This window comes from Perognathus longimembris, chromosome 4 (genome assembly GCF_023159225.1).
Source record: "Perognathus longimembris pacificus isolate PPM17 chromosome 4, ASM2315922v1, whole genome shotgun sequence".
NCBI classification, from domain to species: domain Eukaryota; kingdom Metazoa; phylum Chordata; class Mammalia; order Rodentia; family Heteromyidae; genus Perognathus; species Perognathus longimembris.
In genome coordinates this window covers 81,062,829-81,134,917 of record NC_063164.1, presented here as the reverse complement: position 1 = coordinate 81,134,917, position 72,089 = coordinate 81,062,829, and the positions used below count along the sequence as shown (strand labels likewise).

Genomic DNA, 72,089 nt, shown 5'->3' with positions numbered 1-72,089 from the left:
TTTTTTTTCAACTGAGAGAAAAACAATGTTAAGTCAAAAATTAGAAAATAGATCTATATGAGTATTTTATATTTTGACCTTTGTATGTTAAGATATCTCTTAAATTATGGCCATATTAATTGCACGCATAAACTGCTGTTATATATGTGCATATACATTTACACATATATGTGAAAATGTGTGTGTGTGTGTGTGTGTGTGTGAGTGCCAGTACTGGGCATGTACTCAGATTCCAGGGCCTTGTGCTCTCACTGAGCTTGCTTGCTCAGGGATGGCATTCTGCTGTCAGAATAACACTTTTAGTCCAGCTTTTTGCTGATTAATTGGACATGGAGTCTTGTAACTTTTCTGCCTACACTGGCTTCAAGCCATGGTCCTCTGATCACAGCCTCATAATTAACTGGAATTATAGGCATGAGCCAGCTCCATCCTCATTGTATATAACAAAAACTAGCTTTTCATGATTTTGAGAAGCTTGATTTCTGAAATCAGAATCTGCATGCCAAGCTAGATAGAAAAAGGATTGTATTTCTGCTGCATCTGGTGAATATTTGAATATTTTAGAAAGCATAGTAAAGATGGTATTAGTGAGACCCCCAAGAGTTAATTTCAGAGGATGAAGCCTCTCATTATCATAAAAACCCAAATATCAATCAATCTAAGGTGTTACCCAAGGAAAGAGCTCTTTTGCCTTTTTAGTTAATTCCTTTACCTGAAGAAATAACTAGATTATATCCATTAAAAATAGAGCAATTGGTCAAGATAATACTGAGGTTCCACTTTTATGTGCATTGGGAAGACATTTGTAGGAAATAAAGAAGTTTGAACAGGAAGATTCATAGATTTGTAATTTCCTCCATCCCATGCTGACATTCCTGCACTGGAGCTCAATGTACATATCAGCAGCCTGGAGGCCATGAGCTAAATTGTAGTGTGGTAAAGGAGAAGGCATCAGTCCATACCCTTGACTACATGATGCCTGGGCTTTGAGAGAGGATATATCAGCCCCCGTAATGACAAAGACATGACTCCTCCCCTCCCCTAGGGGTAGTGATGCATCAGACAAATGACGAAAATGGCCTGCCTCTAACGCAATACTAAAGAGGAGGAGAATTGTTTAGTAAAGAAGAGTTAGGCAAACTTCAGAGTTATAGCATTATGTGGAACAATTCCAGGGAGATCCAGTCAGAGAAGCCCCTCTAAGCCTCAGCCACACACCATTAAGAATCCAGTTGACTGTTTTCCAAACTCTGGATTATATCTGAGTTACACAGTAGATTGAGAAGAGTGGCTGGTGACACAGAACATCCAGAACAGGTCATTTCTCCCTTCTTTCTCCTCATCCAATTGTGCTTCAGTTATTCTGAGATAACCAGTTTGGGTGAGGAGACAGGGGCAGGCTGTGGAGCAGGAGAGGTAACAGAAACTTCCACTATGGCTAAGAATTAGAGTTAGAAGGAAAGTTCCAAAGATGAATGTTTTCTATACTTTAAAAGAATTCAACTCACAGCTCAGGCACGACAATCTCCTGTCACTAGATGATGCATGAAGGATTCCCTCTGCTTCCCAGTTCCATTGGAAAATCAAGAAACATGAGATCCACACATGAAAAGAATTCAAGGTATCTCACACCCAACAGGGTCTTATGAGATGGAAGTTTTGGTAAGGATTGATTTTGGTTTAATAGGATAAATTAAGGGGAAATGAAGTAGGGGGGGGGATGTGTATTTCCTGCTGCTTCTCAGGCAAGAAAATGATGTAAAGTTTCTTCCATACCCATTAACTCTGTAACCTTTAAAATTTTCCCCTTTAATACTGGTTTTGAACAGTTATTTGATGAGCTCTCTCTTTCTGTGTGTGTGTGTGTGTGTGTGTGTGTGTATGTGTGTACGCGCACACGTCATTACTAAGACACTTGAGGATACCTCCACTTCCTTCTTCAGGTTTCTTGTAAAAGTGATGTACAGGGGCTGGGGATATAGCCTAGTGGCAAGAGTGCCTGCCTCGGATACACGAGGCCCTAGGTTCGATTCCCCAGCACCACATATACAGAAAACGGCCAGAAGCGGCGCTGTGGCTCAAGTGGCAGAGTGCTACCCTTGAGCGGGAAGAAGCCAGGGACAGTGCTCAGGCCCCGAGTCCAAGGCCCAGGACTGGCCAAAATAAATAAATAAATAAATAAAAGTGATGTACAGAGGGGTTACAGTTGCATAAGTAAGGTAATGAGTACATTTCTTTTTGAAGTGTTACCACCTCCCTCGTTTTCTCCCATGTTTTTTCTCTCCTGAACTCTCTCCATCCCTCAAGTTGTAAAGCTCATTCCCAGTATAGTTTCTAGTTATGCTTGTGTTTGATCAATCTTCTATGATCTTGGTGGACAAGTTTCATTAAGTTTGGAAAGTCTTTGGATATTATTTGTCAACCTATTATTTAGCTGCCTGAGCCCCTCCTCATTCAGAGACACTGATGTCCTACAAACTCAATGATGCTCTTTTTAGATGTTTTTATCTCTTGCCTTTGGGATAGATTTTACTTCTATGCCTTCAAATTTAACAATGAATTATGTCTATATCTACTACAGATATTGATATTATATATAGATATAGACTCCATCTAACAGGTACAATATCTTTATTTATCTATATCTTTTATCTAATGTAATAGTGAATATTCATCTGATACTTTGTACTTTTATTTTCTTTTTAACTTGTCAAGTTGTGCAAAGGAGTTTCAATTCAATATACCAGTTTGAGTACAATACATCTTCAGCAATGTCACACATTCCATCATTCTCTCCCATCTGTCCCAACCCCATCCATTCACTCACATTACCTAGTTGCATTTTCACATATGTACATCCTTTCTCTCTCCACTTATCTGCTCCCCCCATGTTGTAGTTTCCATCTCTAGAAAGTGGATTTGAATATTTTAAAAATACTTATGTCCACTTGGCTTTATGAACATAGGAATATGGTCATAATGATTGTTTTAATTGCATTCTCTGTTAATTGTATTAGCTGTATCAACTTTGGATCTAGTGCCAATTGATGTGTTGGATGCCCCTTACTGGATTATGGTTTCTAATCTCTCCATATTTTGTAATCTTTCATTGTTTCATGATCTGTAAATTTTTCAATGCCGGGGCCTGGATACTTTTGCATTCTTACAAATCTTCTGCTTTGTTCAGGGATGATGTTCAATTACTTAGAACATTTGATTTCTTTTAGATCTTGGCATGTTGGAGGCAGTTCTCAGGCTAGGGCTAATTTTTCTCCTGGTTGAGGTAAGATCCTTGTTAGTCCTCTGCTCAGTGCCAATGGATTATGAATTTTCCAGCTTAATTGGTGGTGAGAACAGGCACAAATCCTCTTTGCTCTGGATACAGTACTCTCCTATGCTGTATATAGTTACTCATAGGCCGACAGTGCCCAGAACTTGACCCAGTTCCATGTTGAGACTTACAGAGTTCTCTTTGGGCAGTTCTCTCTCCTCCTCTTTGTCTTCCTAGGATATAAAGTTCTCACTCCTTTGATCTTGCTCTCTCAGCTCCCTTTTCTTCAAATCAGGATCCTAACTAGCTACCTCAGTTCATCTACTCCATGGGGTAGATTGAAAATTCTCACATTAGTAAGCTCAGGCAAGAGCTCATTTCCTCTTTCCTATCTCTCAAAAATCGGCGGCTACCCCACTTGCCGCTCTGAGAAGCCATCCTTGCATTGTTCCTGGGTCTAGCTTGCTGCAGCCTCCTCCCCACAACTACTGAGGACTCAGTAGCCTTTTCTCCAGAGTCCCCAGAACTCTTGCTTTCTTCCACAGCATCTGATCTCCAGCTTGGCCTACTACTGCAAATGAGGCTGTGGACTCCAGCCCCGAGCTAACCACCAAGAACTGAAGTAGAAGAAGGAAGCACAAAGGAGGTAGAGAATGAAAGACACGCCCCTGCCAATGGGAATGCTAATGATTTAGATATTGAAGAAGAAGGTAGGGAGGAGGAGGAAGCTGAGGTAGCTACAAGCAAACAAGCAACTGAATAAGATGAGGACATTGATAATCAAGAAACAGAAGACTGATGAGGATGACTGGACAGCAAAAAAAGGAAACATTACCTAAAAACAGGTCTCCTGACCTATTCACCTTCCACTTCCTGTCTCAGAAGCTAAACATGTTCACCTTCCAGTACAAAGGCCCACACCCCACCCTGTGGACATCACCAAGCTCCCCACCACCCCACCAAAACAACAACCAGGATTTGCAACAGGGGAGGAAAATACCTAAACTTCCAAGGCCCTGTTTTGTTTCCTTAAAATGGAAAAATTGTTTGTATTTTTAAAAATATTTTGTATTTTTGTACACAGGGGTCATCCATTTTTAATGATCTGGGATGACAAAAACCAGTCTCCAGAGGATTCTGTCCTACTTCTGGTTACTTGTGATGTGACCATATTCATTGTAATCTCAAAGGACCAAAAAAAAAAAAAAAAAACTTGTTAAAAAATAAAGCAAAAATAACAACAAATCTTATTCCAAGCAATGCTGTAACATTGTGTGTGTGTGTGTGTGTGTGTGTGTGTGTGTGTACTTCTATAAAGTAGTTGGTTTGTAAGAAGGCCAAATATAAAAATGTTTTTTCTCTTTTTGTGGTCTATGAAGTTGCTGTTTTTATTTTATTTTATTTTATTTCTGGCCTGTTTGATGTATGTGTGAAACAATGTCGACCAACAATAAACTGGAATTTTATTTTGCTGAGTCGTTATTAAAGAAAATATCAGTCTGTTGCTCAATATCCAGTACCTTGAGAATTATTTCATATATTCTCTTTCTAATTTGCTTTTTTATTGGTTGGTTTTGTTTGGTTGATGCAGATGAGAGGGTAAATCTTTTCCTTATTACTCCATTTTGGCTAAATCTTTTCATCAGTGGTAGGCAGGAAGGACTATGGAAATTACTAATAATAACTTACCTCCTATGTTTAGGATCTGAAGGATTTAGTTTAGACCATTTCTATCTAAATTTGCACCATTTAAAAAAATCATTGAACCTTACAAAACAAATTGGGAAAGTAATACCATTTCCAAGAAATTCCTCTTCCAGAAACAAGAATTATGTTGAAGAATATTTAAGTTAGGGCTGGGGATATGGCCTAGTGGCAAGAGTGCTTGTCTCATATACATGAGGGCCTGGGTTCAATTCCCCAGCACCAGATATACAGAAAATGGCCAGAAGTGGCGCTGTGGCTCAAGTGGCAGAGTGCTAGCCTTGAGCAAAAAGAAGCCAGGGACAGTGCTCAGGCCCTGAGTCCAAGCCCCAGGACTGGCCAAAAAAAAAAAAAAAGAATATTTAAGTTAGGGTACTAGGCCAAGCTCAATTTAGGCAGAGTCAATAGATCCAAATACCTACACAAGGGACTGGACCACAAAAAGTATATGCCAAGTGTAAGATGAAGAAAATGTATGGAACTGGAGAGGAAGCAACTGTCCAAAGTCATCCAAAAGCAATACTATAACAACTAACTTTCTTGCCCAACTTAAGCCCACTGTTTAAGGCCTAAATTCACACCAGCAGTGTCAGTATGCTGGTTTTTCTTTTTAAAAAAAATCATTTTTATTGTAACCATCTTTACAAATAAGAACATATACTATTAATAACTATAAGCTACTATTGTTGTTAATAAGTCCTTCCAATGGGGCCATAGGCCCTGAGAAGCAGTTTAACCAGAACAATACAAAACCATAAATGAAGAAATGAGTGAGTGTTTCCTAAAGCAATGAGTATTCATTTACCCTCTTAGAAAGAGCTGTCCAGTAAGATTAGCAATCCACTCATGTCAGGACAGTGCATCTCTTCTGTCTTCCCAGCCCAAACAGCCCATTTATGACAACCAGTTTCACCTGTTTCACAACTCACTTTGGTCAATATTTTCTTAAGCTAGGAAGAAAGCTGACAGGATTGGAGGTATGAACCTCGTTTTAGAAACCTGTTGATAGAAGCTGGCAGGGACATGTTTGGAGAAGTGGGATTAATGTTTTAAATATAACAATTTACAGCTTTAAATAGATATGGTCGTGTTGCCAGTTCCCAGTGGCAGCTAAAAGCATCACATTAAGAACAAAAATAATGTTCTATATAAGAGTTCTATATAATATAAGGGTTCTATATAATATAAGCTCTCAGTGATGCTCATAAAATTCTAATTCTTCCAGATAGTCTATACAAGTACAGACTCAGAATATCTGAGTCATTTTATGAGCAAAATACATGTTCCTACTAATAGTCAGAATTTCCATACCTCTTAAAGGGCATCAGATTTTCAACATATACTAGTCAGATAAAAATGTGTCATTTTTAATATCTAATAAAACAATACAAGAAAAAAGCTTATACAAAGAAGAACGCTTATTTGGGGTAGGTAATCCAATTATATTTAAGTAGAAGATAATTTTCTTCAAAATAAATACTTTGTAACACAGACCACTGCTGTAACAATACTCACTGACTTTTACTGTGAAGTTTAGGGATCTCTGAAACAGCTTCTATTTTATGATGGAACTCAATATAAAAGTTCTTTTTGAGAAATTTTGGAAATGTCAAACGTGTGTGTGTGTGTGTGTGTGTGTGTGTGTGTAGGCTGTCAGTGAGCATTTCTAGCACTCTACCATTTAAGCCACAGTTCTCTTTCTGTTTATTTTTGGTGGCCAATTGGAAATAAGACTCTCAAGGACTTTCCTGTTTGTGTTGCCTTCAGACTGTATCTTCAGATCTCACTCTCCTGCGTAGCTAGGATAACAGGCATGAGCCACAGTTTCTCAGTGGCAAACCCTTTTGAATTATTTGCTTTAACATCTTGAAGTAAAAGAGGTAATCCTTTTTTCCAAGTAGATTTTGTTACATAAATGTTTTCACCTTCAGAGGCTGTCTCTACCTTCTTTCAAGGGATATTTGGCATTGTTAAAGATGTTTTTAATATTACCACTACTGCTACTGGCAGGAATAATGACACATTTATAATGCTCATGGCAGCCCTTAATGCAAAGAATTTTCTATCTCCAAAGGTCAGCAAGTGAGAAACAGAAAATTTGTGGCACTAGACCACAACTATGTGATTTTATTAAACTTCTGTAGGAATTACAGTGTAGAAATACCTTCATTGCTTATTTCTTTAAAAAAATTACACTTGTTTAAGGAAAATAATTTAGGCTTATTTACTCTTTTAAAATAGAAAGCACTTATAGCACTTAGCACTTCATCACTTACAAGATCCTTTCATGTTTTATTTCATTGCTGTGTTCATAGATCTGTGATGGTTATCTTTCACTTTGTCTTATGCTATTCAGGAAGAGGCTGACACATTCCAACCCAGTTACATCAACTCAAATTGTGAATGAAAAAAATAACAAACTTCAGTATTCATTTGGCTATCCTACAGTTGTAACATTCTTGTTACAAATACTACATAGTGTTGACCTTAGTGGTATACATCTATAATTCCACCACTCAGCCTAGGCTACATAGCAAGCCTACCTTTAAAAGTAAACTAAATATAAATAAATAAACAAGAGCAGCAATAAAAAAAACAACAACCAAAACACAACCACAAACAAACAGGTTTTATACTAGATAAAATTTTTTTTAAAAATAAACAAAAGCCAAGTGCCAGTGGCTCATGCCAGTAATCTTAGCTACTCAGGAGGCTGAGAGCTGAGGATCTCAGTTCAAAGCCAGCCTGGGAAAAAATACCCATTATCTCCAATTAAGCACTCAAAAACAGGAAGTGGCTCTGTGATTCAGGTGGTAGTGCACTAGCCTTTAGAGGCTCAGAGACAGCACCCATTCACTGAGTTCATGCCCCACAAATGACAAAATAATAAAAAAAGATTATATATGGGGGGTATATACCTATAATGCTAGTACTTGGAGTCTGAGGCAGGAAAACTATGAGGTTGAGGCCAGCCTTGGATACTTGATAAGACCCTATCAGAAAATAAATAAGCAAACAAACAAAATAAAGATAGATACAAAACCAAATCATTGTACACCGTTGTGGCTATGACCTCAAAAGACAGGTGTGTTGCACTCTAGAACTGGAGAAAATGAGAGAAGATAGGTTTTGTTTTTTTTTAATTTTTGTGGAAAGTAAGTATCCAGTACAGACTTCAGTAAAGAATGGGAAAACGGCAACTCTAGTGAGCCCAATAGGAGACAAACAGACAAGTTCTTAAATGTAATAATGTAACTGCTTTCATGTTAAAACTCATCCCTCCTATGGGTAGAGTAAGTCCCTTATGAAAACATAAAATTGACAAATGTGCCTAGTCTATCCACATCAACAGAACCCACACTTATTACTCCAAAGGAAGAATTCAATACAAGGAGTCCATTGTGTGGGTGATGAATAAAAGCGGAAGAATCCAGGGATTAACAACCACAGGAAGCCCTTACACTTTTTAAACAGGTGGGAAGGAGGAGATGGTATTTCCAGAGCCCAAGGCTGATTCCATATTAGGCCTGTGTAGCAGGAGATGGAGACCTGGATGAGGCACAATTGCTGTGGGGGAACCATGCCAAAGGCAGGAAGAGACAGAACATCCACTGATTTCTCTTATCCTCCAATCGCCTGACTGCCCCTGTAGGCCAGCCATGCAGGAAGCCAGCTGACAGAGGGCTCTGGATAACAGCCCACAGGGGTCAGTTGAGATAAGCAGAGAAGGCAAGAAGGAATCCCAAGGCAAATAGGCCAGACAGAGTCATCCTTCTTCCTACAGAGGGGAGGCCAATGGAAGAACACATATTCTGTTAAGGCATCCAGTAAATATTCAGGATCTTAATCATGTTTGACTCCAATGTAACAAGATGTCTTTAGTTTACCTGGATCAAGCAAATAAGCAAAACAGAAAGCAAATTCAAAATAAAGAGGGAAATGGATTTTTTTTTTAAATCACAGTAACATTAGAGTTGAGTAGTTACAACTTATATACATTTTATATATGCAAGAAAATAGTGGAATAGTTGGGCATGGTGGCTCAAGCCTGTAATCCTACTGAGATCTGAGGATAACAGTTCAAAGCATCCAGGGCTGGAAAGTTGGTGAGACTCTTATCTCCAATTAACCCCTAGAAAACAGGAAATGGAGCCCTGGCTCAGAGCAGCAGAGTGCTAGCCTTGAGCAGAAAATCCGTGATAGCACCCAGGCCCTGACTTCAAGCCCCATGACTGACAGAAAAAAAAAAAAAAAAGAAGAAAGAAAATTGTGAAATATATATTGAGAAGAGAAGCTAGAACTTATCTATACTTGCTTTGTACCCAGTAGGCACTAGAGTCAAAATAGAGGAAAATTCTTGATGTTCTCTTTACAACATGGAAATAGAAGCACTCATTGTCTTTCCTCTCCACGATGCAAACTGTAGCAGAACATACTTTTTAAAAGGCTAGCTTAATTTTCTTTCTGGGGAAAAATTAACAAGGAGACTAAAGAGGCTGTAATGCATGGTTGCTGGCATTCTTCACTTTACTGGTTCACTGTGGACACAGAACATGCAAAATATAATTTTACTTTCCAGGATGTCTATGTCTTTGAAACTAGTGATTATACAATTTTCATAAATTCCTTATACTTTGAAAATGGTAGTCACTAGTTTAAAAACCATAGATATTCTGGAAAGTGAGTGCTAATGGAATAACACAGTAACAGTTAATAGTTAGAAGAGATAAAGCCTGGAGTAGCTACTGGAAACATTTTGACTTTCTTTTTTTGTTGTTGTTTTTTGTTTTTTCACCAGTCCTGGGGCTTGGACTCAGGCCTGAGCACTGTCCTTTGCTTCTTTTTGCTCAAGGCTAACACTTGAGCCACAGTGCCACTTCTGGCTTTTTCTGTTTATGTGGTACTCTGGAATCAAACCCAGGGCTTCATGCATGCAAGGCAAGCACTCTACCACTAAGCCATATCCCAGCCCAACATCTTGACTTTCTTGTATAAATTCTTAGTCTGTGTACTCACAGATGAAGAAAACTGCTAGAAGCAGTGATGCTCTTTGAAGGCCAGGCATGAAATCCTTCCCCTCCTTCACTGAAAAGCACAGAGAAATGTGGGAAGGCACTTATGGAGGGAAATTTAAGGTATATGTTCTAGTAGCTTTGGACACGAGTGGGCTGAGCTGGCAAATTCCTGCAGACAAGACTGAAGCATCCAATACGAAGAACTGGACCTGGTCGAGGAAGCTGAGAAGAGGGGCAGGGAGCCTAAACCAGCTACAAACTTAAGAGAGAGAACATCTTCATTTCTCATTTTGTCAAGCAAATTCAGTATCCCAAATCAGCAGTCTCCTGGGGTAAAGACCCTTGTATATTGGAAGGAGAGGTGTCCAAAAGACCCTAGAGGCTGGCAATGTCCTGCTGTCCTTGCAAGTCAGTTGGCCTGGAAAATACAGTGAATGCTATGTGGAAAAGTGTGTAGCCCAAGTAAGGAGATCAGGCCAAGGAGGCTCTCAGATGCACTACTAGGCAAGGCATTTAGATGGTAATGGGCACAGGGCCATGGGAAGTACCACTTACCTTTCTTCTTTCCCACAGCTTTGTTTTTTTTCCCCCTTTAATCTTCTAAGGCTCAATTTCTTAGTGCTCTCACATTTTAACAAGTTGTTTGAGAGCTGAAGAAAAAGAAAATGTGTTGGCTCTAAAATACAAAGAAAATTATAATGTGAAGTTAATATTTCAAGAGGGAAATCTTAACTTTTTCATAATAAAACATTGTACTTTTCATGTAGGATATGGCTCCATGCTCCAGTGTTTGACAGCCTGTGGGATGAGGTCTTGAGAAATAGCCAAGCTTTATGCAGCCCTTGCATAGAACCTTATTCTACCTGATGTAGCTCATGTAGGGAAGATCAGTATTTTGCTAGTAAAGCCGGGCCAGAAAAGAGTGGATGAGTAGAAGGGAAAAGCTCAAATTGTCATGACCAGAAACGTGAGGGAAGGAAAAGGACTGAGAAATGAGTCTTGTGTAGCTGAGAAACCTGGCTTGTTTGAGTGCTGGTAAGTGTAGGCACAGTGCCTCTAGAGATGGTACATACTAATTTCTAATTTTGGAAATGACCATGCCAGAGATTCCAACCCTGCAGAATGGTTGGCAGAAAACCATTCTGAATAGCAGAGAGAACCATCTGGAGGCAGTTGGCTATTCACCACTGTGTAGTGGTATGAATGCATAACTGACAAAAGCATGACAGCAGGGCTTGATTTCTAAAACAAGGAAGTGTCAGAAAGGAAGTGAGGAGTGAGTAAAACTTAGGAGACAGTAGTACAAAATCATCCAATCAAGGATGACAGAGGCTATGAGAGTCCAAGGCTCTCAGGTTCATTTAGTGTGTGGCTGCAAGACAAACTCAGGAAATCCTCAGAAACTTTGACAACTAGGTTCCTGGTCTGGAACATAGCCCATTTCTTCTATATGCCTCTGTAGGCAGTATGGAGCCTGAGTAACAATCACAGATAAATTACTTAGAAGGCAGGGTCCCTTTGTATACCTAGAACTAGGTATTGTTGTGATAGGGAGAAGGGTGCATCTGTGTAGACCTCCACACCTAGATCCGGAGACATTGAGATAACAGCAGAATTAGGTATTCTGATTCTGCATTCGCATTGTATTAGTATAATATCCATATTCTGACCATGATATTGTGCAGTAGTTTTGGGAGATGTTAATATTGCTGGGGTCTATGTAAACGGCAGTTATCTACATTTTTGCTTTACACTGAATTTGAGTTGACAACTATTCCACAATTTTAAAAAAAGATTGACTTCAGTAAAGAAAAGACATAGATTATAAAGAAAAAAATGAAAATAAATAAAGAGGAGACTTGGCAGCTGCACTGAGTCAGACAGGGCTGTTGCAAGCCTAGTGACCTGTGCCTGGACTCTCTGGGCTTCCTTGGGGCAATTTCTAGGGTCCAGTCAACTGCAATTTCTCAAGTGACATGTGAGTACAGAAGGAGCATGATCAAGGCACCAGGAAAAGAGAGAAAGATTAATAGAGAAGTCATTTTGTGGTACATCATAGCAACTGTGACCGTAGAAGTCATTTTGTGGTACATTATAGCAACTGTGACCATATAGGTCCCGGTATAATCAAAGATTTCTAACTACAATAAGTAACTTGGGTGACAGTCCTTAGGGAATGCCTAGGATATGTTGTAGAATCTTTGAAAAATGTTGCAGAAACTATATATATATTTCTTTAAAAATTATTTACTTATTTAGTGTCAAAGTGATGTACAGAGGGGTTATAGTTTCATACATAAAGCCGTGAGTACATTTCTTGTTCAACTTGTTACCTCCTCCTTCATTTTCCCCTGCCTCCCCCTTCCCTTTCCCCTTTCTCGCCCCCCCCCCCCCCATGAGCTGCACAGTTGGCTTACACCAATTGCTTTTGTAAGTAATGCTTTTGGAATCGTTTGTCTTTTTATCCTTTGTCTCCCGATTTTGATATTCCCTTTTCCTTCCCTAGTTCTAATGCACGTATATACAGTATATAGGGTACTCAGATGAGATACAGTGATAGTGGGGATACAACCACAGGAAGGGAATACAAGAGAAACAAACAAACAAAAAAGCTATGGTTCCACATGGCATGTTGAAAATAATTACAACAATGATATAACAGTTGTTTCCATAACATGGAGTTCATTTTACTTAGCATCATCTTATGTGTTCATAAGGGCATAGTTATTGGGATAAATTATACTAAGTACAGTAAGCCAGACCCAAAGAAACATGGACACTATGGTTTCCCTCATAGGGAATAATTAGTACGGCTTTAGGCTAGTCATACAGATCACAATAGCCCAATAGCTATGCCCTTCTGAACACATAAAATGATGTTGTTGTTGTTGTTTTCTACTGCATTGTTAATGGGGAATTCACCAGCAGCATAACCAAGGCTTTTCCAACATAATACATTCCCCTAGCTGAGGAATGGTCATTTCTAACCCTTTAGGTATCGAATGATACAGAATCCAGAATTACTAGAATTTTAAAGACCTTAAAATATTTTAAACCTGATTAAAATTAATATTTGATTGACTGGCTATAAAAATGTAGCATTCTGCCATTTTAATGGCAGATCCATCCTTACTCTCTTCATTATGGTGGCAGAAGAAAAACAAAAAATCATCTTTTAGAGTAGACTGGACAGAATGCCCACAGGACTAGAAATTCACAAGAAAAGTGAAAAGACAGAAATGTAGAAGGAAATGGAGACACAGGGCAAGTAAATGAAATGCTGCACATGACAAATTACAATAAAATGTTATGAAACATGGATTTTAGTGTTTCTTTCCATGTAAAAGGCCTAAAATTTAACTTAAACAAAATTTACGAGTTGTCCTTCCCCTTTCTTCCACATTAATTACACAAGCCAAATGTCATTTTAAATCTCTGATCACAAGTGTGAACTTAAAGAAACAGGGCTGAGTTTTGTTCCTTAGGAGAAAATTTAAGAAGAGAAAAAGTACCATAAGCCTGATACTACTCTGAAAGAACACTATGCTTTTCACTAGTGATAGAACTGTTATTTAGTTCTTCATTAAAAAATATTTTCCTTATGGCAGAAAAAAGGGAAAGCATACTGTAATTGGTTAGGTATCCAATAGGTATTCAGTAAGTAGAAAATTCAAAGAAAGGTAGTTCTTCATGGACTGGTAATCCAGCACTCATCTTTTATTTCACAAGTCAAACACATACTTATTAGTATTACTTGCCATCCCTGTAGTCTTTAGTAGCACTTTATTATTTTAACACTTCATTACAGGATAAGGTCATTGAATACTCAAAGGAAAAAAGCATGGTATATTGTAACAAGGGCAAGATCAAACTTAGGGAAAAGTCCGTATTGGAATATGCTGAAGAACAATTGGAAATCTTAATGCAGAAATTTATAAATCAACAGTAATATCTTAAATCCTAATTGTTGATGCATTCAGACTTTCAATTGGTGCTTAATATTTGATTAGCAGAAAAGAAGGGCTGTTATAACATTGATGGGTTTACACAGCTAAAAAGTTTGTTCCAAAATGACATGTAAACTGAGGTCACATATTATGAAGTTATTACATAGCCACAAGGAGTATGGCAGCTTTTAATTTGTCTTTAGTTGGGGTCTGGTGATGGTGAAATGTTTGCACCAATATTTCTTTTTTCCTTTTCCTCAGTGTTCATCTCCATATCTGGGTTTTGTTTATGTTGTTGTTTGAGAGCTCCTTGATCTATATAAACATTCTAACAATGCAACTCCAGGTTATCTGCATGTGTGCCACCATGTGAGCTATGACCCCAGTCATTGTGCTTTTAGTTTGTTTTTCAGATAGGGTCCTTTGCTAACTTCATTCTGTTGGCTTGGGACTCTGATCCTCCCAAAGACACCTGTTTAGGATTAAAGAAATGTGCCACACACCCAGCTCCCAATGCAACTGGGAAATCTAATCCTAAGGCTTTCAGAAAATGTCTGGTATGGGCTGGGGATATGGCCTAGTGGCAAGAGTGCCTGCCTCATATACATGAGGCCCTGGGTTCGATTCCCCAGCACCACATATACAGAAAATGGCCAGAAGTGGCGCTGTGGCTCAAGTGGCAGAGTGCTAGCCTTGAGCAAAAAAAAAGAAGCCAGGGACAGTGCTCAGGGCCTGAGTCCAAGCCCCAGCACTGGCCAAAAAAAAAAAAAAAGAAAGAAAATGTCTGGTAATGATTATATTCTAAGAATATAACTATTTTTTTTTCTTAACTACCTGTATAAGACTGCCATATATTAATTTGAAGTGAGCTTATCTTTCTGTTCTCATGAACAAGTCTAGTATCTTCTGGATATTTTTCTGGTTATGGGTGTTTAACGTGTAAAATGGGAATAATTTCTCTCATGAACTTGAGAGTATTAAAAAGAGATGTCACAAACCAGGTGCTGGTAGCTAACACATGCGATCCTAGTTACTCAGGAGGCTGAGCTCTGAGGATCACAGTTCAAAGCCAGCCGGGACAGTAAAGTCCATGAGACTCTTTTCTCCAATAACTATAGCACTTAGAAAAAGCAAGAAGTGATGCTGTGGTTCAAGTGATAGAATGCAAGCCTTCAGAACAGAGGTTTGGGGACAGTGCTGAGGCTCTGAGTTCAAGCACCAAGACCAGCAAACAAACAAAAAGATGTCACAGAATGGGGGAAGTAGGTGAATGGCAGACTGATTGCCTAACAGGCTAAAGAGCCTAGGTTCCATCCCCATCATCTCCATCACCCCCCCAAAATATGATGACATTGTACAGTGCTCCACACATAGGTAAATACTTAATATTTTTATCCTTTTTCCATTTTCTAAGAAAGGAGTTGAATAATGAGCTGGGTGTTGAAGCAAACATCTGTAAATTGCAGCTACTTGGGTAGTTGAGGTAAGAGGATCTGAGCTAAGGCTGGCCTGGCCAAAAGCTTTGACACCCTAACTAAAAATAAAACTAAACTAAATGCTGACTAAAACAACAAGGACTTGGAGGTATGGCTCAAGGGTTAGACTGCTTCCTTAGCAATTATGGAAATTAAACTCCAGTATTTACCAAGGAGGGAAAAAAGCTGGTTAATGCAGTTGAAATAAAATGAGCTGGAAGCTCTGACAAAATTGGAACTGTTGGACCTTCAAACTTCTGCAGTTCCCTCCTGGGTGTCAGATCATACATATGTCATCTTCTGTTAGTGGAATGAAAGTACTGTTGTTGTCCCTTCCTTTAAATTGTAAGTGGCTGAAGAGACGGGACAGTCCCTCTGGAATTCCCACAAGTAGGCTTGGGCTGCCTCCCGGTCTTCTGCCTGTCACAAGCTCCTCTCCCCGCGAGGAAAACTTCCCGGTCCTTGGCTGTCCATCCCAGCCCGGCCTCCATACAGCTGTTCCTGTCAGCTGTTGGGAGTTCTGGGTTCACGCCAGGAGTTCAGCCAAAGTTGCACCTTTGGCTTTGAAGGCAGACACAGTCCTGCGCGCGGGGCGCACAGACGGCCGCTGCCACTCACGTCTTTGTTGTTGCATCAGAGGCACTTGGAGGGTCCAGGTGGGCTTTTTAGGCAGGGAAGGCTTTTCTGATGGGCAAAGCCAGGGCCACGCTTTTTCTATCCGGGGTAAGTCCCACGCCCAGCCCGCCCAGAGACGGTGTAGCAGACAGTTCCTAAAATCCGGCGGCGGAACCGCCCTCCCGGAAGTGGCCGGCGCGGGAGGTGGGGGGGGGAGCAGGAAGAGCCGGCGCGCCGCTGCGCGCACGCGCACACGCCCCGGCGGGCAGGGCTGAGGCTGGAGTCCTAACTCGGAAGCTGGAGCCCGGACGGGCCCGGGGCGGGGTGGGGGGGGCGGGGTGCGCGGGGGCGGGAGCGGCGGAGGCGGCCGCCCCTGGCGGCGGGTTTGTTTATCCCGGGGAAGAAGTTTAGGAGCTGGAGATTGGGAAGGAAGGCAGACTGGGGCGGAGGGATGCGGCTCGGCAGAGGCGGCCGCCACAGGGACTCGCCGCCATCGCCCTCTCCCGCCGCTGCCTCCGCCACAGCCACGGCTCCCAGGGCCACTGCGGCCACCGCCTCGGCTGGAGGGGAGCCGCCGCCTGGGGCCGCGCGCCGCCGCTCCGCACGTCGGGTAGGTGACCCCCCTGCCCCGGGTCCTCAGGGTCCTCGCGCGGCCCGCCCGCCCGCCGGCGGCCTCCGCGGTGCGGGGAATCGGCCCGCTCCCGCCGCTGCCCCCTCCGCATCCTCCCTCCTCCCATCCTTTTCCTCTTCGTTCTCCCCGGTCCTCCTTTCTGGCCTCTCCTCGCCAACCTCTTCCTCCCCGACCTCCTCCCTATCTGCCCCTCCTCCCCGCACCCCACCCCCACCCGGCGCCCGTCCTCTCCTGGGGATGGCGGCTTCCCTCCTGGATCTCCCCGGCCTTCGCCTAACCAGGAGCTCCCTTCTCCCCCTTAGTTTTCTCCACCGGCCTCGCTCCTTTTTCTCCAGTCCAAATGTCTTGTCTTCCTCCCGGAGGTGCTCTGTGCCGGCCAGCCTCTTTTTTCCACCCTCCTGGCTCTCCCACCCTCCCTGCACTGCTCACAGCCACAAGACGCCCCGCCCCCTCCCTCCCCCCCCCCCCCCCCGCCGCTTTCACATCCAAATACCCTGTGGTCTGTGTCTGTTTTCCCGTGAGCCCTCTGCTCTCCGGACCACGCAGTGCCTCCACCCCAGTGCTCATGCCCTCAATCTCCAAGCAGAAACACTTGCTTTCTCGTAAATTCTCAACATTCAGCAAAAGTGCCTCCAGCTAATCTCTGGGACCGAGTATTGGAGATCCGTATCTTGACTTTCTTGTTGTTGCTGTTGCCCTTTCCCCTCTTTATTCATCGGTCTTGAATGTAACATGTTTTGGTGCTGGCTGACATAAAAGAAAGGGTTAGAGGAATTTTCTCCCTCACAGTAGTTACAGTCCAGTAGTGAGATTCACCTTCTGCTCCTAACCTTGCTTACTTAATCTTTCAGGACTGTAAATATTCTGCAGCCATCTGCCATTCTTTCTGATGATTTTATCTGTATTTGAACAGTCCGGAGCCGAGTTTTCCAGATTATGGTAGTCTTTTCACATTTTCCTTACAATTAATTACACTGTTTCTAGGACTAGAAAATAAAGTGGTGAAAGGTTTATACCTTAGAAACTGATACATATCTCACTCACCAGACTTGGACTTGGGCTTTATTTCAAATTCTCCCATCATTTTTTAAGATTGATGTGGCTTCGTGGTTAAGAGGTCAGACTTTGTAGTGTGATTGCCAGAGTCTAAACTCCTGCTCTGGCATCTGCCAGCTCTAGCTTTTGGTAAGTTACTTCTCTGTTCTCTGGTCTGTAGTATTCTTATAAAGTGAATTTATTCATAAACCTCAGGATGGTAGTGATTATGCCAGTCAATGAAGGTAAAGTGCTTAGTGCCTGGCACATGGTAACTCTTGATAAATGTTACCTTTATTACTTCTTTGACTTGTTTTGGCTATTGATAGTTTAGTTCTTAGTCAAAGATGGTACTGGAAAGCTGCTTTCTTTTTGTTTAACACCTCTTTGGTACATAGGATGTCTGCATCCTTATTGCATAGTTATTTTCTCAATCGAAAAACACAGGTTAGCTGCTCAGATATATTCATTCCTATTTAAGGTATCTATTTGGAACTTCTAAAACGTGATTATAGCTTTGAAAAAGAATGAAGTTGTACTATGTGGCAATTTGGATAGTGGAGGTTTTACACATAATGGGTAGTGAAGGTTTTACACACAATGATTTTAGTGCTAACAAAACACTTAAAACTTGTGGGAAGGATATTCCTCAAGCCCATTTGGCTTAAAATTTTAATCACTAAATAGAACTTAATTTTCTCTTTTTAACTTGTTACATTGATTCGTAATTACATACCTTTGCTTGATTTTTAACCAAATTTTTACCATATTTGTTTACATCTTAATGTTACTTCATATATCTTTAAATTGAAGTAAAAATCTGAAATCTCTGTTATTATCTGTTATTCTATGTAAAAAATGCCCTACTTGTGGAATATGTACATATTTAGGTATTGAAATGGAACTGTTTGCCTATTTGTAGCCCCCAGATCATTTTGCACCAGTAAAGCAATGTGCTTCATACTGAGTGATACTGTTTTTGAGAAGGGAAGGCTCTTCCTTGCCCTTGAACAAACTAAATATCTTTTGCTGTCCCATGTCTGTAAAAAAAAAATTGCTTCCTGGTTTTCTAGTGTCTCCATTGTGAATATTGGATTTGGAATAATATAGGCAGCACAATTGGAAGAAAAATGTCTCCCCTAAGAATCTGGCTTAAAGATTACAGAAAACTTTGAAGGAATAAAGAAAAATTAACCCAGGTTTTAACATGATACTTCTGGTTTTGTAAAGATTAATTTTTTCCAACACTATTTAAAAAGTACCTGCTGTGGGCCTAGCGTTAGGGACACCTGAGGGCCTTACGTGATCCCATTTAAAATCAGTCTGTATATAATACTCAAGTTCAAGGTGTGTAATGAATGACTTCATCTCTTGAGCACCTTTAGTGGTACTAGGTATGCACTATTATTGAGTGAACTGAATAGTCCCATAAATCAGTCTTTGTAGGCCTTTATTCCCACAGAGACCTGGTTGGAAAAAGCTCTATCAAATAATAATTGTAATAATGTGACCTTTGCTTTTTTTTTTTCAATTTATATTGTAGTATGGTACTTCTGACAGTAAAGTAGATAAAATTTAAGTGAGGATTGGTTATTAAAGATAACAGCAATAGCTCATAATTAAAACACTGCCAAGTACTGTTTCACAATATTTATATATTAAACTCAATGATCCTGTTTATTTCTTTGATAGTAGTGAGGATTTGAACTCAGGGCATTGTGCTTGCTACAGGCACTCTACTGTTGACCATGCCTCCCACCCCTAGTCTCAGTCATCTTCAACATAGACTTTATTATCTCTATTTTTCAAAGGAGGAACTTGAAATACAGATTACTCAACTTCCACAAAATGGTACAGGTCAGTAAGCAAAGCAGTGGGCAGAATGACTCCAGAGTCTGTTTCTGACTCTGTTGCCTTTGTTACTTCCTTGTTGATTACTTTAGGTAAGATTCTGTATGTTAGGAGAACCTGCTTTTTGCTTTTTAAAATTTAATCTCAACCATTGACCACTGAATTTCCTTATCTTTTTAAGATTGTTTAGAGAAAGAAAAGATAAACTTTTGTAAAACATCTGGTATACCCAGTTCTATCACAAGCTTTATACATACAGTTATTGTAGGCACTTATATTGGGTGGTTCTATTCATTAATTGTTTTTTTCCTGGTTTGGATTTGCTTACCTAGCAAGAGTTTATTAAATGGCTCATCTGTGCCAGAAACTGTGCTAGACAATGGTGTCATGTTAGTGGTAAGACAGTACCCGTATTGCTGTAGGCAGAACTCAGCTGGGGCATAAAGAAACAAAAAACATTACAAAAATAATATTTAGATATGATAACTGCTTCAGTGGAAATTATTGTAAACAGTGAAGCCCACTAATCGATTATGGAATGGTTCTCTGTAGAACTGACTTTTAGTCTGAAATATAGAGTGAACTGTAGTAACCCAATGATGCTGGTTATTCCACCTTTCTGAAACTGTGGACCTTAGCATGTTAGAGTAGTTTTATAGGAAGTGAGACTAAAGAAGATCACAATGGCCAATATCCATGTTAAGCATTTTGAATTTAATCCTAAAAGCAAACTGAATCAGTAGAGAATGTTAAGCCACTCAGTAAATCAGATTTTTTTGCTTTAAAAATATCATTGGTTGCTAGGTAGAGAGCACATTGGCAAAAGGTGCATGCAAAGAGAACAATTAGGTCTATGCCTCTCAAAGTTACCTGTGGTGAAGGACCACTTTTATTTTAGTTTCTGGTTTGTATTGATACTTTAGCAACATTCACTAAAATATATGCTTTGGTGTGTCAGATGGATAAAAGTTTCTAAGCTTATGGTCCAGTTATTAGCTCACAGAACAGATACTGACATGGTGTTCAGATATGAGTTAGAGGGCTGGGGATGTAGCTCCGTGGTATACCATTTAAATAGCGTATACAAGAATTCAGGGCCCTGCCTTCTATCCTAAGCACCACTTGGATCTCATAGCACAGTGGAGGAGGGAAGGCCTGGAGGGAGTTGATGAAGAATGATGGAACCTTTCTCCACAGTAATAGTATTGGTGATAAAGAAGCCCAGTTTAACAATATTTGGGAGGTAAAAGTGGTTTGGTAATGGATTATATTTGGGAGCCTAAGGAAAAGACAAAGCTGATTTTCGGGGTTCTTATCTCTAAGACAGAGATACTGGAGGAGGAGTAGCAGGATTTTAATTAAGTAGTATCAGGAATGGAGAAGTACTAATCATGGTGTTAAATGCTGATTGTGTTTATCAAAGATTCTCAGTGATTTATATTGCCTAAAAACTACTGTATTCTTTCCCAGACCCATTTTCCCTATATGATATGTACATGTGCATTTTTTGGTGTTTTGTTCACTTATTTTTGACAGGCTTAGATGCTGTCATAGTTTATTTACTTATTAGGTCCAAATAAATCACTTAAAGCAGAACATAAAAAAAATTACACTTGAGAGAGGGAGAGAGATCTAGATGTCTTGAAGTAGTTTTGATGTCAAGAAAGAGATTTGAACTGCAGATGAATTTAGGAATAGTTACATATAGTTTATAATTAATGCCTTGGGGTGGAGGGTGAGAATACCTGGGGGGGAAAAAGCTAGAGGATAAGACGGTTTGAGCCTTGGCCTAATGATTCTATGACACTTACATAGTGGGAAAAAGGCAAAAAGGGTCCTGAGAACATTGGAGGAAATTTTTGAGGACATCACTGAAACCAAGGAATAGCCTACATGAAAAAGATGGGAGTGGGCTGGGGATATAGCCTAGTGGCAAGAGTGCCTGCCTCATATACACGAGGCCCTAGGTTCGATTCCCCAGCACCACATATACAGAAAACGGCCAGAAGCGGCGCTGTGGCTCAAGTGGCAGAGTGCTAGCCTTGAGCGGGAAGAAGCCAGGGACAGTGCTCAGGTCCTGAGTCCAAGGCCCAGGACTGGCCAAAAAAAAAAAAGATGGGAGTGCCAGTCAGCTATTTTGAATGCAGCTGAGAAATCAGCGAACAATTTGAGTTTCTCAGTAGTTATTCCATCCATAAATTTGATGATGAATTACGTTTTAAACTGCCAAAGCTACAACCCTAAATTTAGAATAAAATTACATCTATAGTATGAGCTATATCTTCTTTTCTGAGCTCAGGCCAGTGTTCCTGTTTATCACCATCTGGATATTCTACACATAATATAAACCATTTAAAAATAACTGAATAAGTTGTTATTGGGTAAGATATCTTCCCCCCCCCCCCCATTGATGAGACACTGAATTCTATACTTGTAGGTATGTGATTAGAACTGAGGGGACTAGGTAAAATGGGTACACAGTATGAGTAATGCTGTCCTAGCAGTATACTCAGGGTTTGCCTTGAAGCACAGAGAAGGGGCATCAGGAAAGTCTTTTGAAAGCAAATGGCACTGGGGCAGTCTTCCTGAAAAGCAACTAGAACGTAGGTGGAGAGGGCAATGGAATGGTAGTGTATAGAGAAATGGTATTTCAGGAGGTCTGAAAACACACAGGAATTGTGAACACACACAGTTGTGAAACTTTAATTAATAAAGTCAATATCTAATAGGAAATAGTGAATTAGAAGAGAAAATGAAGATAAATGGGTTTTGTCTGTTTATTTTTCTTATGCTGGTCATGTGGCTTGAACCCAAAGCCTGGGCACCATCCCTGAACTTTGGGGCTTTCTGGTGCCCCCCTCCCTCCCAAAGTTAGCACTCTACTATGTGAGCACACTTCTTCCAGTATGTTCGTGATTAATTAGAGATAAGAGATTCTCTTACCTGGGTTAGCTTTGAACTGCCATCCCCATATCTCAGTCTATTGAGTACCTAGGATTATAGGCATTAGACACTGGTGCATGACTACTTTTTTTTTTTTTTTTTTGCCAGTCCTGGCGCTTGAACTCAGGGCCTGAGCACTGTCTCTGGCTTCTTTTTGCTCAAGGCTAGCACTGTGCCACTTGAGCCACAGCGCCACTTCCAGCTTTTTCTATATATGTGGTGCTGAGGAATTGAACCCAGGGCTTCATGTATATGAGACAAGCACTTTACTACTAGGCCATATTCCCAGCCCCTGCCTGACTACTTTTATCGACAGGGTTTCCGGTGTAGCCCAGGCTGTGCATGAATTTCTAGTTCTCCAAGTACTAGAATTACAGGATATTACCACCACAACCAGCAAAATAGATTAAAAAAAACACAAATCAATAAATGGAGTAGAAGGCATCTGACTTAAAAAAGAATAAACTCTTAACATTTGCTATTAAAATTCCTGTTATTATTCTGATTAAGGCAGTCTTTACCTTTATGTTAAGAAAATGATAACTTTCAAATTTTTAATTTACAGTTTTTATACTGACCTTAATAACTTTTGTTTTTGTCTTCCCCTTGATTTTTAGCTTTGTAGGTCTTACTAAATACTTATAAAAGAACTTCATGGTTTTCACATATTATTATGGCTATTCATCCTTAATTAATAGCATGTTCTGAATTGTGTAATTATGTGAGGCTGAATTTGACATAGAATCTAGCAGGTTTCAACATTTTTTACACACCTGGGTGTGGAGGTGTACATATTTTTTTTCTTTCCCCTCTTTTCTTTCCTTCCTCCCATTCGTCCTCTTTCTTTCTTTCTTTCTTTCTTTCTTTCTTTCTTTCTTTCTTTCTTTCTTTCTTTCTTTCTTTCTTTCTTTCTTTCTTTCTTTCTTTCTTTCTTTCTTTTTATTTTTGGTGTAGGTCATGGAGAACTTGGGCGCTGTCCCTCAGCTTTTTTGCTCACTGCTGATGCTTTATTGCTCGAGTCATAGCTGTACTTTGTATTTTTTGCTGGTTAATTGGAAATGAGTCTTAATGGACTTTCCAGTCAGGGCTGACTTTGAATTGCAATATTTAGATCTCAGCCTCCGGAGTAAGTAGGATTATGGATTACTGGCATTAGCCACGATTTCCAGCTTTTTTTTCTGTGATTTAGTTGGAGATAAGAGCCTGGGCTGGCTTTGAACCATGATCCTCAGATCTCAGCCTCTTGTGATTGTAATCCTCTGGGATTATAGGCATGAGCCACCAGTGCCCTGCTGCTGCTGCTCCTCCTCCACCTTTCTTCTGCTTTTTAGTTTTTGATTTTTTTCCCCCCAGAACTAGGATTTGAATTGGGGTGTTGTGCTTACTCAGTTTGCTTGCTTGGCTGCCTCTCTACCACCTGAGTCACACCTCTAGTGTATCTTTTTGCTGGACATGAAATTTAGCAAACTTTTTTGTCATTGAATTGTATATTCTATGGATTTGGACAAATTCAGGATGTATGCCCATCATTACAGTGTCATACAAAGTAGGGCTATTACCTTTAAAAATCTTTTTTGTGAGCTGGGTACCAGTGGCTCATGGCTGTAATACTTAATCACTCAAGTAACTGAGACTTGGAGAGTTGATGTTTGAAGCCAACCTGGGAAGAAAAATCTATTAGAATCGATCTTCAGTTAACCAGAAAAATGCTGTACTTGAATTGTACTCATGTAGAGTGGCAGCTGTGAGCAAGCAAATGGAGCTTTAAGCCCTGAGTTTGAGACCATGCTAGCAAGCCCATGCACACGTTCCTTTTCATCTCTCCCTCCCCAATCTCTGGTGACCACTGCATTATGATTATTGTTGTTCTTATTATTAGTGACTATGTCTTTTGACCTTTCCAAGATGTTACATAGACGGAATCATACAGTGTTGCCCTTTTCCTATTAGTTTCTTTCATTTAGTATCCATTTATATTTCCACTGTATTTCCCTATGGCTTGGTAGGTAATTCTTTTTTATTCTGAGAAACACTATGGACTGGATATACCACACTTTATTTGTCCTAGTAAAGACATCTTGGTAAAGGTTTTGACAGTTATAAAAAGAAAACTGCTATGAACCAGCCTTGTGTAAGATTTTTGGGTAGTCATGAAATTTTAAGTCCTTTGGATAATAATTGCTAGGTGGTAAGAGTGTTTTTAGTTTTTTTAGAAACTACCAAAGTATCCTCCAAACTACTTGTGTCATTTGTATTCCCATGAGCAAGTCAGTAAGAAAGTCCCTGTAGTTCCACATCCTTTTCTCTTATTTGGTGTTGTCAGTGTTTTGTTTCATTCATTCTAATGTATGCATAGGGGTATCTCATTGTTTCCATTTTCATTTCCCTGGTGACCTAGGATGTGGAGAGTCTTATGTTTGATTATACCTTCCTTCCTAAAATGTCTATTAAGGTAGTATTCATTTTTCAGTTGATTTCTTATTGTTGAACTTTAACAGTTCTTATATGTTTTGTATTGTAAATCCTTATTAGTTGTATTCTTTACAAGTATTTCCAGAACTCTGTGCTTTGTCTTTTCATTATTTTGACAGTTTCCTCCACTGTTATCTTCTAGGAGTTTTATAGTTCAACATTTACAATTAGGTATATGATCCATAGTTTTTGTGAAGGGTATTAGATCTGTGTCTAGGTTTTTTATTTTGCTTGTTTTTTTTTTCCTTTGTGTATGTTTAGTTATCGCAGCACCATTTAGGAAAAAAACATTGTGTAGTGTGAAACACATTTCTTTGCCTCAGATTCTTTCACAGGTAGCTCCTAAACCTCTTGAATTTTCCAGAGTAGTAAGACCATATTTTATTCATAATGACCCACTTTGATAACTGGAGTTCATGCTCATGATGTAAATAAGAGTCCAGTCCCCTAGATAATCGCAAAATGAGGTCAGCCACCATGAGGACTCATTGGAGGATTAGAGCTTTTGGCCCCACCTTATGGACCTGTGGGTGGTCCATCAAGCATCATAAAAATTCTTGAACTAGACTCCATTCCTTAGTCTATGGGCTTGGGCTTCCACTTTCCTTATCACATCTCTTTACAAAAGTGTCCTTTGTTGGGTGTGTAGACAATAGTTTGTGATCACACTTATAACAGTATTAGCTTCCTTGTGTCACCTTTTTCCTTTATCAGAGATCACTTAATCATACTTGTGTGGTCTGTTTCACTTCAATTGAGTTATCCTTTCATCAGTATGTAACTGTCCTAATTATTGTAGATGTTTACTGAATCTTAAAAGTGAAGTTGTGTCAATCCTCTACTGAATTCAGTGTTGGCTGTTCAGGGGCTTTTTCCTGATATACAAACTTTAGAATCAGTTTGTTGATAACTCCAAGAAGAATTTTCTGGCATTTGGACCGGGATTTATTAAATCTAGATCAAGTTGAGAATTGACAACAATGTAGTCTTTCTGTTTTCAGATGAGGGCTGAGGGATGTCCTTAGCTTTCAAGTTTCCATGCAAAAGCCAAAAGCATAGAAACTTTCTGAAGTTCACATATGAAAAGAATTTTTTTTTTTTTTTTTTGGCCAGTCCTGGGCCTTGGACTCAGGGCCTGAGCACTGTCCCTGGCTTCCTTTTGCTCAAGGCTAGCACTCTGCCACTTGAGCCACAGCGCCACTTCTGGCCGTTTTCTGTATATGTGGTGCTGGGAAATCGAACCCAGGGCCTCATGTATACGCGGCAAGCTCTCTTGCCACTAGGCCATATCCCCAGCCTCTGAAAAGAATTTTCATAACAAGGAGAATCTCACAAGGGTAGAAGTTTTGACAAGGATTTATTTTAGTATACCAAGTTAAAATGGCGAGAAATGGGGACAAAGTGAGAAGCATTTCTTATTTCCTACACAGGAAATAGGAGTAAAGACTCTTGATGCTCGCTCTTTTTTTTTTTTAATTGTTATTGTAAAGGTGATGTTAGAGGGGTTACAGTTACATAAATCAGATAAAGGGTCCATTTTTTTTTAAACAATGTCACCCTTCCCTGGCTCTCTCCCAGCTTTTCCCTCCTGTCCCTGTCCACAAGTTGTGTAGTTAATTTTCAACAGTATCTAGTGAGTATTACTGCTGCATTTGTTCATCCTCTGTCCCACCATTTCTGTGCTCCTCCTTACCCTCCTAAAGACAGATAAAAGAACAAAGAGAACAAAAGGAAGAGAGAACAAAAAACAACCAAGAAAAAAAAAACCCTCTTATTTCATTTTCTAGAGTTCATTTTGATAAATATTATTTTATATGATCAGATGCACATAGTTATTGTGCCTTTGGATCTTTTTCTGAGAATCCTCCTTTGGGCTCTCTGTGTAAATTCCTAGAGACCTGTCTGTATATTTTATCACGTCCCAGTATTTTGTTTATTTATTTATTTAGTTTAACATGCTAGTTCTTATCTATTGTCTTTATACTTTCTGAGCTGAGGAATACAAGTGTCAAGACTTAGAGCATTCTTGACTCCTTAGAGATTGGTTTAGGATTGCTGAGTGCTGTTTATCTAAACCATGCAGATGTTATTTAGGCCTACCCAGGGACAATAACTTTTTCTATTTTCTCTTTTCCCCTTCCCTTCTTCCCTCCCTTCTTTCCTCCTTCCCTCCTTCCCTCCCTCCCTTCCTTTCTTCCTTCCACCAGACCTGCATTGCAGTTCCGTTTCTCTGATTGTGAGTGAAGAGTTTGTAGTTTCTTAATATCTCAAAGGGGAAGGAAGATGTAGGTAAACTCCTTTATATCATCTTACTCTTGTTACTTAACACTGGAAAGTGGGTGATGGGAGGGCAGAGTTTTTCAGTTTTTACTTTATTTTAATATCTTAGTCTGATCCTTTTTTTAATATTTATTGCCTTTTATTTCCCTGTCCTCTCATTTCTCTTACCTCATTTCTCTCATTAATATGAAATATCTCACCATTTATTTAGTTCTTTAATTTTCTTAATCAGATTAGTAGTTTCCTCATATGGATATTGTGTATTTTATTAGATTTTTATTTATAAAATATTTGTTTTCAGGGCTAATGTAGATGATATAGTACTTTAAATTCCAGATTTTACTTGCTCATCACTGAAAAAATAGGAATAGGGAAAGTAATTGACTTCCATATGTTAATCGTATTCATCCTTTACACAATTGTTCATTGAATTAATAATGTTCTGATTCATATATGTACATGCATAGTTACCTTTCTTTCTTTTCAATCCTTACTCTCCCTCATCCCTTTGTTCTGGTATATTGTGGTAAGGTAGTTGTGAGATGAGACATCCTTTCCTTATTTCTGATTTTCATGGAAAAGCTTCAAGTTTGTCATCACTAAGTATGATATTAGTGAAGATAATTTTTTAGGTTTTCTTTTTGAATTAACTTGGCTGTTTCTACTTTTCCTAGGATTTATTATGGAGGGAGTTGTTGGATTTTATCAAATGCTTCTATGCATATACTGATAGGATCATAAATATTTCTTTGTTGATTTGTTGGTATAGAATCTGTTCTCGTGCTTTCTGTTTTAAAAGGTTATTGATCCAGCTCATTAGTAGATCATAGACCTTTTCTGATGATTGGTATTTTTTTATTGTGTGAAATTTGCAGGTAGTATCTTTCATTGCTTCATTTCATGTAGATCATCACATTGAATTAGTTATATTATTATCTACTTAATCTTCATTGGTTGAAGTGTTTCCTCCTTTATTTCTCATGTTAGCAATTTGTATCTTATTTATTCATTCATTTATTTTCTTAGCTTGGCTAGAAGCCTGTTGATTTCATTGATCTTAAAGAAATCAGCATTTGATTTTGCTGATGTTTTTCTTGATAATTTTGTTTTCTTGATAATTTTGTTTGGTTTCTCTTTATTTTTATTTCCTCCAATATTGAATTCACTCTAGGTTGTAGTTTTTTGTTGTTGTTCCTCCTTTCTTTGTACTCCTCTTCCACTTTTTTTTTTTTTGGTTGTAGTGCTTGAACTCAGGGCCTGAGTGCCTTCCTTGAGCCTCTTTGTACTCAAGACTAGTGCTCCACCACTTGAGCCACAGCTCTACTTCTGGTTTTGAGTGGTTAATTGGAGGTAAGTGACTGATGGGGACTTTCTGCCCATGTTGGTTTCAGGCTGTGATCCTCAGATCTCAGCTTTCCGAGTAGCTAAGATTACAGGCATGAGACAGATTCCTCCTCCTTTTCTCATCATTTCCTAAGGTGAAAGCTTAGATGTTTGATTCTCGGTCTTTTTTCTTTTGTCAGTCCTGGGACTTGAAATCAAGGCCTGGGCACTGTCCCTGAGTTTTTCTTGCTCAAGGCTAGCACTATCACTGGAGCTACAGCTCTACTTCCAGCTTCTTGGTGGTTAGTTGGAGGTAAGTAAGAGTCTTACACTTTTCTGGTCAGCCTGTCTTCAGACTGTGATCCTCAGATCTCAGCCTTCTGAGTAGATAGGATTACAGGCATGAGCCACTGGCACCTGGACTGATGTACATTTGTCTCCAGGTTTTGCTACTATTGGTACTGATGTTATGAACTAGTCTTTGTATACATATGTATGTGTGCATAAATGTGAATTAGTGAATCAGAGAGTAAGCCTGTGTTCAGCCTTAGTGAATGCCAGCTATTTTCTAAAGTGGTATGACATCTTAAACTCCTAATAGGAATGTTATATCCCTGACTACTCTGTTAACATTTTTTTCAGTCTTTTTTTTTTTTAATTTTAGCATTCTGGTACGATGGAAGCTCTATTTCATTGCAGCTTTAACATTCTTTTGTTTCTCTGATGATTAATGATATTGTATACATTTTCATAAGCTTACTGGCCATCTAGATATCCCTGTTTGTGAAGTCTTGGGTCAAGTCTTGCATATGTGTGTGTGTGTGTGTATACACACACATTTACTAGAATATATGTCCTTTAAAAATGATTGTAAGAAATTTTTTGTCTGCATTTGACCTTTTAGTACATATTACAAATACCTCCTCCCATTTTATGACATTGTTTTTGATTTCTTAGACATTTTCTGATCAGTTGAAATTCTTAATTTTAACATAATGCCACATATGCACTTTATCTTACTATTATTATTTTTTGTGTGTGTGCCACTACTAGGGCTTGAATTCAGGACCTGGGCACTATTCTTGAGCTTTTGTGCTCAAGGCTAGGTCTCTACCACTTTGAGCCACTGTTCTACTTTGTTTTCTGGTGGTTAAAGATAAGAGTCTCAGGGACTTTCTTGCCTGGGCTAGCTTTGAATTTCAGTCCTAAGATTTCAATGCCCAAGTATCTAGGGTTATAGGCATGAGCAACCAGTATACTTTAAACCTGTCAACTCTGGTGTCATGGGTTTGGTTGTAGAATTCCCTGTGGATGCCAGAATTTGTTGGCACTCAAGTCCCTTATTTAGTAGGACATAGGATTTTCATGCACTCCTCCATACATGAAGTCGCTGTAAAATCACTGTGTAAAGCCAAATAAATAATTGTTATAGAGGATAATGCTGAGAAAAGTCTTCCCAATTACTTAGAAAATGGAGATTGCGAAAATTGAAGTTCAAGGACAGCTCAGACCTCATTTCAACAAGTAGGCTGTGTATTGTGGTACAAGTCTGTATTCCCCACTAATCAAGAGCATGCGTAAAAAGATTGCAGCCTAAGCCCAGCCCTGGGCAAACACATAAAACTCTTATCTCAAAAATAACTAAAGCAAAAAAGGACTTAGGGTATGGCTCAACTGGTTAGGCCCTGAGTTCTACCCTAGTACCACCTAAAACTCAAATAAGCAAAATAAAACAAAGGGAAGCAGTTTGTAGTATTCTGTATAGAGTCAATATTTTTTTCCAGTACTTGCAGTCTGTGGTTTGACTTAGTGAGCACTCAACCCATGAAAACAGAGTTAGCTGTATACATTTGTTGTTACTAATTGACCCAGAGATTGCTTTTGAAATACTCCAAAAATTTTATTAAGTTGTGTTTCTATTCCCATTTACTTTAAGATATTTTCATATTTCTCCTTTAATTTTTTTGTTTTCTAGGAGTGTGTTTAATCTTTAAGTCTTGGGGATTTTCCAGCTATCTTTGTGTATTGATTTCTAGTTTAATTCTACTAGAGTTTGAATGGACATACCATTTCTTTGTTTAAATTAATTGATTTACTTATTGTCAAAATGAGGTACAGAGATGTTACATTTCGTACATAAGGCAATGTGTACATTTCTTATTAAACTTGTTACCTCCTCCCTCATTTTCCCCAGTCTTCCTCCCTTCCCATCTCCCCCCTCCACATGATTTGTACAGTTGGTTTACAGCATATAGTTTTGTAAGTATTGCTGTTGCATTGGTTTGCCTTTTATCCTTTGTCTTTCCATTTTAATATTCCCTTTCCCTTCCCTATGTATATACAGAGTTACAGTGACATCAGGAGTAAAACCATACAAAAGATAGACAAAAGAATACCATTTCTAAGATATGTTTTTAGACGGGAGTTAGGTCTGTTCTTGATGAATGTTCCATGTAGAATTGAGAAAAATACTCTTTTCTATTGCTTCTTTTTTTTTTTTTTTTGGTGTGAGTGGGGAGATAAAAAGTTGTCTATCAATGTCCATTGAATGTAGTATTTAATTGATGATACAGTTCAGTTCCTCTATGTCCTCATTGTACTGTTTTCCTTCTGGGTCAGCCCACTTCTGTTAGAGGGGTGATGAAGTGTTCATGTCAATATTTCTAAGTCTGTAAGTTTTTCTCTCACATCTAGATATTGTCTGCATACAGCATACATGTTAAGAATTAGTATGTCTTCTTGGAGAATGGACCTCCTCTTTTTAACGCTATGTAATGGCCCTTTATCCCTAGTAATAACTTCTTTTTTTTTGAGGTAATTAGGTGATTTTTAAGGACTGCATAGTTATTTATTAGTTTTCCAATTATCATTGGAATATAATATGTGTGTGTGCACATGCATGCGAAGTGGAATATTATTCAGCTACAAATGTGAATAATGCTATTTATAGGAAAATGGATGATACTAGATATGATTGTGGTAAGTGAAATAAGCAGGACCAAAAAGAACATTTCACATCTTCCCTCATATGCAAAATCTAGTCCTTAAAGAGGAATGGCAGAGGTTGGTACTGGTGGATCATACCTATAACCCTAGGCACTTAGAATGCTTAGACCTGGGAATTTTGGTTAAGAACCAGCTGGGCAAATCCAAGAGACTCTTAACTGCAAATAAGCAGCAAAAAGCTGGAAGTAGAAACATGGCTCAAGTGGGAGAGTGCCAGTCATGAGTGGGAAAGCCAAGGGAGAACATAAGGTCTCTGGTTCCAACTTCAGTTCCAGGAAAAAAAAAATGACACTGTAAATTAGAACTTGCTTGGATATGGGTACCAGTAGGGAAGATGAAAGGAGAGAGGTGAATATGGTTGAAATACTTCATATGAAAATACAACATTAAACAATGAAATTGCTTTAAGAAGAGGGGTGAATGAATGTGTTGTATATTTGTATGAAGGTATCATCATGAAACCTCTTATGCAACTAACTATATGATAATAAAAATATTCAGAAAAGTGGCAGCATGAATTTCTAATCTCATATAATTAGGGGGAACTCTAGTTTTCCTACATATTGTGTGACATTTGCTTCATATGTTATCTCAATTTTTTTAGCCATTCTGGTGAAAGGGAAGCATTATTATATTATGTAAGGTGGAATTTTTCTTTTCTGAATTATTGAATTATTAGTGAGAATTAAGAAGTAGTTCTGCTTGTCCTTTTCAGTGTTAGAATTTAGACTCTTTTCATTCCTTAATAAGAATAAATTGTGTTTGATGAATAGGGAAATGACATTCCTATTCTTTCAAAGGATATTTGGTGGTGTTTTCTTCTGTAGAGACACATGCACACACAAACATACATTCTCTTAACTCTAGGTAGCTTGTACGTTTTTCTCTATAACATTTATTAGCTAACTTTCAAGAGCTAATATATTTCTTCTGTTCAATACTATAGCAAGGTAGAAGACCTGCTTCCTGAATATCTATACTCAGTATATTCATGGCATGTTGAAAATAATTATAATAGTGATGTAACAACACTCGTTTCCATAATGTGGAGTTCATTTCACTTAGCATCATCTTATGTGTTCATAATGGCATAGCTATTGGGCTCTTGTGATCCTCTGCTGTGACTAGCCTAAACCGGTACTAATTATTCCCTATGAGGGAAACCATAGAGTCCATGTTTCTTTGGGTCTGGATTACTTCACTTAGTATAATTTTTTCCAAGTCCTTACGAATGGGGCAATGTCATTCTTTCTGATTGAGGCATAAAGTTTCATTGTGTATATGTACCACATTTTCCTGATCCATTCGTCTACTGAGGGGCATCTGGGTTGGTTCCATATTTTAACTATGACAAATTGTGCTACGATGAACATTGTTGTGCTGGTGGCTTTAGTGTGGTCTTGCTTGTAATCTTTTGGGTAGATGCCCAAAAGTGGGGCTGCTGGGTTGTAGGGGAGCTCTGTGTTTAGCCTTCTGAGGAATCTTCATACTGCTTTCCAGAGGGGCTGAAGTAAGTTTATATTCCCACCAACAATGTAGTAGGGATCCCTTTTGGCCACATCCCCTCCAGCACTTGTTACTGTTAGTTTTCCTGATAATGGGCATTCTTACTGGGGTGAGGTGGAATCTCAATGTTGTTTTGAGTTGCATTTCTTTTATGGCTAGTGATGTAGAGCACTTCTTCTTGTGTCTCTTGGCCATTCTCATTTCCTCTTCAGAGAAGTCTCTTTTTAGGTCTTTAGTCCACTTGTTGAGGGGGCTGTTGGTTCTTTGAGATTTTTGTTTTGGAGGAATTTAATTTTTTTAGTTCTGCATATATTTTAGGTATGAGGCCTTTGTCCATTGTATGGCCAGTAAAGATCTTCTCCCAATCTGTGGGCTTTCAAAATGTTTATCTTGCAGGCTATGCCATTTGCCCTGCAGAAGCTCTGCAGTTTGATGCAGTCCCATTTGTCCAACCTTTCTTTGAGTTGTTGCATTTCTGGGCCTTTGTTAAGGAAATTTCATCCTGTACCAAGGAGCTCAAGTGTTTCTCCTACTCCTCTTTGTAGTGTTTTCAGGTTATCTGTTTTTATTTCAAGGTCTTTGATCCATTTGGAATTGATTTTGTTTCAGGGTTTTATATAAGGATCTAATTTTAATTTGTTGCAGGTGTTGAACCAGTTTTGCTAGCACCATTTGTTAAAGAGGCTATCTTTCTTCCATCCTATTTTTTTTAGCTCCTTTATCAAAGATGACATAGGCATAGCTCTGCGGGTTCATTTCTGGGTCTTCAGTTCTGTTCCATTGGTCCTCAGGCCTGTTCTTGTGCCAATACCAAGCTGTTTTTATTACTATAGCTTTGTAATACAGCTTGAAGTTTGGTATTGTAATTCCTCTAGCACTGTTTCTTCTACTTCTTTCTTTTCTTTTTTGGATTTTTTTCTTTAAATTGAGTAGCTATGAATGTTTTTTCCTAAGAATTAAGCCATTTCAATGCTTATGATTATGCAAGGTAAAATGAAATCATAGCAGTGTTCTACTGCAAAGTACTCTAATGTATACCATTTTGTCATTTTTCTTCTAGCATTTTTGATTCAGAGGCCCAAGTATGGTGTATATAACACTGTTTAGTGACAGTATTGGTATATATCTCCATGATTGGAAATGGGTGAGGACACTGCTGATTAGAGGCAACTAACTTCCTTTCATCCTGAGGGAAGAGAGAAGAATAGGAGATGTAGTTGATGCCTAGGCCTCTAGGTATTCTGGGTCATAGGACATGGTCATTACTGCAGCTTGTAAAATCCCTAAAGCCATCAGGATAGCAGTAAGGGGGTATCTGTGGGAAGTTATAGATTATTTGAATCGAAATACTGGCTAAGCAGTCTTGAGGTAGAACATAATCAAATAGCTATTTAATAAAACTTCATGCCATTATAGAAATGTTCTGTAACTTTGACTTTTTATATGGTATCTACTAACTATATATGTCTATTGAACACTTACAGTGAATGATAAATCTAGTACAGCTGCAGAACTGACTTTCTAATTTTACTTAATTTAAACTTAAATAGGGAAATATGACTAGTGACCAGTATGTTAAAGTATTCTGAAAGCTTTTGTGACTATCTTTAGGGTTAGATTTACAAATAACCATTTCATTATTTAGCAAAACATTTCTTTTGGCACAAACACTTTTCAGTTAAGAAAAATAAGCAATGTTTGTTTTGGTTGGTTGTAGGGCTTGACTTGTGGCCTGGGTGCTGTCCTTGAGATCTTCTGCTCAAGGCTAGCACTCTACCACTTTTTCACATTGCCACTTCTGGTTTTCTGGTGGTTAATTAGAGAGAAATAAGACTTTCCTGCCCATACTGTCTTCCAAGGGTGATCCTTAGATCTCAGCTTCCTGAGTTTCTAGGATTACAGGCATGAATTGCCAGCATCTGTCTCAAGCAGTGTTGAATAAAAACATACTTTTTTGTCTTTTTTTTTTTTTAAAAGACTATTACATTGCTCAGCAGCTCAAATGAGGAGCAAGCAGTGATTAATGGAAGGCTTACAGTATGGTTGTGGTCAAATAAATTAGTAAGTAAAATAAAGCCTGAAATGTTAGGTATGTTTGCTGGGGAGAGAATATGAAGTGGTACATTGTAGGTTTGGATTTGATATGGAAGGAAATGAAGTCAGAATGGGGATTATTGATAAGAAAAACAGGCTCAGGTCAAGGAAGTATTGGTAATAAGTTCTTAAAGGATCAAATTGATGTTGGAAATGGAATAAACTGTATTATGAGAAGATGAGCCAAGGACGTATTTTCAGGGTGAAGCTACTTGGTAAGTTTTTATAAATTCACTTTGGAAAAGACTGATAAAATCCTAAATCAGAGTATTCTGGAATGTCTAGGAACTTTGTTTCTGGTAGGTCAAAAGTCCATAGGTGAGAAATCATCCCAAAATAAGATAGGGATAGTTTAGCAGACTTGAGGGAGACAAGTTCTGTAGGCCTCCACATGTGTGCCTAACCAGAAGAGAAATGAGTCAGTGATAGCTAGAGGAAAGAGGGAAGAAGGATGTAATGTATTTAGGTTATGAAATTTCCAGTTTCAACAAAAAGGTAGAAAACTGGTCTAGAAAACACAGTGGGGATTTAGAAGAAATCTGGTGTGAGAAAAGGTTATTACAGCAGCTCTGCTGTATCTGCCTTTGATAGGCTTTTGCTTGTCTGGTCTTATCTTTATAATCTTTATTTTACAGTGCCTGACCTATTTGGGTACTTAGATGTTTGTTCAGTAAATGCTAGACAAACGTGAAACTGTTTCCCTGTTGTGGGATTCTAGAACAAAGAACCTTGTTTAAATACTTTCTAGTGATTTGAAAACTAATAAAAGGTACTGTTACTTTAGCAAAATTATATTTTTAAAGTATAAAGTTAATCCAACTGTAATTAAACATTTGTGTTGAGTGGGTTGATACAGGAGATACACTACATAAATGTTTATGTGAGCTGTTGGATGATAGTTCCTTGATGGGTTACTAAGGGTATTTGAGATATTTTGGTGGGCCGTTCTTTATTAGTAGCGATTGGTGGGAGAATCGTTCAAGGTAAATGTACTTACTAAAAGTCTGTTCTTTGGTAACTGGTGGGTTTGGTTTTCCTTTTGATTGGGATATTGAACTTTTTTTTTTTTTCAGGCAGGACAGATAGTTTATTACCAAACTGCTGGCCTGTGGCCAAGATGATCCATGGCCAGAGAGAAGGGAGAGACGGAGGAGAGAAAGGAGAAAAGGGAGAGATGGGAGAGAAGGGAGAGAAGGGGGGGATATTGAGCTTTTGAGTTAAATTATATAGCAGATTAGTTTGGGGGCAGGATAAGTAAAGAAAAGCAATTTAAGATAAATTTAGGTCTGCATGTTGTGGTTCTCACCTTTAACCTTAGCTACTCAGGATTCTGAGATTTGAGGATCTCAGTTGAAAGCCAGCTCTAAGATACAGAGTATCATTAATTTGTTATGCTATAAGAAACATAGGTTCTGGAATAACATGTAATTTTTTAAAAGTAATATACATGAGAATATTACTTGGTAAGTACCAATTAAGTCTTAGTCCTTTTTTTTTTTTTTTGCCACTCCTAAGGCTTCAACTCTGGCCCTGGGCACTGTCCATGAGCTTCTTTTTTGCCCAAGGCTAGCTAGCGCTCTACCACTTGAGTCACAATGTCACTTCCAGCTTTTTTTGAGTAGTTTATTAGAGATAAAAGTTTCAAGACCTTTCCTGAGTGGGCTGGCTTTGAGCCTTTATTCTCAGATCTCAGCCTCCTACATAGCTAGGATTACAGGCATGAGCCACCAGCACCCAGCTTTAGTATTATTATGAGAGTCTTTGTGGTAGAACTGTATAGGATTTGATGATTCTTGTATGTTCTCTGTCATATAGCTCAAGCTCAGTGTGCCAGAGAGCATGTTGTCAGATATGTGAAATAGAATGTGTATATCTCAAAACATATGCTATACTTGCTTACACCTATATCCATAAGTATTGTCAAGTGATTTATTTGAAAGTACATTAAAGGAACAGAAATACATTAAAGGAACATAAACAGCAATTTCTATATTTCATCAGGGTATGAGGGGGTTGATATTTAGGTATTTGGTGTTTTTTTTGGGGGGGAGGGGTTCTTTTTCTGTTTGGAGGAAGTTCCCTGGCATTATATACATAGTAGCAGTAAGAGTCTTAATCTTTCCTGTGGAAGTCTCTACAGCATGTATTAATATATCTCAGGAATTATCAAAGAGTTAGCTCTAAAACGTCTTGAAATCTTTTGCTTGTTTTTTATATAATCAAAATTACCTCCTTACTTACAGTGTCAGGAAAAGGCTGTAGATTTCAAAGATTGTCAATTCAAAATAGATTCCATAGTATTAGGATAAAGAGGTTGAGAGTAATTGTAATTGTATTTGGAATGGTACCCAGTTAAAATGGAAGATGTAATCAGAGGTGGAGGACAAATAAAGAGCAACTGAGACAGTGATGATAAGATTTTTGTATTAGTGATTTTGCCATCAAATTTTACTACTATGACCTTGGACATGTTTCTTAGCAGTTTTCGTATCCTTAGTTTGCTCATCATCATTGCTAACATTTTCATAGGTAAATATTGCCTTCCTAATAGTTATTTTGAGACTTAAACTATATAAATACTTAAACCTAACGAAGTCTCTAGAAAATGTCATTTTAACTTCTGTTCAGGAACATGTTGACACAGTAACACTTTCTCAAGAAGAACCTCAGGCAGGTCCTTCGGGTGGACTTGGATTCCTTTTGACATATGTTTATTTTTCATATTTTTATTTTTATCTTTCTACTTCTCAGTAGAACTTAGTTGCCTTCAGCTATTGTATTATATTCAGAAGCATTAAGTACTTAGGATGGATGGACAGACAGAGTCTTGCTTTGAATACCCCTACTCTTATGTCCCTTGCTAAATTATTCACAATAAGATTTCATCAGTGAAGATGTGCTTACTTGGTCTTGTCTGGTACAACTGCTCCTTAAGTTATCATGGGGTATTATTTAGGTAAACCCTAAACTGTAAGTAAATTGTTAAGTACTGTAAGTAAAAGAGTCTTTTAAATATATTTTACTTATGGAACATGATAGCTTGTCTATGTAATATACATTGTTTGACTTCATAATTTTATGGCTGACTGGGAGCTATGGTTCATGGATACTGCCAGCATCATTGCTTACTGCATATCACTAATTTTAAATCAAAATTCAAAAATTTAGGTATGATTTCTACTGAATGTGTATCCCTTTTGTACCATTCTAAGGTAGATGAAACTTAAGTCAAACCATCCTAAGTCAGGAACTGTCTGGACTCACTTTGTATTAAGGGTTTGTGTGTCTAATCACTTAACAGATAACATACAGTTACATTCATAGTTTGCTAATCTACTAGGCAGGTCATTCAATGATCTCCCTGAATCTGTGATTTTTGTCTTCTCCGTTTTCAGTTTTTCATGGTAAACTTCATTCTGAAAATATTAAATAAATTAAAAAGTCTACAAATGAATGACGTATTCATTTGAATAGCATGATAAAAATTTCATGCTGGGCTGGGGATATGGCCTAGTGGCAAGAGTGCTTGCCTCGTATACATGAGGCCCTGGGTTCGATTCCCCAGCACCACATATACAGAAAATGGCCAGAAGTGGCGCTGTGGCTCAAGTGGCAGAGTGTTAGCCTTGAGCAAGAAGAAGCCAGGGACAGTGCTCAGGCCCTGAGTCCAAGCCCCAGGACTGGCAAAAAAAAAAAAAAAAAAAAAAAAAAAAATTCATGCTGCCCCGCTATGTGCTGGTAGGAATAAGAAATCATCTTTGTCTAGCATAATCAAACTGCATATACTGTTTGTCCAATAGACAACTAAAAAGGCTCAAGTACTCAATTACTGATACTGGCAATTCAGAGATGTTAAAGTCAGAAAATGCTTCCCTTAAATTAAGTGAAAGTTTTTGACTTAATTAGGAAACAAACTCAGACTACAAAAGTCTTTATGCATATAGTTAAGATGCAAAAGACATTAAATTAATAGGATGGAACCATCTACAAGTTTACACATTCAATGGGAATCTTCTGATTTGTTCTGTGTTCAATATCTACCTGCACAGATTTTTCACCAGTGTTGAATTTTATTGTTTATTTTGAATACATAGTTGTAATGTTCATAGTTCATAGTTTTGTGTATTTTAGTTTTTTGCAATACCAGAGTTTGAATTTTGAGCCACTCCAACCATTTTTGCTTTATTTTTCAGATAATTTCACTAACTGTATGCCTCTGCTTGCCTCAAACTGCAGTCTTCTTGATCTCTATCCCCCAATAGCTGAGATCATAGGAGTACGCTACCACTATTAACTGAACAAAAATTGTACGATAGAATGCATGTTAGTAGGAAGCACTGTAATAGAGACAAAGTCTTATCAGGGAGCCTTTCTGGGATACCTATAGACCTTTGTTGAATTCTTACATTTTATTTGGTGCAAACTTGTTGGATTTTACAGATGTGTGACTTATAATGACAACTCTACAGCAACTTTTTCACCTGACCTATCAGTATGAAGCTTGTTTAAAGTGTCATTTTTTAAATTATTTCATATCTTCACATTACTTCTAAACTGAATTTTGAATATTTTTTTAATAAATGCTTAAATATATTTTCCTGGTTTGTTCTGTTTAAGATCAGTAATCAGACTTCTTTTCTTTATAGGTAAATTGTTTAACATTCTGTGACAGTGAATAACTAAAGGTCTGCAGCAACGTAGCAATGTCTCGAGAACCCACCCCACCTCTGCCTGGGGATATGTCTGCTGGTCCTATTGCAGAAAGCTGGTGTTATACACAGGTACAAGTGTTTAAAATGCATTACTTTATGTCACTTAAAATTTTTAGAGTATTAGCGGGCATTCGTGGCTCACACCAGTAACTTTGCTTCTCAGGAGGCTGAGATTGGAGGATCACAGTTCAAAGCCAGTCTGGGCAACAAAATCTATGACACTCTTATCTCCAATTAACCACCAAAAAACCAGAAGTTGCACTGTGGCTCAAGTGTCAGAGCTCTAGCCTTAAGCTGAAGAGCTCCTGGACAGTGCCCAGGCCAGCCCATAGTTGAAGCCCCACTACCATCACTACCCCCTCAAAAAAAAATATAGAGAGAGTATTAACAATGTTGTTGTCAACTATTGGCATAGTTATGAAAAGGATTTATGCAATGGATTATAGGATGTGATTACCTAAAAGCCTAGGCATCATTATAAAAAATGACCTTCTGAATCTCTTAGGTAAAAGTAGTAAAATTTTCCTACATGTGGACCATTAATAACTTCAGTTTTTGCCGAGAAGAAATGGGTGAAGTATTAAAAAGTTCAACATTTTCATCTGGTCCAAGTGACAAAATGAAATGGTAAGAGTTTTATTTGTTTGGGGTAGTGATTTTGTTTTTAACTTAATAATCAGCTGTTATAGTTTGTTGTTCTTGTTGCTCATTCATTGTGCTGGTATAAGTATAATTTTATATTAAATTGGTAACATGTTCCTAACAGTATGGAGAATTGTGAAGAACTGGGGGATTCTTACAGAAAAGCTATTTATGATATTAGCAGATGATCTTAGTATTGGTTATTTTTTTAATTCTTCAAATACTGTATTCTCCCAAGTGAGCCTATTGTTTTATTTTAGGTGCCTGAGGGTAAATCCAAAGGGATTAGATGATGAAAGTAAAGACTACTTGTCCTTATATTTGCTTTTAGTCAGCTGCCCCAAAAGTGAAGTTCGAGCAAAATTCAAATTTTCCCTTCTGAACGCTAAGAGGGAAGAAACAAAAGCAATGGGTAAGTGATTTACAAACTGAGTGAAGAAGTGATATTTCCTAGAAAAGTTTGAAAGTTCTTCGCCATGCTAAAATCTGTTTATCTTCAAACACTTAAATTGGTTATTGTTTAATTTTAAATTTCAGTGGAGGCCAATGGTTGTTTTAGTAAATCTTAGGCTGTATAAGTCATATGAGTTGTTAAAATAATACTAAATTTTAATTTCATGTCTTCAAATGACATTTTACTTGTTATTTGGAAAAATAATTGCTGTTAGGACAAGATACCTGACATTAAATAATGTGCTTAAGGGGCTGGGGATATGGCCTAGTGGCAAGAGTGCTTGCCTCGTGTACATGAGGCCCTGGGTTCAATTCCCCAGCACCACATATACAGAAAATGGCCAGAAGTGGCGCTGTGGCTCAAGTGGCAGAGTGCTAGCCTTGAGCAAAAAGAAGCCAGGGACAGTGTGCAGGCCCTGAGTCCAAGCCCCAGGACTGGCCAAAAAAAAGAAAAAAGAAAAAAAAAATAATGTGTTTAAGAAATATTTTCCTTTGACTTATTTGCTGCCTAGTAAAATCTGGAACAGATGCAGAGGAGAAGAATTCCCTGATACCTTGGAACTACAAGCTTTTGAGCAGTTAAACTCAATACTAACTGGAAAAAAAAAATCAGTTTTTCTTAGACTCAGAGCCTGTTAAATTCACCCCAGAATTTATATTTGTAGCCCTAGCTGAAATGCTGTTGCCTGGAACTTCATAATGGAAAACTATCAAAGGATATGTATAGTATACATTAAGTAAGAGAGTACCTCCTGAATGGTCACACTACATTTTTAATATATTTTAGAAATAAACCACATAATCAGACAAGATCGGGCGCGTTCAGGGTGGTATGGCCGTAGACAAATCACATAATCAAATAGCTTTATTATGACAATATTAACACATTTTGAAAGATTTTATTGATGAAATAATTTGCATTTTTACCTCGCCTAATGTCTAAGATAGTGGAGCATTTCAGTTAAGTCACTGGTTTTCTACCTCCATTTTGTAGATGTTAATAGATGAATAATTGCTATAGAGAAGCTTATTTTACAGCGATTACAGTGTATTAGGTATTTGATGCACTTCTGATATATATTAAATGTGATAAATTATGCTAAAAGTATGTTTTAAACTTCTATGAAAGTTCGGAGTTTTTTTGTTTGTTTGTTTGTTTTTAAATTTAAGGCATATCTTTAAAGACTCATGAATGATTAGGCTTTTATTGTGTGCCAGTCCTGGGGCTTGAATTCAGAGTCTAGGCACTGTCCCTGAACATTTGAACTAGCACTTGAGCCATAGCTCCATTTCTGGCATTTTGGTCGTTAATTGGAGATAAGAGTCTCAAGGACTTTTCTGTCTGGGCTGGCTTCAAACTGATTCTCTAATTTCACAGTCCTGAGTAGCAAGGATTACTGGTATGAACCACCAATGACCAGGAGCTTTTTTTTTTTTAGCCTATTTGGTAGTTTTTTGGGTTTTCTGTAGTTCAGTAAAAGTTACATAGGTAGAATGTGTTTGTTAGGGATGCTTAAAAGGTATCTTGGTTATGTGGAGTATATATTTTAAAGGGAAGAAACTGGAAATGAGAGGTGTATTTCAATTTGAGGTCTAGCCAGATATTAAATGAGAACTATGTACTACACCTTTGTCAACATTGTGTTTTAGGTTGAAACTGTTTTTAAAAAAACACTCTTCTCTACCAGATTTAATCTGGCTTTTCTTAATAAGTCTAGAATTCTTAAATTGCGCTCACTTGACAAAGTGATCTCTTGCCAAAATTTCAGTAGCAGCATAAATGATCTGGTTTTTCCTCATTTTTTAGTGCTATATTATTGCAGAACAGGTTTACTTAGAATTTTATGATGTACACAACCAAGTCCTGCTTTTTTAATATTTCATTTAAAATATGTTATCATTAAGAAAAATGTCTCCTGGATACTTGTTCATTTAAGCTTCTCTTTTCTGTCAGAAAGCCAAAGAGCATATCGATTTGTGCAAGGAAAGGACTGGGGATTTAAAAAATTCATTAGAAGGGACTTTTTGCTTGATGAAGCTAATGGTCTTTTACCAGATGACAAGCTTACATTATTTTGTGAGGTAGGTATATACATATATATCTATATATATGCACATATATATCTTTTTTCACTATAGCAAACTCAATCATAGCAATATTCCAATACTGTAAATGAATTACACATGTATACTTTTTTAAAAAAAATAAGGAATTGTTATGGTTAATAATAAGGTTTCATTTGTAAATACTTGACCAGAAAAAGCTGACTAAATTAAAATTGTCTTACAAATCAGTATGGTGCCCCAGGAAAAATGTTGGTCTTATCTCTAGCTGTAAATTATATGTGTCATTACACTCCTACATATTAAATCCTTTTCCTCTTGAAAAGAATATGAATGGTTTCTAAATACCTTTATTCTGAATAACACTGACAAAGATGGCCAATTATTTTAGATTTTTCATATTAAATGCTTTACTCAAGTTTATCTCAGAAAGTGTCAGAAATGACTGGGAATCCTGATTTTTTAAACAGGAGTATTAATCCTGTAGGTGTTAGCAATCTGAGAAGTAGTTCTCATAGTATAAATGTGTAAACATTTTTTACAAATATATAAAGTAATTATATTCATAAAACTTCATAGTTTGAAAGTTGCGATTATTGCTCCTACCAATAACTTATTATTATCTTAATGTTTGAATTAGCTGCTGTTATTATGACCAACTAAGTAGTTTCATCTGAATGAAGTTTTGAAAATCATCTCTGGAATCAGTTCAAGAATTATATAAGTAGAGTTTCACTAAAATCCAAAGACTGAAGTACTGTTGACAGTAGGCAGGTATTCTAAGTAGTATTCTAAGTAAATACGTTTTACTAATTAAAATTTTTATTATCATAAGATGTAGAATCTTACAGATTTTAGCAGCTATCTTAAATTTGAATGTGTTTTTCTTTAAAATGTCATCTTATAGTTTAATGGCCCTTAAAGGTTATTTCAGAAGAAACTGCAACCAGTCTTTTTTTCTTTTTCTTTTTTTAATGAGTGGACCTTTATAGAAAAGAATCCCTACTTTAGTATTGAAATAATGACTTTTAGGTAATTTCCTGTGTATTATGCTGGAACCTAGACAATCAAGAAATTCAGAATTAAGGCTGAAATTAAGTTTAAGAATTTTTTTATTCTGTATGTTTGAAGTATGTTAAGTATCCATATGTTAAATTATACATGTTAGTGACCCTCTAAAAGTAGAGCCAACCACGACAAACAATTTTAAGTTGGCATTGATCACATCTATTTTTAGATCCCAAATTATGCATTTGTATACTGGGCACCATATTTAGCATAGGTGGGCAAAAAGTGCTTTTAACATTATTCGTGCCCTCCATCATGTCTTCCACCCCTCTCATGGATGCCCTTCCTTCGACAGCATCTCTAGCACTGCTTGCGGAAGAGGAGGAAGCATTGCACTGCCCTACCTAAGAACTGCCTCCTCCCCCTCCCCTGCAAGTGGTGCTGTAGACAGGTAAGGCAGGTGGGTGCTACCCTTTCTATACAAGACAGCTTAATCTTGCACAGTCCATACAGTGACTGAAGTGGTGAGAGATAGATGGAACTAGGAATATAAACAGCTCTGCCTCCTCTCTCCAAATAATGCAGAAAACAGGAATAAACAATAAATAGAACTAGAAAACTGATGATGTTAGTTCATCTTTGTGAAACCCAACAAATTTTAAATACTTTGAATGTTAAGCTTCTTGGCATCTGTGAAATACAAAAAAAATAAGTAAAGCTAAACTCTTTATTTTTAAGAACACATCTTTTTCTTTTTTTTTTTTTTTGGCCAGTCCTGGGCCTTGGACTCCGGGCCTGAGCACTGTCCCTAGCTTCTTCCCGCTCAAGGCTAGCACTCCGCCACTTGAGCCACAGCGCCGCTTCTGGCCGTTTTCTGTATATGTGGTGCTGGGGAATCGAACCTAGGGCCTCGTGTATCCGAGGCAGGCACTCTTGCCACTAGGCTATATCCCCAGCCCCAGAACACATCTTTTTCATGATGCTTTTATTTTGTTAATATACAGTAGCTTTTCTATATTAAAATATTTTGTAGTGGTGGGTATAAGTTGGGTTTTATTTTCTAAAAAAATCCCTGTCTTGGCAAAATGAAAATCTGACTACCATATTATGTCACCAGAATTTTAAAAGTGGCATCTATCTGTGAAAGTCAGAAACTCCAAGACCAAATAATCTAGAATACAGTGAAAAAAATGGGATCTTAAAAGTCTGACCTTTAGAGACATAGTAGGGAGATGAAGATAGTTTGAGAGATAGCTTGTAGTACTATATAGCTTCAAGATCTCCTAGGTTTTAGACTAGTTGGAGAGTTCTTGTGTTAAAAATTGGAACTAGTAGTTAGTAGAGGAAACTAGTAGTAGTAGAGGAAATCTAGATTTTTAATATAGTTGATTAGATTGCCTTACTTTTTCATCTTCACTCTATATTGTTATGATTGAGCCATTTATGTTTGAAAAACTGTTGAAAAAGTTGTTAGCAAGGAATCTCAGCCTTTTTCCTGAATTTTTAATTCTAGGTTCCATGACTAAGCCTATTTCCTCTTACCTGTTTTGAATAATAGAGAATACTAAATTTGTATAGTTTGTTCAATTATAGATATGGAGAAAGCAGTTATAAAAAATCATGGCATGTCAATTTTGTGTTAGGTTACTAATTTTTCTATAAATAGTCACTTGAATAGTCTTCAGAGTATGAAATGTTAATTATTAGTTCCAATTTGTGGTTGCTGAGTTGGTGTTAGGTTAATAATAGAAATCCTTGTGAATTATGATTACTTAAATTATAACTGCTTATCAAGATACAAGTAAAAACATCAATGTCTATACCCGATAATGATATTTATATTGTCTTTTTTTTTCCTTTTTCAGTCACAATAGATTTTATTTTTCAGTGCAGGGAATTGAACCCAGGGCTTCAGAAACTTAAATTCAGCACTTTCCCACTGAGCCACACCAGAGTATATTATCTTAACCCTTTTTTTCTGTCACCTGGCTGTTACAAAATTTCTACTTTCAATACATTATTTTAAAAACAATTGAGATGATGAATAGAATTTAAGAAATTCCTTTCTGGCTGGGTGCCATGGCTAACAATTGTGGATTTTGGTTCAAAGCTAGCTCAGCCAAAAAGGTAGTGAGAGACTATCTCAGTAAGTTATGCATGATGAATTATGGTCCTAGCTGTGTGAGAAGCAAGGTAGGGGCATCTGGATGGAGGTAAGACCCTGTCTAGAAAATAGCTGAAAGCAAAAAGACCAGGGGCATCATCCAAGGGGAAGAGTACCTGCCTGTTAAGCATGAAGTTCTGAGTTCAAAATCCAGTGCCACCAAAAGAAAAAAAAATCCTTTTCTTATTTAATAGTTATCACATCTTTACAAACAATACATATGAGTAGTTTACCAGTGCTGGTTGCTTCTGCCTAGAAATTTCAACCAGCAATGCTTGTCTCGAACAATGAACACACCTTGTGTGTTTAAACGAAAACAAAAACCTGGTCCCTAACTAAAACTTGAATATTAATGGCAACATTCTTAGTTTATTTCACATTTGCATATAATATGTAGTGTAACAGGATAATCATGTATGCATTAGCAAAGCTTTTTTCCTTATTTTAGAAGTATTAAGAATTTGATAAGATAGATGACCTTTATTGGTAGATTTACTTATATACACAAAGCCCTTGTATTTAGAAAAACCATCTCAGAAGAGTATTGTAATATATTGTCATTATCATGTTATAAAATAGTATTAACTTTGAATAACAGTTTAAAATTGCTATTTAGAACAAAGAACTTTAATAATATGAATAAATTAAGTGTAGTTCTTTTCTCATACAAGCAGTGAGATTTAAGGTATTTTGTTTACCTTGTTGTCTTAATATCACTTTGAAATCTTTGTACAATAAGATGAATTGATTAGGTCATTCCATGAAACTTAGGATTCCAGAAAAGTTAATAATGTGAGTTGGTGGGAGAATAGCTAATATCTAAAGCTGTTCTCATTTTTCTATGGAAGTGTTCCTTAATTAACAAAATGGATGTCCACCTACGTTAATCCAGATTCTAAAACATTTTATGTTGGTCTTACTGTACCTCATGTATTAGTATATTAATAATTTTTACCCAGTCTGTCCATTTTTAGCTTCCATTTTCCTATAAATACATTTTGTATATCCTGTGCATACTTAGCTAATAGTGTTTTAGGATTTTATTCAGTTTTTATATATTTTAGTGGGTGATGATTTTTAACATTGAATTTACATAAATGTAACATTGAATTTACATAAAAATAATTGTTGTAGTCATACCAACTTTTATTATTTGTTTCATAGGTAAATAAAAGTTCTACAAATCAAACTAAGTTAAATTATTATTACTCTTGCTGTTGATTTTCCATAAGAGATTTTCATGAACTTCAGCAATACAGGTTGTTTTTGTGGGAATTCTTTTACTTAATATTTAAAGTAAATTTTACTAGCTATTTAATCCGTTCTAGTGGAGTTAAAATTTGTAAGTGTAACACTTTAAGAAGTTTTCAATTTATATATCACGCAGTATAATTTTATGTCTTTATATTTGAGTCATATGGTATGTATTCTAAAAGTTAAATGTTAAGAGGCCTGAAATATAAGTGAAAAAGTAAAAGCTTTCTTCTTCCACTTCATAAAAATGCCATTTCCTTGTTTCCTTTGACATATAGAGGCTTTTCTGTTACAAAATAGTGTCTGTGATTATAATAATTGAGTTTCCTAACAAATTGATAAGCTGTTATGTACATAAATTGTCACTACTGAAATAAAAAGATCTGGCTCTCTTCTAAGTTTTCCTAAGTAATTTCTCTCATTTTGTTTGTTACATTTGTAAATTCATGTCCTTGATACTAGGATTATTTTGATCAACAGTACTGAAAAAGCTAGATGACTTTAAAGATAAAAATATTAAGTATTGATGTAGTAATTAATGATTGATAATACTTAGTTTGTGTCTTTTTTCTTGCTGTCTCTTTTTCATTAGGTGAGTGTGGTCCAAGATTCAGTAAACATATCAGGACATACTAATACAAATACTTTGAAGGTGCCTGAATGTCGACTAGCAGAAGATTTAGGTAATCTCTGGGAAAACACAAGATTTACAGATTGCAGTTTTTTTGTGCGAGGACAAGAATTTAAAGCTCATAAATCTGTGCTTGCAGGTACTTTATACTTTTGGGTAAAATAATATATTTTTTCAACAAATGTGTGCATTAAATAATGATGCTCAATCTTTGTGCAGCTCGATCGCCGGTATTTAATGCAATGTTTGAACATGAAATGGAAGAGAGCAAAAAGGTAAAAATGGCTGATAGTTGTAATATTTAATTGTATATTAAAATATAAGTGCATGTTCTTATTTTTGTATTGTAATGAGTAGTGAAATTTTTGTCAGTCATAGCAAACAACATGTTGTGTAACAATGATAGATGTAGCTCAGTATGAATGGCTCAGTGAATATTCCAAGCAATTGCTGTGGTGAAGCTCATCTGGAAGGAAAACAGTGACTATCTCAAGGTTAGAGTCCTTATCTACCCATCCTAGATACTATATAAGGCTCTGGATTCAATTCAGTCCTAACACCACCAAAAGAAGCAGGTGAGAATTTGATGCTGTGTTAGTCTAGCTAATTGAGAGGTCTTTGTTTAAATTGTATGTTCTTCTTTCTTGCTGGGAATATTATGCCTCAGGTAACAATGCCTGACTGGTCAATGTGAAGCTTTAAGTTCAAACTCAGTACCACCAAAAAATAAATTATATATTCCCCATTTCAAGACATTGTAAGTTAATTTTCTTACTTGTTTTCTAGCAGCAAAACTCATGCCTAAATCTTAACACCAAATAAGTATTAGATTTAACAAAAAGGACATACTGCATCAGTATTACTGTATACTCAGTAATCTCAGATGTTTCTGTCTCTGTCGTTTAGAAATGAATTTATGTTAGAGATCAAATGGTGATATTTTATTTTGCTAGTTGCATAACACGTGAGCTTTAAGGCTCCCACTGGACAATTTATTCATGTAGTCTAGCTTTGTAGAATTATAGAGGCTGTAATAAAATATCTTTCTTTCCACACATGGTGCAGTGCCCAACATTCAGATGACATCTAAGTGATATCTATGAGGGGGAGATATCTGTGGTATCAAATGTTATTGATAATAAGGTGTCAGAAAACCTGATGTTGTTTAGCTTCATTGTCTTAGGAGAAAACTGAACACCAATATACAGAAGTGAAAAAGCAACTAGTCTTCTTTAGGCAGTGAGCCGTCTTTATCCCAACACCTTCTGCTCCTGTGTTTGCTTAATGCTAAGGATACAACTGTTGGTTTTGGATTCTTAGTCATTTTATTGGAATGTGGAAATCTAACAAGGAAGTGTTAATAGCCATCATTCTCTAAGATAGAAGTCAGAAACTAGACATGAATGTATTTTGTTTCACCTATGGATTTTTTTTAGTCTTTTTAATATTGAGATACTGGGATTTATATTCCCATATAGTAGTGCTTAGCTGAGTATGAAGATGTCTACTTTAAAGCTAGAAATGGTTCCAGTTTCCCACAAAATACATGCTCTTTTTAGACTTACTTTACTTTGGCTGATTCACTTAGCGAAGATTTACATACATCAATTTCAAAAATGTGTGTGTGTGTGTGTATTTGAGTCGCAATTATTCTTGTTCAGATTTGGCATTTTAATTATTGTCAAAGATTCAGATTAGTTGATTTGTATGTATGTATTTTTTAAACTTTTTCTGTGTTGTTTTCAATAACAGAATCAAGTGGAAATAAATGACTTAGACCCTGAGGTTTTTAAGGAAATGATGAGATTTGTTTACACAGGAAAAGCACCAAATCTTGATAAAATGGCTGACAGCTTGTTGGCAGCTGCAGACAAAGTAAGTAATTAGGTTTTAAGGAGCTGAAAGTATCCTAAAGCTTGATGTGTATAGAAGGCAATCATCAAATGAAAACTCCCAACTGTTTTAAAGTATTGAATTAACTTATACGATTTGTAGATGGCTCTTGAGAGTTTAATGAAATAGCATACAGTAGGATAATACAGAACTGAGATTGTTTAAGCAAATGACAAGCTGTAAAAATATCTTGTATGAGAAAGAATGATAGGGATTTAAAATATAAGCATAATAGTTTTGAATATGTGTATATACATATATTATATCCATCTGATAAGAATATACTAGCATATAAAATTTATTGCAATTTGGAGGTTCTTAGTATTCACATATAGTGTTTCTTTAATGAAAACATTTGTATACTTTCATAGAGACTATATTCTTAAATTAATTTTTTAATATGACATTATGGAAGGCAGAGAAATACCTTAACAATTTTATAATTTTGCATAATGATTTCTTTTATGGTAGAAAAGCTGCAAAGGTATCAGGAAATCTTAAATCTAGTGTGTCTAAGACCTAAAAGCACATTGTGTATGTCTGTATTTTATATTTAGTCTGTATTATAAGAACTCTTAAGTTTTAACTTTAAAGAATCTGTTACTTGCAAGAGTATACAGAATGGTTGCACACTTCTGAAATAAATAAAATGTATTTTTTTAAATCCCAACATCATCAGGAAGATATAAATTAAGACCATGATGATATGCCTGTGCACACCTCAGTAATGGCTAGTACTACAAAGATTATACTGTTCAGAAGTTATAAAAGAATTAGGACTCTCAGACACTGCTAATGAGAGTTAGCATGGTTTAACTACTTTGTACAATTTTTTAGCACTTTCTAGATAGTTAAAATCATGTACTTGAATAAATCCACTTCTAGGTTTTTAGCTGTGAAAAGCGTATATCCATATAAAATTTGTAATGTTCACAGCAATATTATAGTAGCTGAAAACTGGAAATAACCCAAATATTCACCAAAAAGTAAATATACAAATTCTGGTATATCTATATGTAATTGAATACTACTCAGGAATAAGGATTGAACTATTTATATATAGACAGTTACACACATGAATCAAATTAGTCATCATAGGAAAAGAATCAGATAAAAAAAGTACATATTTCTGATTCTATTTATAGGAACTTAGAGAAATGTAAACTAATTTATAGTGGTAACATATTAGAGGCTGCCTGTGATGGGAAAAGAGAAAAAGATGACAAAGAGGAAAAGATTACAAGAGGAAAAAATCTTTTGAGGATGATGAGTAAATTCACTTTTTGGAATAGTTAGTCGATGATTTCATGAATGTAAAACTTACCAACATGTAAACCTAAATAAGCATTTTATTGTAGGTCAACTATACCTCAATAAAGTTGCTAAAAACATATACTATAATAACTGAAGGAGTTTTTATTGGTTTTAATATGATTTGATTAGTTATCAGTTCATTCATTCTTAAAGATTGAGTAGTAGAAAAAGGCAGTGATTCTCCATTCTCCATACTCCATAATCCAGGTATGAAATAGTGAAAAAGAATTATACTGAGAGTTATGAATATATCATATATTCAATAGTTATAAATATTATGGTAGCTTTTAGCATATATTTTAACAGTAAAATAATACAATGTATTTTCCACTAATGTAAATTGAAATTTTCTAAAGCAGATTACGTCTTCTTTATAGTAAGTTAAAACAATGATTCAGTGACTTAAAATAACCTTAGGTCAGAGAATATTCTAGTTTAACTTCATTTCTTAAGTTGCAAATGTCATGTATTTGAAGACTTCGTAATTGTATTAAGTGCTTAATGGTTGTATTTTTCTTTGATAGTATGCACTGGAACGGCTGAAGGTCATGTGTGAAGAAGCTTTGTGTAGCAACCTCTCAGTAGACAATGTTGCTGATACCCTTGTCCTTGCAGATTTGCACAGTGCAGAACAGTTGAAAGCACAAGCCATAGATTTTATTAATCGGTAAGCTATGCATGTATTTCATTTGACATGACACCCTCAACAATTTTTTCATTGTGCTTTAAGTGTGTTTAAATCTTTAATGCAGGTGCAGTGTACTTCGACAACTTGGGTGTAAAGATGGGAAAAACTGGAACACCAAGTAAGATGTCATCAGTTTCTGATCTGCATAAATGAAAATTGCTTGCATAGCCTTTTCTTCTTCACCATAAGTATGAATCCAGGTGTTATATGAAACAGATTGCCAGTTACTTTTTTAAAAAATTGACAACTTAGTGGATTTCTTAGGCTATATATTTCCTGGTAGATCAGCTTTAAAGAAAACTAGCACGGATACTTTACTGTTGGAAGTATCCATTTAATCCAGTGAGAAGTGTATTGCCCAAATTTCCTTTGAAAGTCTTCACATTTATGAATGTGTGCGGTGGCTCAGTGGTAAAGTGCTAGCCTTGAGCAAAAGTTGCGTAGGAACAGACCCCACGCCCTGAGTTCAAGCCCCAGGACTGGGGGAAAAAATACCATTGTAAGCACTGAAAGTCTTCACTTCTTTTTTCCTTCAGTACTGAGGCTTAAATCCAAGGGCATTATAATAGGCACACACTCTGCTGCTGAGATAAATCAGACTTTCCTTAAGATTTTATTTTCCAAACCTAGCCTTACTCTTGTAGTCCTACTGCCCTAGATACCAAGCCAGGGTTATAGGCATGCCCCACCATGCCTAGTTTAAGCTTATACTTTTTTTGTTATTTTGCTGTTCAGTACATGAGTCTTGCTATGTAGCCCAAGCTATCTTTGAATTCACAATATTTCTACTTCCTCCTTCCAAGTTTTGAGATTATAGATGAGTACCAGTATACTAGGCTCTAAAGTCTTCATTTTTGAATGCCAAGTGACTGCTTCTTGAGTTACCTAAAACCTTGCCTTATATGCTGTAGACTACGTTGCCTAACAATCCAAAAATGGTAGCACTGTGATTTTTTTCCCTTTCCATAGTAAACCTAGAAGTTGGATGATTACTATCTTTCTCATCTTAGATCATTGGATCTAGTCGTTGATCTTTGGATCTAACTTTTTTCTTTTTCTCATTTTTAGTGTGACTTTTCTATTCCTTGAAATTATTATTATTGGGAAGAGAGGTGAAAAATTGAAAAGTTTTTACCACTTTTCATAAGTTTTACCTATAAACTTTTTTTTTTTTTTTTTTGGCAGTCCTGGGCCTTGGACTCAGGGTCTGAGCACTGTCCCTGGCTTCTTTTTTGCTCAAGGCCAGTACTCTGCCACTTGAGCCACAGCGCCACTTCTGGCCTTTTCTATATATGTGGTGCTGGGACATCGAACCCAGGACTTCATGTATACGAGGCGAGCACTTTTACTACTAGGCCATATTCCCAGGCCTATCTATAAACTCTTAAATTCCATTATTTCAAACTATTAAAGGTCATAACAAGTGCCAAGCCAACCTGGGGTACCTAACAGACTCTCCAAAATTAAAAAAAAAAAAAAAAACATTTTAAATAATCATATAGGAAAGGGAGGGGGGAGTAGGGCCATGTTAAAGACAATGAAATGAGTTGGTTAGTTGACTGAATTATTTACTATTTTTGTCTGTTTAGTGCATATAAAGTTAGTTAACTGAATGTCTATTTGCTTATGAATTCTGTTTTATGAAAGTAAAAAATATTATCAACTTTCAGATCATTGGTTGTCTTCTGTATTACCCAGTGCGATAATATAATATTATCTGAGGCAAAATTCGTTTTAATTTAAAATACACTGCATTAACAACAAATGACAGGTTTCTTTTTGGTAATATTGAGATTTGAATTCTGGGCCTTGCACTTGCTAGGCAAGCAGTCTTACACTTAAGCTATTTTACCAGTCCCAGGAAGTGACAATTCTGCTTTTTTTATTTAGCTAATTTTAAGATTGAGTTTTACAATTAAGAAAATATACTGGATCCAGGTTCGGTGGTACATAACTATAATCTCAGCCTCGTGTAAGCAAAGGCAGAATGATAGCAAGTTTGAGGCTAGCCTGAGCTGCATAGTAAGACCTGCCTCAAGAATTAACCAAAGCATGGTGGCAGTCACAAAATCCCAGTTTTTAGGAAAGAGAGACAGGAGGATTGCAAGTTGTAGACTAGTCTTGTCAAAGTTAATGAGAGGCTGTCTCAAAAACAAAAATGACAAGGTATAGCCCAACTGATAGAGTTGTAGCTAGGAGGCCCTAGGTCATTCTCAGTATGACCAAAAAAAATAAAAATAAAGGAGGAAATGAAAGGGAAAAGGACAGTGAGGAAAAGGGGGAAGAAAGGAAAGAAGAACTAATATCAGCCTTTTAAAATGCCCTGGAAAAGTTATAGTATAAGTTCTCAGGAGATACTTAATAGTTATCAGTGTGTTTCTAAATGTAAATACCTACATGATATACTCCTATTCAATGATTGACAGATAAAATTTTATTGATATCAGCTACTATTTAATTCAGAAAACATTAATGTAACATTATATCTTAAGCAACATGCTGACAGGCTGCATAACAAACATTTGAGGAAGAATCTTTCTTCTTGAGCAATTTAATAGAAATAGATAAACTATGCAATTTATAAGTTAATATGGTACAGGACGATAGATAAATGGCAATTTAGGAATGGCTTCTTGCAGATGCTGAACTGAACCTTAAAACAAGAGTAACAGAAGCAGATATGAGAAGGATGGATCAGACATTACAGACAGAAACGATAGCATGAATCAAAGTAGGGAAGTATAAAGAGGTAGCTGATTATTTAAGTTTTCAAGGCATTGTGCTTGGTACAGAGAATATATAGTGATGAGAACAACTGTGATGTTCCCCTCTATTCAAGTACTATAATATAGTTGCAGTTTAATTAAATTAGTAATTTGCATTAAGCCATGATGGTAAAAAATGTGTGGAATAACTGTTACAGAATATAGCAAAGGAACCTAGTTTCAACTAGGGGTCAGAGAAAGAAAGCCTTTTTTTGAGAATTGCTAGTGGTTCACACTTGTAATCTTAGCTACTCCAGAGGCTGAGATAGAAGGATAGTGGTTCAAAGCCAGTCTGGACAGGAAAGTCTGTGAAAATCTTATGTCTAATTAGCCATCAAAAAGCCAGAAGTAAGCTGAGTGCTGGTGGCTCACACCTATTCAGAATGCTGAGATCTGAAGATCATAGTTCAAAGCCAACCCCAGTAGGTGGAAGGTCCATGAAACTCTTACCTCCAAAAACTGGATGTGGAATTGTGGCTCAAAGTCAAACTAGCCTAGAGTGAAAACACTCCGGGACAGCGGCCAGGCCCTGAATTCAATCCTGATGGCAAAACAAAAATAAACAAATAAAGTCAAAGGTAGAGCTGTGGGTCAAGTTGTAGACCATCAGCCTTGAATGAAAATGCTCAGAGACAGCACCTAGGCCCTGAGTTCAAGGACATGTACCAGAGCAAAAACAACCAAAATTTAAAGCCTTTCCTGCAAATTATAAAAATAAAGATCTGAAATACTGGTAGGAGCTTGTCTGGTGAAGAGCAGAAGGAAAGTGTATATCAGAAGAAAGAATAAACGATTTTCACCGTTTTAGTAATGAAAATATGTGAAAGACCACAGAAGTGCACACTAGTGTAGTAGTAGTTGTATGTGAGTTGGGTAATGAGAAGGAGCTAGAGAAAGCAGATCAGATTGCACAAAACCTGTTAACATTAGTACTTAGACATTATTGAAAGAGTAATGAGTCTTCACTAAAGTGTGGGATATAATCAAGTTTCAGTTTTAACAAACTTCCTGCTTGCAGGTTGGAAAGTAGAGTTTGAGGAAGTTGGAGTGGTTGTGGTAGTTGAGGTGTAAGGTTTAGCAAAGAGATTAAACTTGATTGGTCACAATGAGACTAGAAAGAAATCAAAGTCCATAAGAAGCACCTTAAAGGAGGAATCTGTAGTATTTGAATATTATTTGCATGTTGGCTGGTAAAAGTGAGAGAAAAGGAAAGGGTAACTTTACTCAGTTATCTTTCTGACAGCATGCTACTAAATGTATAGGTATAATAACCAATTCAGTACTGCAGAATAATAAGCCAGATCATTGAAGTAAGAGTGGAAAGTGACAGAGAAAGTAGGAAACTAGCATAAGGAACCAGGTTTCTCATTCCAAAGACTTAAATATATGGAAGGGGACCTGTGGGAGAAAGCATAATATAGTTACATTTATTTTGCTCAGGCAGCATTGTGCAGCCTCAGTTAAGGGGAGCAAGATAAGAAACTAAAAAATACATACTTCAGGGATCAAAATTTTTTTAAATTCATTCTTTGACTTGAAACGAAACAGTAATAAGAAATTTTAAGAAAATTTAAATGATTTGAATGCATGGAGAAAATTAGCAGTGTTTAGACATTTCAGAATTCATATAACAAAAAGCAAGAGATAAGACAACATGGTGTATTTGGGAGAGATTCATTAATGGTTACCATTTTATTTTGTCTTTTAGCCAAGCAGCTGACATAATGGAAACATCTGGGTGGAAGGCCATGATTCAGTCTCACCCTCACCTAGTGGCAGAAGCTTTTCGAGCACTGGCATCTGCACAGTGTCCACAGTTCGGCATTCCACGCAAACGACTAAAGCAGTCCTGACATTACCATGGACAGTAGAAATCAGGACTGACTTTACTCCTCCAGGTGCAGAAGGATTCTGATATAGACCACAAGTGGGAGTTGTTTCTGCTTTCTTGTCCACAGAACAGAAGCTGGAAAGTCATATTGCTTGCATTTCAGGTGGATAATTTATGGTTTATACTTCAGCTTTAAATTAGACTGATTAATTCACTTCAAGGCCTTAAATTATCTTCAGTGACTTCTCTTGTTCATAGAATAATTTTTTTATTGTGCCTTGCATTTTGACCAAGGCTATGCAAGATTGCACTAGCTCCATAATGCAGTAATATTGATAACTGAAGATACTAAGTTTCAAAAGAATCTTCCATTATTTTGAGAATAGGAAATTAATTTTATAGGGTTTGTCCTATGTTATCTCAAAGTATAAACTAGGTTCTCCTTCAGAGCTCTTGAACTGGAGATTATCAGGAATGTCTCCAGTCAGAGCTCTGTTAGTACTGAAGAACCTGCTTACCTTCAGGGTAGGTTATGGCAATACATTGTTTCAGTTTAATTTATTTTCATTTCAAGGGGCAAATACACAATGACTAGCCCAAATTTTCAGTAAAATCTGTGATGTTTGTCCATATGTTCACTGTCCAAGAAACTGGGTTTATCTGAGTTTACAATAATTGAGAACTGAGTGAGGTTAAGATTGTGGTAAGGAAATGTTTTTTGCTGAAGTAATTTTTTTTTATTTATAATGACCTACGTTTATATGAAGAATTCTGTACTTGTTAAATAGTAAGAATGACCAAATGTAAATTTAATGTGTGGGCCAATTAAGAAAGATATATATGCACTTTTAATGTGTAACTTTTGTATGCTGAATGGCACATATATTTTTTGCTTTTGAGGGTATTAAGGAATAATTGTGTTTTAACTTTTGGAAGAATTTTTTAAAATAGGCAACAGGGATGTTTGTGATAATAGATAAGGAAGACCCTTGATGATACATTAATTTGATTCCACATATTCATTATTGAATTTATTTGTTTTATTTCACTTTGGATGAGGTACCCAGATAATAGTTGAATCATGGACAGTCCACTTCCTTTAAATACTGAATGAATATTATTGCCTGTGGAAGATGCAGACTAAAGGAGGGAAACGTAGACTATGTCGGGCTACACTGAGAATGTTTTCCCCACATTTTTTCCTTTGTGTTTCAGCTACTATACTAACATTATGAATGATTGAAATTCTGTATAATGTGAACAGGATAAACTATTTATAAACTGCTTTATATGGGCCAGTTCTTTATTCTAATGAATCTTAGCTTTAAAAACAAAGTTACTCAAAGTCGGGAGATTTCTTCTTGTACGTTGTTGCAGAAAAGCAGGAGTGATCAGTGTCAGGTCACTATATCCAACTTAAGCACTAGCAATGCGCTTCTTAGGCAAGATTTATATTTGACTGCAAGGAAAAAAGTGTGTCACTGAGAAACACGAATGCATATACCTATATGTTGGCATATAAATTTATTATCTAGATTAAAATTGGGGTAATTTGTGTATTTTGTTTTTGACCTCAGGATAAAAGGAGAACTATGAAGCTTGAGGTTATAAAGTGGATTTTATTTTACTATCTCTTTGTTAAATGTTTACTGAAGCATTCCTAAGACATCAGGAGTGATTCATCTTTAAATTGAACATTTTCAAATAAATATTTGTTGTCTACAACAAACTGGAGTCTGAAAAGATTATGTTCTTCTTCAATATCTTGTTTTAATTGAGTCTTTGTTATGACAACTTAAAATTGGAAGAATTCCTTGGGCTAGAAGCAAGATTCTTACCTGGTAATCAACTTTAATTCTACAGAAGATCTTGTCAAGTAGAAATTCACTTCCTTAACACTACTGAAAGATTAAGTCTGTTAAATTTGTAATGTGCAATTAGAAATAAACTTATCTACAATATGCACTTTTATTCTTATAGCCTTAGGAAAAAGCAAACATTTTGCCCAGCCATAGAATTTTGTTAAAGTATACTAAAAAATAATGGTGTACCCATTTATATCAAATGCATATTGTGAAATAATTCACTGCTTCAGTCTAAATTTCCAACTATAATAACTCTAGAAGTAATACCATATATTGAACATTTCAGCTTGCTCCCTTACTCTGTATCTTATTACATTTTGTTTTTTTGATTTTGGTAGCACATTTTGTACCAAAAATGTCAAACACTGTGCTGTGTATCTATGTTTGTAAAAATGTCCATATAATATAATGCCTACCATTATACTAGTGAATCATATGGAAGTTGATTTATTTTTTATTTATTATGTATATTTTTGGTATTATGAGTTCTTGAAGCAATGCTTTTTAAAAACTGTTGTGGTAGTCCTATTTGAGTGCTCTAATAACCTCGTCCCAGCCATTTCCCCATTCCATACTATAGACATTCTGTTCAAAATAGGTACAGTTTCTGTCTAGAGTAGTCTTGGCTTTAAATTAACACAGCTGCCATTTCCCTTTTGTCACTGAGACAACACTTAAAAAGTAGTGAGTGGTTTTAACTATTATATATTAGAAAAATAACCATTAAAATTGTTCTTTACACCTAAGGTCTAGAAGCACTGTATCTGTGCCTTTTTCATTTTGTTAGTTTTAACATGTATTTGTATTTGGAGCACAAATATGAAGGTGCCATGATTAAGGCTTGCCAATGTTACCTCCTTGAATACTCATGAGTTATCTTCAAGTGGCGATTGAAAACCTTGCATGAATTGCGTGAGGGTGTGTGTGTGTGTGTGTGTGTGTGTGTGTGTGTGCCTGCCCCCGTGTGTGGGGGGGTCTATATTCACCTGGGCTTGTATATTGTTCAAAAAGTGAATTATTTCTGAAAATAGGACTTTGTTCAGTGCTGAAAGTTCAGGTTAACATATTTTCTTTAAATGGGCTTTATTTGGGTAGATTGATTGACTGTAAATTATCCCCAAATTTGACCACTGTACTGCATGACAAAACATGAAAGCTGTGCCTTTTAAGGGTTTCCATTATAATTGTTTTAAAATAATTAACACAGGTCTCTTAAAGTGCTATTACCATTATTGATTCATTTTTAAGTTAGAGCTAAGTGACAGCCTAAATTGTCAAATATCCAGTTATTATTTTACCCATGTAAAATTTTGTGCATAAATTTGAAATCTTATTAGCTGTCTTTATAAATTTGTGGATAAGTGCTGCAGTTGTACCTCATTGCCAAAAGTGCTCATTACTACTTGAGAGACTTGGGGTTTAGTCCACAGCACTGTCAGAACGCAGACACACACACACACACACACACACACACACACACAATATGGATTGTAGATACTATTTATTATTACTAAAATACAATAGAACCTTGTCTGAAAATTTTTGTGAAAATCCAACTCAGCTATCTTCGAGAGACAACAAATAGCAACATATTCTTAGGCAGATGAACTAGTCTGACTTGAACATACATGACTTCTGCTGGGTAAAATATCCAGTGTATTCCTGAAAAGGGTGGGTGGGTAATTGGAATTATTTAATGTTCCTGGATTATAAAGAAAGCACTGTCAGCACACAGAGTATTTTGCAAACTTTTAATACAGATAATGAGCTCTACTTTATTGAAGCATTCATAGGATAATGTAAATTATAGATTCAGTTGTTTTGAAAAAATATTGAGTGCCTATCATATGCAAGACTTCCTCTTCATTAGGAATGAAATTACACAGTGTCTTTGGTTTGTAGTATGTGTGAGTTTTCGCGTTTGAAAAGGAATTCTTTATATTTAACTCTTTCTATTATTCGAGTTTATCACTCTAATCCAGTTAGTTTGTGTTTTTTCAGCTTTTAATAATGAAGACATAATTGATTCACATGTTTGGAAATAAAGTTCTGCTTAAATTTAAATTTTTGTTCAAAAGACAGTTGGCTTTCAAGATTCCAATATGTAAAAGCTTACTGAACTTTTTGACTTTGTTTTTAATCAGTTGATGTTAATGATGAGATATATGCTACTTGTATCTGGTTGCTGAAAATATCTTTTGCATTTCAGCACTGTTGAGGTAAAATAAAGTTGTTACTACTTACAATTACTTGGCTTATTTTGTGTTTTATTTGAATCTTCCTTGTAAAGTCTTACTAAGTGCTGCATTTCTCTGATATGAAAACTTAAATTATGCATAGTAATTCTCTTTCTAGTAGCCAGTATTTTTTGGAAGCTTCTAAAAACTGTTTTAAACTGTGAGATAGTGTACGTTTAGTTTTTATCATGCCCATACCATGTTAAATGGCTTATTCTAATCCCAAGTATATTAACTAAGGATCCTTTTTTCCTGTCACTCCTGTCCTTTCTTGATTTCAGTTATTCAGGGTATTTTTGAATCAGGTTAATACAGTAATTAGTAATTAGTGCTTAAAAATTGAGGCAAATGCCCTTAGAAAAACATTCAGAAAAACTATACCTAGTATACTTGTGTACCCTGAATTGTTCTTCAAAGAAAAATCAACAAAAAAGGTTATACATTTTAAAATACTGTGTACAAGTAAAATAGGAAAAGAGTCTTAATCTAAATATCACAAGTTAACCTCTATATAACCTATTCCTCTGAGTCCACAGTGGCAGCCTCTTTAGTACTTTGTTGTAGAATGTTGGGACATGTGTTTCCCCCACCTCAGAATCATCTGTTTCTAAAATAAGTCCTAGAGTGCTATTTACTTTGATTACTATGTTTATTAGAAGGCACAGTGGTAGAAATCTGCAAAATAAGCTTGCCATTCCTGTGCCTATAGTGCTGCTGTTCATTTTTCCCCTCATTCTCGCCCACCTTCCATCTTGGTGCTTTTCTGACAGGGATTCAGGTATAATCCTCAGCCAGTCTGTGACATAACTGCCAAGAAAATCTCCATTTATTAACTATCATTTTTCTTAAAAGATGTGAGCAAAGAAAATAATTGTGTGATATATGAATAACAATTACAGCAACCAAAAAAAGCAATGTGTGTCCTGAGGGCTCTGATACTCAGTACGGAAATAGATTTAATGCCATAAGCACATTTGTAGAATGTATGCTTCTAAAAGGTGCTAAAAAAAATTGTGAGGATCATTTGAAAAGAACAAACAAAGATGACAAGTGAAAATGATGGGCAATTGAAAAAAGTAAAATCAGACCACTAAATTTGAGAAATAACAAATGGTAAAGCACACATTTGCTTCAGTAGTAGTCAATGCATAAAGATTAAGACTCAGAGCTGTCTCTTACAAATACTGGTATTAGAATTCTGAATAAAAAGGCTAGTAGCTAGAAAAGAGTAATAAAAAGTAACCTAAAGCAAGCCTAGGACTGGTTTTATAATACAGTGAAAGATAATCTAAAAGCCATTCTTATTCACACATTTCTCAAAAGAAGAGGAAAGAGTTTCTCACACCACAGCAGGTAGCAGCTATGTCCTCTTACCACTCAGTACTAAAAGGAAAAGATAGTCCAGTGGAAATCCACACTAAATCCAGAGAGCTTGACAGTGTACTTACTTTAAATTATTCCAGATATTTTAACTTGTGAACTGTATGAAAGATGTCTGAAATGTATGAAAATGAAAGCTACATTTCGGATTTCTATACAATTTTCTCATAAGAGGACACAAAACTTAAAATTTATTGCTCTTTTGTTAAGATGGCTAGGAAAAACATGATCTACAAAGGTGCATACATGGTACTAGGATGCAAGTTGGAGAAATAGGAAGGGCCTAGGAATAATCTTGAGATGTATGGATTGTACATGAGAAAATATTCTATGAAATTACACTGGCAGGGAAAAATGGTATAGTACATAATGGGTAAAACCAACATTATACCATTATATGACAGTATTTGATGACAGTATGTTTGATGGAAATATAAGTGAGGGACATAATAGTATGTGCCTTTAGATTGTACACTGGAGACCTTTTTATTTTTTTGTAAAAATTACGTTTTTGAAAAGATGTTTTACATTATTAACAAGAAAAAGGATTGGGTATCTTTAAATACATTTCATTAAAGCTGTGGTGAAGTTGTTGAGATTAAGAATGATAAATTAGGAAGACCCATAACCATCTAGCCTGAAAAGGTAATCTTACTGTTCATGTGTATAAGTTGCCAGTTGTACTTCATTCCTATGCAACTCATCATTTCTGATGAGACATTTTAGACATTTGGAAATCAAGTGCCCTAAAATTGGTAAGGTAGTGTAAATTCTTCTTAGTTGAAAAAGACCTGCTCCATAAAATTAATCAGAGGTAAAGGCAGATATGTGTTTTGCTTTTCTTTATTTCATCTGTGAAGAGTAACAACACTTGAGCATAAAATAATTTATCAGGTAAGATTCCTATTTGTGATCCAAGATTTTAGGCTGGTTCAGACTAGACTTTCTTATTCATTGAAATTTTATATCTGAGCCCTTATTTTATATAAGATGCTAAGGTATAGACAAACAGCTCATATCTCATATTTTCATCCACTGTGCTGATAGCATTGGGAGTGGTCTTTGATAATAATTTTACCAGTTGGCCATAAAAATCAAACTTTGTTGATAATCTCTGTTGCTGGTCCATTATCAATTTCATTGAAGTTTCATTTAGTGTTTTTTTTTAAACTATATTTCCTATACTTAAGGAGAAAGCTTCAATGGTCAGTGTTTATTTTATTTTATTGCCTAATAAATATGTGAAGCTATTGATTTTTCTCTAACAACCGGCTTAATTACATCCTACAACCTATTGTTGTATGGTTATAATCACTAATTTAAAATATTTCCTGATACCTCTGTTGCCTATGGATTTAATTTTGGATAGCTGGGAAGATTTTACTAGGTATCACTTTTTCATTGATTTTTGTTTGATTGGTTTGGGTGTTTGGACTTTTTGGAGAGCCTGGTTGCTTTCCCTGAGCGGGTTTGGTTAAGAATAATTTCCAACCACTTGAGCCACAGTGCCACATCCAGCCTTTTCTGAGTAGTTTATTGGCGATAGAGTTTTACAGACTTTCCTGCCCAGGCTGACTTTGAACTTTGATACTCAGCCTCCTGAATAACTAGGATTACAGGTGTGAGCCACCAGAACCTGGCCTGATTTTTAATTTTAGTCCATAGTTGTGGGAGAATATACTCTGCCTTATTTCAATACTTTTATGCCACAGAATATGTAATTTCACAACATGCATTTTTATGTTTTCTGCTATTTCTTGTGTGTTATAAGAGGCAAGTATTTGACAGTACTTTTAAAAAATCTTTTCTATGTCTACTTATTTTTGTATACTTCCTCATTTTTCTGAACAATATAAAATCCCAGTTATGTTTTCTCTCCTTCCTTTAGGTCTGTTGAGTTTTTATTACTTATTTTTTTTAATTATCTATTATTAAAGGTACACCAAGAGTCATGTCTCTTGATAATATGGTCCTTAATCTTCCGTAAAAGTGTTTACAATGATACTCATTTTGAGGTCACATTAATGGAGTCCCCTCAGCTTTTTATATACTAATTAAAAATGTGTCTTTTCACATCCCTTTATTTTCAATGTCTTTATATTAAAACATTGCTGTTAAACATATAGATTCTACTTTTTAATCCATTGTGAGAATTTTTTCATTCTACTTGGAGTGTTAAGTCTATTTCTAATTGACTAAATTTATTTATCTGTGAGTTTGGATTTAACTCACCCCTCTTGATGTCTGCTTTTTTAAAAAATTTCATCCATCCTTTATTCCTCTTTTCCTCCTTTTCTGTTTGAATATGGAATGAATCACATTTTTTGAATAGCCTATTTTATATAAATGTTGTTATAATTCCCTTGATCTACTTTTGAGTGTTGTTTGTAAAGACTACAATGTGTGTTTATCACAGTCTATCTTCAACAGATGACACTTCACAGAGAGCAACACAGTCCCTTTCACCTTTGGTGCTTTGTTTATACTTTATGCTCATGCCATAAACCTTGTACTTTGTAAAAATGTTTTAGCAAAGCATAGTTTTATAAACACATCTAAAATATTAAATATATTCATAAGAATACAATTGTTTCATTAAGCTACATGAATGTCATTTACATTTTATTCAGTAACTCAGTGATTTTTTTCCTTAGTGTATTATTCTTTTTTATTTTAATTTTTATTGTCAAGGTGATATACAGAGGGGTTACAGTTACATACATAAGGTAGTGAGTATATTTCTTGTCAAACTTGTTACCGCCTCCCTCATTATTCCTTCCTTCAGACCTCCATTTCCAAGTGTATTTTCCACTTATCCATAAAGAATTTCTATGATTTCTAGGATGGTTATAGTGGAGATAAATTCAGCTTTCGTCTAGCTAAAGATGACTTTATTTCTCCATTTCTTTTACTGTATAAATTTATTATTACTATTACATAAGTACTTACACAAAAAGGTTTCAATTCAACATGTCAGTGTATAAGTGCTGTACATTTTTGTCAATATCACTCTTTCCATTGGACCATTTAGTAGATAGAGTTAGTTGGTTGTTTCATTCTAAGCACCTGAAAAATAGTAGTATATCATGTCCTGGTCTTTACTGTTTTACTTGATTTAGATTATTGCTTCTCAGTTTTCAGCAATTTTACAAAAGATGGATTTTTCTCTGAATTTATGCTGCCTAGAGTTTCTTTTTTTTTTTTTTTTTTGGCCAGTCCTGGGCCTTGGACTCAGGGCCTGAGCACTGTCCCTGGCTTCTTCCCGCTCAAGGCTAGCACTCTGCCACTTGAGCCACAGCGCCGCTTCTGGCCGTTTTCTGTATATGTGGTGCTGGGGAATCGAACCTAGGGCCTCGTGTATCGGAGGCAGGCACTCTTGCCACTAGGCTATATCCCCAGCCCTGCCTAGAGTTTCTTGAGCTTTTATTTCAGAAAATTCATGACTCCAGTTGTGTATATATCACTTGGTATTCCTTATGTGTCTTCTCAGATGCTCTGTTTGATTTTGGATTTTTCCATTTTTATCTTTTCTGATTTTTCAGTTTGAGAATTGTCTTTGGACCTGTTTCCAAGTTCATAGACTCTTTCCTAAGTGCGATCAGTCTATTTTAAGTACCTAATTTATGTGTTTCGCTTCCAGAATGGCTAGAGTTCTTTGACTGTTTCATTATCTCCACTAAAATTTCATGTATAATGTTCATTTTCTATTGTATTTTTCATCATTTGATTATAATTCCAAGTCTATCTCATAATTCTAATTTCTAGGCCAGAGATATGTTTGCTTTTAGTTTTCTAAATGGATCACATTCTCTAAGTTTTCTTATAATGTTAGCTTTTTTGCCATACATGTACAGACATATACACAAAAGCAACCAAAACTAGATATTTGCTTACAAAAAGAGCCTCTACAAGGGCTAGGGGTATGGCTAAAACAGTAGAGTACTAGACTAGCAAGCCTGAAGCACAACTTACCAAACTTACCAAAACTTACCAAACTTACCAAAAAAGAAAAAGGTGCATGCTTATCTTGGTGCCATTGCTTTAACATGCTGAGTGTACATGGTCTGCATTGACTCAATCCTTCATTCTATTGGAACTTTAGGTTAATGCATTTCCTTGAAAGCTTCAAATATTTTGTTGCTGGTCCTGGGGCTTGAACTCAGGGCCTTGCTGCTGTCCCTAAGCCTCTTTGCACTCAAGGCTAGAAGTCTACCACTTTAGCCATAGTTCCACTTCTGGCTTTGTCTGAGTAGTTTATTGGAGATAAGAATCTCATGGGCTGGCTTTGGACTGTGATCCTCATATATCATCCTTAGTAGCTGGGGGTTACAGGTGTGAGCCTCTGGCATCTCAAATACTTTGAAACAAAAATAAGTCTTTTCCTTCTTGCCACAGCAATATTCCAGGTATATTTGTGGTGTATGGACAACCTACTAACTGACATGTTCCCTTTGTTCTTCTGTTCCAGACTGTTTATTACGTGGGGAAGGTCTTCCCTCCTAGAAGGACTTTAAGAAATATCCCTTGCCTCTTCCCCATTCCTTTGCAGTTGAAAGTCTGAGATACCACGGGGTAGACAACTTCCTCAGATCATCAACTCTTTGCTCTGCTTATACAAATTTGTGAGCAACTGCCATATGCTTATGCCTATCCCTCAGATGTGATGTATTGTCTCTAAGTCAGTGAAGTCCCATTCGAAAGTTTGACAGGCTGTATCCAGAATAACTTTGTGATTGTGGGTTTTCAGTATTCTAATTTGCCATGCTAGTCTGTCCTTAACCTTATCTTATTCTGCAATTTAAATGCTGTTCTAAATACATGTTGGCCATTGACATTTGTTGGTGCTTGTCTTAATATTCAAAATGGATTTAGGCTTAAATACTTCATATGTGATGAAGAGTATGTGTATTCTTTAGTTTTCTTGTATTGGTTTGGTTGATAATGCTCAAATGCTCTACCATTACTACTTCTTACCTAATTTTTCTGTCACTTCCTAGAAGATGGATATTAATTTCACTAACTATGATTGCAGATTTGCTCATTTCTTTGTTCATTTTAGATTTATGAAGTTCTGTTATTTTATACATACATACACACACTTAGCATCTAGGATTTTTATTAGATTTTTCCAATGAATTGATTTCTTTACATTATAAATTATTCTTTACCACTAAAAATATACTTTTTCTTTAAGACTACTTGGTAATGTGAACATAACATCAGTTTTAAGAAAGTTCTTCCTTTCTTTCCACATGGCTGGCTTTGACCTTGCTATGTAGCATATACTGATCTCAAACTCTCCATTCTCAAATACTGGAATTACAGGTGTGCTCCATTCTACAGCTAATTCTTTTTTTTTTTTCTTTGCCAGTCCTGGGCCTTCGACTCAGGGCCTGAGCACTGTCCCTGGCTTGTTTTTGCTCAAGGCTAGCACTCTGCCACTTGAGTCACAGCGCCATTTCTGGCCATTTTCTGTATATGTGGTATTGGGGAATCGAACCCAGAGCTTCAAGTATATGAGGCAAGCACTCTTGCCACTAGGCCATATCCCCAGCCTACAGCTAGTTCTTTTAAAAGAAATTCTTACATTAATATGGTGCATAGTTTTCTACTCATTCAGTTTTAACTGATTGGTAACAATTATGGGGATCAAGCATTTTTATCGAACTAAATAAACTCACTGTCTTTTAATTTGTATAGACTGTAGTTATATTACACTTATTTGAAAATCAATGTGTTTGAATTTGCACCTATACATTTTTCTCCATTTCTATTTTTTGTTTTCTTTGATTCTAGTCTTTTTAATTTTTTTCATACTCAACATCGTTACATAATTTTAACTATATCATTTGCATTTTAATAATTATTCTAAACACTAAAATATTATATATATTTTATTTATTTATTTATTTATTTGGCCAGTCCTAGGGCCTGGACTCAGTGCCTGAGAACTGTCCCTGGCTTCTTTTTGCTCAAGGCTAGCACTGGGCCACTTGAGCCACAGCGCCACTTCTGGCCATTTTCTGTATATGTGGTGCTGGGGAATTGAACCCAGGGCTTCATGTATAGGAGGCAAGCACTCTTGCCACTAGGCCATATCCCCAACCCTATTTGTTTATTGTAAAAGTGATGTACAGAGGGGCTACAGTTTCATATGTAAGGCAGTGACTACATTTCTTGTATAACTTGTTCCCTCCTCCCTCATTTCCCACCCCTCTCCCTTTCCCTCTCCCCCCATGAGTTGTTCAGTTGGTTTACACCAAATGGTTTTGTAAGTATTGCTTTTGGAGTCATTTGTCTTCTTAAACATGTATATACAGTATCCAGGGTATTCAGATGAGATACAGTGATAGTTCGGGCACAACCACAAGAAGGAGATACAAGAGAAACAACAACAAGAAGCTATGGTTTCACATGGTATGTTGAAAATGATTACAACAGTGATATAACACTCATCTCCATAACATCGAATTCATTTCACTTAGCATCATCTTATGTATTCAAAAGGGTATAGCTATTGGGCTCTTGTGATCCTCTGCTGTGACTAGCCTAAACTGGTACTAATTATTCCCTATGAGGGAAACCATAGAGTCCATGTTTCTTTGGAGTTGGCTCACTTCACTTAGTATAATTTTTTTCCAAGTCCTTCCATTTTCTTACTAATGGGGCAATGTCATTCTTTCTGATAGAAGCATAAAATTCCATTGTGTATATGTACCATATTTTCCTGATCCACTCATCTACTGAGGGGCATCTGGCTTGGTTCCATATTTTAGCAATGACAAATTGTGCTGCGATGAACATTGTTGTGCTGGTGGCTTTCATGTGGTCTTGCTTGTAATCTTTTGGGTAGATGCCCAAAAGTGGGGCTGCTGGGTCATAGGGGAGCTCTATGTTTCACCTTGAGATGGGTCTCTATACCTCTTTCCAGAGTGGCTGAATAAGTTTACATTCCCACCAACAATGTAGTAGGGTTCTTTTTTGGCCACATTCCCTCCAGCATTTGTTATTGTTAGTTTTCCTGATAATGAGCATTCTTACTGGGGTGAGGTGGAATCTCAATGTTGTTTTGAGTTGCATTTCTTTTATGGCTAGTGATGTAGAGCACTTCTTCATGTGTCTCTTGGCCATTCTCATTTCCTCTTCAGAGAAGTCTCTTTTTAAGTCTTTAACCCACTTGTTGAGGGGACTGTTGGTTCTTTGATAATTTGTTTTAGAGGAATTTAATTTTTTTAGTTCTGCATATATTTTAGGCATGAGGCCTTTGTCCATTGTATGGCCAGTAAAGATCTCCCGATCTATGGGCTTTCTGTTTATCTTGCAAGCTATGTCGTTTGCCCTGCAGAAGCTCTGCAGTTTGATGCAGTCTCATTTGTCCAACCTTTCTTTGATTTGTTGCATTTCCAGGCCTTTATTAAGGAAGTTTCATCCTGTGCCAAGGAGCCCAAGTGTTTCCCAACACCATTATTTTTCAAATGAAATAGAGGAAGCAATCCAGAAATTCATATGGAACAATAAAAGACCCTGAATAGCAAAAACAATCCTAAGTAGAAAAAACCGTGCTGGAGCAATTACAATACCAAACTTCAAGCTGTATTACAAAGCTATAGTCATATTGGTATTGATACGACAACAGGCCTGAGGACCAATGGAACAGAACTGAAGACCCAGAAATGGGCCTGCAGAACTATGCCTACCTAATCTTTGATGAAGGAGCTAACAAAATAGGATGGAAGAAAGACAGCCTCTTTAACAAATGGTGCTGGCAAAACTGGTTCAGCACCTGCAACAAATTAAAACTAGATCCTTACATATCACCCTGCATCAAAATCAGTTCCAAATGGATTAAAAACCTTGAAGTAAAATAATATACCCTGAAAACACTACAAGAAGGAATATTATAACATTTTCGAGATTCAGAAACATTAAAAATTTATGTAGTCAGAGGAAATTGTCAGATGAAAGCTATAGTGTAAAAAAATCAATAAAAAAACATGGGGTTTACACTGGTTTTGTTATGCCTGTTTTTTTGACAACTTTTAAATTTATTTAGAGTAATTGATATAAATAATTTATTGTCATTTTTTTCATTCAGAATATTCACTTTTTCAACAAAGTTTGTATTGGAATTTTAATTTCTTTTATTTCCTGTTGAGGCTCACTCAAATGGTATAAACTTTTCACTTCACAAACCTGTAGCAACCCTTGACGCTGAGGTGATTCAGGATTGAACAATTTTCTGGGAAGGGACCTGAGTGTATTCCTAACACAGCTGAGATCGTACAGTTAATCACTAAACTGGAATGAATCATCCCACAGATGAAGCATCTCAGAAACTGACTACTTTGCTTTTAGTACCTAGCTATAGACTCTTAATTTACCACGATGGATAGTTGCATCCTAAAGCAGATGTTGGCCAAAGCCTTTGGGTGTCCTTGGGCTTAATAACTTTCTCTTTAAAATGAGCCTGAGCCCTCACAAACTTTGTTGTTTCCTCCAAGCAATCTGAGACAGTCATAGGACCTTGATATGTCCAAAGAAAAATTTATGATGGTATCTACATTAGTGCTTCCAGGAAATATTTTACCTTATTTATTTTTTTTAGAGGAGGGCAAGTGTGGGAAACACACTCACTCGTAAATGTCAAAATTCAAGTTTTGTGAAATAAAAGCCCAATGTGCAATATAACTGAAAATGCATGATATTTTAATGTTGTAGGTGATATTTTAAGGGCAAACATGTAAGAATTGGCTCAGGTAATTTTGTGTTACTGCTTTCTAATGGTCTTGTCATTAATCACACACTGGAAATTAAAAGGAATGAACCATGTGTCCACTCTGAGTTTTTTCTCATGCAATTGTAAAAAGCAAATTTCTAACAGATTAATTAAAACTGGTTCTCATTTAAAGAACAGTTATCATTCTGCACCGAGTAGTTTCCTGTAATCGTTATTCAAAGCATTACGGTTACCAATCTCATTTTGTAAGGTCAAGGAAATTGATGTTTTCCTTGGAGAAACATATTTCTATTTTGGTGGTTTTAACTGAGGAAGTCAGCCTTGGTAGACAAGTATCCTACCACAGCCTCATACTTTTAAATCAAATACCATCCTGTGCTAACCTCTACCAGGCTGTCCCCAAACTGTGATCCTCCTACGTCTGTTCTCAATGAGCTGAGATTACACTCATGTGCCATATTCTCCAACATTCTCCCATATATTCAAAATCTGTGAATGACAATATTAGAAGTTATTGTCATTCTTTTAAAAGAATCAGATACTACCATTTCTTTCTGGTTATCTCCATAACTAGGGGGTAAGATGAATTAGAGAAAACTACATATGCATTACCTCCTTCCAAACCTAGTGTTCCTTTGAATGGTTTACAATGTGCCTTTCAAAATATCTTCACACCACTATAAGCAAATGTGACTATGCGTGTGTGTGTGTGTGTGTGTATTCTTTATGTTGAAGATAAAATAATGAAACCCAAAAAATATTGTGCAAAGAAAGGAAGAGGTGGGCTAAGGTAATATAATAGAGGGGATGAACTTGTTCTAAGTACACCTTATGTAGCTATGGAATCATGACAGTGAACACCTCTGCCTTATACTATTAAAATGTTGATTTCCAAAAACACCCTGTTGGTACTTTAAGGATTTATTATATTTCAAAATTAGTAAGATAGATATATCTTCTTAGTGATGTTGAGTCTTCTACTCAGAATATATTTTAGTTTGCTTTATAATTCTGTTCTTACATTTCCTATGTTTCTACTCTCTCCTGCCAAACTCGGTAGGCATTATACATATTTTCTTGTAATTAGAAACGGGATTTTGTTTTTCATCTGTTCCATTTCCTGACTTGTTCCTGGTATATAAAAATCCATTGATTTTTGTATGTTAATTTTCTACTCGGTTAACTTATTGAATTCTCTTACTGTTGGTAATAGATTTCCACCTGTAATAGTTATATCTGCCCTTCTCATTTCATATAAGCAACCTGTGACTATATTGTCATTG

At 36.5% G+C, this 72,089-nt stretch overlaps 1 protein-coding gene across 2 annotated transcripts; it reads left to right on the top strand.

The window, feature by feature from the left end:
- Positions 1-16,377: 16,377 nt before the first annotated feature.
- Spopl (speckle type BTB/POZ protein like) lies at positions 16,378-59,122 on the top strand. 2 transcript variants are annotated; one of them, XM_048345544.1, is made up of 11 exons: positions 16,378-16,637; positions 39,815-39,949; positions 40,386-40,507; positions 40,783-40,934; positions 42,930-43,057; positions 48,058-48,235; positions 48,316-48,371; positions 49,849-49,971; positions 51,828-51,970; positions 52,056-52,109; positions 56,465-59,122. In XM_048345544.1, the coding sequence occupies exons 2-11, from the start codon at positions 39,872-39,874 to the stop codon at positions 56,607-56,609; spliced, it is 1,179 nt and encodes a 392-aa protein (XP_048201501.1). In that variant the 5' UTR covers positions 16,378-16,637; positions 39,815-39,871; the 3' UTR covers positions 56,610-59,122. The 2 variants fall into 2 exon arrangements, with proteins under 2 accessions (XP_048201501.1, XP_048201502.1); XM_048345545.1 differs by lacking the exon at positions 52,056-52,109.
- The last annotated feature ends 12,967 nt before the right edge of the window (positions 59,123-72,089 follow it).

Bases quoted from the DNA above. Each gene is read 5' to 3' on its own strand.
- Spopl (XM_048345544.1), top strand. From the start codon at position 39,872: ATGTCTCGAGAACCCACCCCACCTCTGCCTGGGGATATGTCTGCTGGT. The intron at 40,935-42,929 runs GTAAGTGATTTA...CTTTTCTGTCAG, and splicing joins GGAAGAAACAAAAGCAATGG to AAAGCCAAAGAGCATATCGA. The intron at 48,236-48,315 runs GTACTTTATACT...ATCTTTGTGCAG, and splicing joins TCATAAATCTGTGCTTGCAG to CTCGATCGCCGGTATTTAAT.